Genomic DNA, 63,107 nt, shown 5'->3' with positions numbered 1-63,107 from the left:
TTTATTTATTTATTTATTCAAAAATTAGATTCAGGGCTAAATAAAAAAGATCCGGGCCTTTAGCCCAGAATAAAACAGCCTATAGAGACGCCACTGGCTTAAGCTGCGTGCCTGGGGGCATCTCAGTACGGATGACTCTGATCCCTCCCATGGAGCCGAACAACAGCCGATTGTTTTCACTATATCTAATATCTATATTTTCACTATTGGCCGATAAATGGCGAATTTTAACTCCCTAATATCGGTATCGGCATCTGTCCTTAAAATACAGCCCATGCTCTGATACCCAGTAACATTTGGCAGAGCGTCAAACATCCCAACCACTAGACTAGGCTATCATGCCACGTCATATCATATATATCAACATCATTAATAGTCAACAGTTCAAATCTGAACTGCAGCATTGGGCGTCTTGTACCACCTCCCACCTGTGTGAATCTTGAGATGTTTGTGCAGGGAGTTCCTCCAGGCGAAGCCGCGATCACACTGCTGACACTTGTAGAGCCTGGTGCCGGTGTGGATGTTTGAGTGGCGCCTCGAGTACTCCTTGGACCCGAAGCCCCTCCAGACTGGATCACACATGAAGGGCCCTCTTCCCTGCGAAGCGAAAGATGACGTTGTTGGAAATGTTTTATGCACACACGGCATGCACACACGCAGAAAATGATGTTTATGTTGGCATGAGTTGACAACACCGTCTCGACGAGAATAGAAGATTACCATTGGTGTAGTACCAAGCCCCTATTGTGACCGACACGCAGCTCCAATTGGGTGGATTGGCAATGAAAAGTGTGTTGCTTAGGCATTTAAATATTATACTGAAATTCAATGCCAATATAATACTAATTCTTGGAATTATTCCTAACTCCAAAAGACTTGTTTCCTAACAAAAGGTTTTACTCAAACATTTTTATATTGATTACCTAAGGTTGGTATACATGCAGTACAGCCCGAAATGGGACGGCATTTGTATGGAGGGGTGTCTAAATCCTCACCTGTGTGGGACATCTTGGTAGGCAGCACATGCTCCTGCTGGTGAATCTTGCTTCGCAAAGGTCACAAGTGAAAGGCATCCTGTAGTTGTCCTCATGGTTGGGGGGATGACTGTTCCGAGGTCATTGCATCCCACAGCCTTACAAGAGTAGCTGTAAATGCCATGGGTTAAACGTTAAAGAACGCCATCATGAAGTGATGTCCCTGCTACGGACCTTATTTGATAAAAGGGTGAATTTACGCAAGATGATTAAACAGCAGTGGATAGGGAAAATATATATTTTTATATTAAATGATTTCATTTTCCTTTTAAATGTGAGTAAATCCCTCAATCAAAACATTGTTCTGCAGATGCATGAAATAGACAGTGTTAAATGTGTGGCATCATTAAAAATCATGTACCCCATCATCCACCCACACAATTCACACCTTACCTGAATTCATTGATCAGTAGTCGGCTCACGTTTGCAGTGATTCCTCCTAACCAGGACACATTCCCCCTTCGGATGGAGGCTGGTTATGAATGCATCGATTCAGTCTTATGGTTTTATGGTTTTCATAATTTGGATTGGAACGGGCCCAGAGAGAGGGCCGGTTGTTTTAAATGCATCTCATGATAATACTTGAATAAATACTACTGCCAATAACACTTGAAATTAGTCCCGGTAGCAGGTCAAGATGTACTGTTTTAAAAAAGATCTAACCTTTTCGGTTTCCAAATTTGAAAATCAAATCCTGGAGCTGAATTAAGGATTTAAGGTTATTTGGCAAAACATGAACAAGAATGTAACTTGAAAAACTTTGTTAACACAACATCTCTCCGTGCATGCTTTTGATTATTAACCTTGATATTGTTCCTCTAAAGTGTGAAACTGTATAAAGACGCATCACCCAGCCCTCGAAACACATTAATAACAAATTAATAACATATTAATCACATGTCAGGCTTTGCGTGATGAATGGGAGAAGTGTAGGGCGCATGAGGTGATATTTATCTATTTAACGCCACATTTGCTTTGAGTTATCACCTCGCTTGCTCCTATCGCTCAGCGGGTGGCCCGCTGCCAAAGCAGGCGTTGAAACATGAATATGAATATTTATGATACCCTTTGTAAAGAGTTGAAAAAAAAAAGGCGTCATTCCTATGCAGCATACGGCTATGCTCTTGATAGGAAAGCACGTACAAATGACAGCGTAAACGACTGTAGTATTCTAAAGATTGATGTATATTTATAGAAATGTATGTTATATTATTTCAATATTTGTACAGGCTTTTTTGTCACTTTAGACAGGGCAATGGGTTGGAGGAGGGTAAAACACCTGCAGGATAAGATCGAACCTGTGACCCCACAAGGTTAGCACACTCAAGGGGGGAGCCACGGAGTCTGGACAGAGTCTGACTGGGAGATTAACCTTTAACAAAGATTTAAAAAGCATGTTAATGTTGAGCCATGTAGGCTATGGTTATCAGTCATGTTTCATTCTATTCTATTTCGTAAGAACAAGGCATGCTTTTCCTCTACAATAGGCCGTAGAACATTGAGGTCCTTCTGGCTGTGTCCCATTTCTTTCAAATTAGGGATGGTTCATATACCAAAAACTAACTATGTCTAATCATTTGAACACATTCAATAGAAGTCTAGAAGAAGACCACAATCAAACAGGTTATGTATGAACTGAATTTTTATTTTGTTATTCTATAAAAAAAAGAATTGAATATTTTACAAAAAAAAATACAACATCGAACACTTTTGAACTGCCTAGAAACCCACCGCAATGATACTAAAGCGCCCTCTGGTGGAGAGAAATCGTTCCTGCTAGCCTTACAAATGTACTCCAGATCGACATCTTTCAATCAATGTTGATATCGGGGAAAGATGTGGACAACGCCCCCCCCCCCATTCCATAAAATCAGCAATATTTCATTACAAAATATGGAACAGCTCTCCAGTGATTATGTACACGACAACGCGTCAGAATTCCTTCTAATGGTAAAATAAATCAAGACTTGAGGTTTAAACGAAGCGGTCGACGGCGCTCCTGTTGCTCAGGAGTCGTTGGGGAGGCCGAACAGTTTGACGGTTCCCGCCTCGCGGTTGCTGTCGTACTTGCCCTCTTTGTCATCGCAGGCGTATGCCAGCAGGGGGCGCTTGGGATGCCAGGCGACCGTGAAGGTTGGGGAGTCACACTGCACCTCCCACAGCTTCTCTCCTGAGATGGAAAACAAGTGTCAGCCGATCAGGAAGGGTTCGAATACCAACTAGATGCTGGTTTCACAAACACTAATTGTATGTCCCAAGGTTTTAGGGAAAATGCAATATTTAAGGATGTTAAATACTCAGCTTGACATTTATCTGTGAGATTTAGAAAAAGGTATGTTGATACACAGGTCATTGAGAGGCAGGGTGGTGGAGATCGACGACTCACCGGTCTCCACCTCGGCGATGTCTATGAAGTGATCTTCTGAGGCTGACGCCAACATTTTCCCATCGTGGCTGAAACTCAGCGTCCTCACTGGCCAGTCCAGCCTGGAGGGAAGGGTCAAGCAGGGGAGAATTGGCTGAAAATCTACTCAGAGAGGAAGCCTTTCGAATCGTCATTACTCAGTTCTACTTCAGTGAATCACTTCAGTCACATCAAAACACCGTGGTAACCATGGGGATAACTTTCTTTTCACTATATATTCACCAGTAAATAGTAGGTGATTCAAAGCAATTTGATGACAATTAAATCAGAATATTTCTAACTTCTGAAAACACAACTTGAATGGTTTGTTTCTTTTACGAGTAGCTCGACACACTGAATTAGATCTTTGATAAATCTGTAGGTTTGTAAAAGATCCAAAAGTAGGGAACAAAGCACTTTTTCTTTTTCCAACAGTCATATCTAAAACCCAGTAATACACATATGGATCTGGTTCTGCTGACCTGGAGAAGCAGCGAACACACGTCAGCTCCTCCACGTTCCAGAGGCTAACCAGGGCGTCAGCGCTGCCCGTGGCAAAGTACTTCCCCGTGGGGTCGAACTTGATGCAGATGCAGTTGGAGGGATGGGCGTTGATGGACTGAATGGGCTTCAGCTCAGGGTAACTAGCGGGGGTAGGGTGGAGGCACAACCAGGGAAGTGTTAAGAAATGGAGTGGTTGGGGTTATATATATATATATATTAGGCTTTGATATGCTCTAGGCTTAAGTTGCTGATACAGGCTAAGCGACTAAGTTTAGGGTAATACACTAACATTAAGGGAACCTGACCCTTACTACTCACGAGCTGGCTGTCGCCTTGCATGGCTGACGATGCCGTCGGTGTGTGAAAGTATGAATGGGTGAATGTTAGGCAATATTGTTAAGTCCTTTTACCATACACTAGGCTCAGGATTAAAAACCTGGGTTAGGTTATAAACTGGGGTTTGGGTTATGAACTAGGGTTAGGGTTACCAACTACGGTTAAGGTTATAAACTAGGCGTCACACTAGTGCTGCTCGATTAGGGAAAAAATCATAGTCACGACTACTTTGGTCGTTATGGAAATCACGATTATTCAAACGATAATTTTTTGAGTTGATGTATTTATTCAGCACGTCTCTCTCAAAAACACTTTGTAACTGAGAACTTTGAAATTTCGCCTTAAAGAAATACACAAAATGGTCCAAAATAAAATGTTCAAATCTAAAATAATGTACAGATATGTATCCAGCAAAACATCGAAAACTTGATTACGTTAATTCTGTGACGCTAAAATCGAAATCGAGATCGAAATTAGATTAATCGCCCAGCCCTAATTCCCACCCCCTTACATCAGGATCGATTAAGGTTATAAACTACAGTTAGGGTTATAAACTAGGGAGAGAGTTATAACCAGGATTACCTCAGGATGTTGATGCAGCCGTTGCCGTTGGTGAGGAAGAACATGTCGTTGTCATTGTTCCAAGAGATCTCGTTCACCTCGAACTTGAACTGCTCCTCTGCACGTGAGCGGTGGGTCTTGGCGTCGATGAAGGTCACCACATCATCCTTGTTGCCCACGGCGATGGTCTGACCGTCCGGACTCCAGCAGATGTTTATGTTCTCACCTGAAAAAATATAGAAATAGTTTTATTTGTTATCTGTTTTATTAGTTATCTTTGGCGTCATAGGTTGAGAGGGGCCATTAGTGACCAAATCATTTAAACCATCAAGAGACAAGTTCAAGAACCATGATTTGATCAGCAGAAGACATCTTTAATATAAAGTTTGTTTATCACAAATATTAACCTATGCATTTGAGGGCATGGCTTTGATTCCTTATTATTCTTCCCTGTTATCAGATGAATGTTTGAGCACTGAAGTATTCGGCACTGAAGCTTAGCATTTCTTAGGGCACATTTACTAAACATAAATTACTTGGCAAGAGAGAGAATACCACTAATGCTTTTGTTAATTGTATGGCAGTGTTCTGTAACAAAGAAACAGGAAAAAGGTTTCTTGGCAGAGCGATCAAACCTTCAACAGTAAAAGTTGAAAAGGGGACCAATTGATGCAAATGTATTGTGCCATATTATCGACATGCACAACACGATGATCTCTATTATCTGGAGGTCGATAACTTTACTGACCCTTCGTATTGACGGTAGCGATGCATTTGGTTGTGCGGACATCCCACACCCGGACCGTCTTGTCTCCTGATGCGGTCACAAACAGGTCGGGGTTGGTTGGATGCCAACACAGTTGGTCCACACTGTCTCCGTGGCCTCTGTAGTTATTCTCTTTGACCTGGGAAACAAATTTTAACTTCCATTTGCACGTTCGGGAATGTTATAAACAATGGCATCCATTCAGACCCATTTGAGACTAACGTTACTGCCCACCAACCGACCAAACAGGTTAACAATACTGGGGATTGTAGAGATAACTTCCCACTAGCAGCATTTCCATGATGGGTTACACAACTAACAAAGCATTTATTTGACAATGCACAGATACATAATATAATTCAAGCAATAGTAACAATATGTAGAGAAGCAGCGTTTCATTCATTCAGACTCAACATCAAGGCCACCATGCTGAGCTCAAGGCACATCCAGCCACTCACCAAACGGTCTTTGTCCAGGACGAACACGCTCGCTGTTTTATCAAAAGATCCCGACGCCAGTCTTCTTCCATCACAACTCCACGCGACAGAGTGCACTTTAGCTGAGTGTGCAGGGATTTCTCTACTTTTGTTGTTGTTCCTGAAGCTGTCCTGCATCTCCTGGTAGTACTTCGACGCCATCTTGAAATGGTGTCTGGTTGCCAGGTTGAAAAAAGTACGGGAAATGTTTTTTATTTATTTTTATTTTTTATTATTTATTAAATTGTTTTAATCTCTCTGGGAGGATTTTATGCAACCCATTATATTTTATCATACATTCATATTTATATAAACGAAAATAAATAATAGATAAGCGTTTGCATTTTTTATTCAATAGTTTGGACTAGAAGCCCTGAATTTGGCAACCCAAACCGTCCCTCGAAACGCTCTTCAAGTCGGGCCTGGGGAGCGACCGCCCCCATTTTTAACAGCTCTGGTCCAAAATAAAGTGATTCTCTTGTATTTCTTATAACGGTATCCTATCCCCGAACATGGGTCTTGAATTTCTTATTTGAATTGTATTTGGTTTTGAATTATTTGCGCACTAGAGTTTTAAACCTGCTTTTGGTCTTCAATTTAGCTTTTGAGTAAGTCCGCACAAGAGTTTGAAACTTGCTGTCTTATCTCGGCTAGCTTTGCTCTTCTCAACTTTCCATTTTCTGTAATTACTGTCGCTGTGGAAGCGCTGTCGTTCTTCTTTAGCCTTCACATTTTCTGGTTCAGCTTCTGACTTTCTTTTTCGTAATAACCTCAAGTTGTTGTCAGTGTTCGTAGGTTGGCATGTTCCTGCGCAAACACTTGCTGCATTTCTGTGTTGATCACATGTTACGACTTCATAGTGGTTACCAGTGTGACTCAAATAAATGCAAACTGACTGTGGTCTTGCAATAGGTGCATGCATGTTCCATCTTCCATCATTAAAAGCAATGATAGCTGTTTGCGAAAATATCAATCTCATTTGCCCAAGAACCAAAGTAGTACACTCTTGATTTTGTTACGTAGTCTGGAACTGACGTATATCCATCTCCAAGTATGACTCAAATACATTTGTTTTCCTGGAGGTGTTTCATACACTATACGAGTGTGTGTTTTATTGAAAGCGAGGCTGGGTGTGCCTAAGAATATAGACTTCAGTGAGTTTTTTAAGGTGCTGTACAAGCAAATCATATTGTCTACTCTGTACATTGACAGAGTGTACAGTAACCCACTTCATTCAATATTGAATAGGCTACTGTAGCCTACACTATAAACAAATGGTTTGCTCTTTGCTCATGGCAGTTGTGACAGTCAGTTTAACATGCCAGCAGGCTTCACTCATTCCAGGATGTATTATGCTTTGTCCCATAGCCTACCTGGAACATGTTTTGAAATGGATCTATAGTAGCCTATTGCCTTGCCTAACCCGCTTGGACTGTAATTCATATTCATGCTACTAGTTTGATCATTGACTGACTACATGAATAGTTGCACAGAGGAGATTCTTATAGAAGCCTTATAGTCGAATGGTATAGGGGTATATACAAATTTGATGTGTTTAGGCCATTTATAAGATCTAGTTGACATCATTAAAAGTTATTAGTTATTATATAACACATTAAAGAAAATAAAAAAACAAAAGCAATGAGATTTTGCAGCAGTAGCACACTTTTACTTAAACAGAGTGGGAGAGGAATCAGGTTAACAAAACATCTAAGAACATCTAAGCTGTCTAACACATTAACAACGCAACATTAAAACATAAAAACATCCAAAGGCATTGCCACATCACGTAAAACTTCATCATACTCATCAACGCTAATAAATCCAGTGTAACACTCGGCATAGTTTATTGCAAAATTAGTATCCCACACTTTGTAGTGTCTAAGCAATTCAGACATAGCAATGTAACCCCTTCCTTGGTCTCTTATTTTACCGAGGAGATGGAGATGGAGGAGATGGCTTGGAAGCTTACCACATATTTCAGGAAGCACTTTCAGCCAGACAAGGTGGAACGCAAGTGGTTGGCCTGCTTCCCATTCTACACTGACATTGTCGAGCTGCTTCGGGGATACCAAGACGTGGAACCAGTTGTTGTGGTGAGCAAATTATTGAGGTGGTCCAACAACAGAGCTCCCTCACCAGCACAGCCCACCAGCTCCCCTTCCACGGGCAGTCCACCCCCAGGTCCAGCCCCACCAGACCTTCTGACACCCCAAGGTTGCAGAAGCGGCAGAGTGAGGATGACCTCTCGGAGAGTGAAGATGCTTCCCAGAGGCTGTTTGAAGAGTGGCTGACCATGATGAGGGCCAGTCGGAGTGAGTTCCTCCAGGTGTTCACCAGGATGGTGGACACTATGAAACAGCTATCTCCTCGTCAAATGATGCAAAAAAATGAAAGTCGATGGTTTATATTTTTTATTTAATACACTTGGTGCTCCAATGAACTTCCATGTTTTAGAATACAAACTATCAGCACTCCTTTATTAAATCTCAAACACGCGTGTCACACAACCCGGTGAGCTGATAGGGATGCAGGTGATATAATATGTCCCAAACAAACGCTAGATGCGTCAAGGCTTCAAGTAGGCCGCAATCGGACCTGGATATGCTGCTCACTACACAGAAAGACGCTGGGGAAGGCCGTTGATGGCGGAGTGAAGCAGTGGTTCATACTGAGGTTCAGGTGGGCTCTATAGGCAGCCAGTTATTAACATCCGTTCAGCATCATTGTAATTCATTAATTCCACACAAAAACATTTTTTCAATGAACAAATAATCAAAATGTGAAAGTACTGTATCCATAAAAATGTGCCAATGTGAATAATTCAATTGCATACTAGTTAAGACAGTTTGTTAAAAAGTTACACCCCCCCCCTAACAAAAGAAATTGTACACAGCCAGGCCTGAAATAATGGAGTGGTGGAATGCACAAGGTGTCAGAGACATGCAGAGGAGCGTGGCTCGATACCGGTGAAGGAGCCTGCAGAAGGAGATGTTCGAGGGTGACGACGACACAAGGGATTTTTTTTAGCTCAGAAGTCCAACGAGGAGGTTGCTACGTCATGTGAACCTGACCCGAGTCACCGCACACAGCTTCTCATTGGTCCTTCCACGTCACGGGATCTCAGCGGTGCAACAGCGTGTCCGGGCATTTAATCCCTGGAACCCTGCATACCGGATTTGCAATTTGTTAAGATTCCATGATGTCTTTCGAAACCTGAATTTCCCCAAATGTTCCTTCAAAAGACGAGAGGATGTTCTGGCGTGGACGTATATGAAGGAGTGACATATTGGGGATGTTTTGCATTGCATAAATAACTCGGGCTGCTATGGAAACCTAGCTCCCTGGAGATCCCCTGGATCTCTCGCCACTGCTGCCACATCATCACCAAGTTCACCAGTAATTTGTTGACGTTATAACAACTTTGCGCCATTAGAGAGTCTCTAACTAAACGCATTAGGAACAGCCTGTTCTTGCGTTTGCGCACTGAGGAAAAAAAACAGATCCCTGCTGTGCTGTTGTATCGATAAGTTGCATACCTCAGTAGAAATGTGAGCGCACATACCCTTCCCACATTAGAATCAGTACGAGTGCAGGAATTAAAGAGCACGATAACTATAAAAGCATGTCTACTACAACTAGGGCTGCGTCTCTTCGCTTGATAACAAATTATGGAAATTTAACCCAGAACTCCCGGCATAGTGTTAGGCTTGTAGCGTCTTAATACGCAAGTGTTTATTCAGCTACAATAAGTGTTTTTAATTCAGTCTAGTCAAGATTTCAGTATTGCGAAATTACACGATTGCAAACTGCAAAGTGTATATAGTAGCGGATATACATGATTAATTGTGCAGCCCTAAATGTAATGCAGAGGAAGAGGAGCAAGAGGAAGAAGAAGTAAGGAGGCTGGAACTCAAAGCAGTAGAGTAGATTATTTCTGAAGTTACAAAGCGACACAGAGCACAGTGTGCATAGGACAACGGAGGCCTTGTGCCATGTCAAACGGTTTACTTTAAGGGTAGGTATGGTGAAGCTTCAGGTGTCTCCTATAGGGGGAAGTGGTCAGGTGGGTTGACCACTCAGCACTCTGCTTCTGGGCTGCCATTGGCTGGAGCACAAGGAGGCGTGGCAAGGTGTGTACTGTCGCTAGAGCCGTTGTGATCGCCTCCATTGCTCTTCTCGTCATCTTCACCTCCGCTGTGGCACAGAGGAGACAAAGATCCTTCTTTATGGATAGACAACAGCAGATTTGTTTTAAAGGTCCCATGGCATACCACCAGGTGTGAGCGTGATTAGCCTTACAAGCTAATTTTGAAAATCTGCCCCTTATGACATCACAAGTGGGCCTGTCCACCTAGATCTGTGCTGGACAGATGAGCAACGTTTGCTACGGTCCACTGGGTAGGCTGGTAGACTGATCTATCCAATCACACTCACACCTGCTGGCATGTCATGGGATCTTTAAATAATGCACAATTTTATTGTAAAACAAGTGGTGCATAATACACACACACACGCTCAAAATCTCACACACACACACACACACACACACACACACACACACACACACACACACACACACACACACACACACACACACACACACACACACACACACACACACACACACACACACACACACACACACACACACACACACACACACACACACACACACACACCCCCTACCTGACGGTGCAGCCGTTGCTGACGGGCGACTCCGGGGCCTCATTCTCGGGTAAGGAGGTGCACGACCTCCTCTCCTGCCAGGAGGCTCCTCGGGGCTCCTTCCCGGTGTCGGAGCTCTTTCTCCGGGGCACCACGGGGCCTGGCCCGGACCCCCGTCCGTCAGGGCTGACCCGCGAGCCGGCGGGGTCCGCGGGGGCCCCGAGACCCCCGGCGCTGTCGGGCTCCTTCCCAGAGGAATCTGAGCTGGTCCTCCGCCCGTTCAGGCTGTCAGAGGAGGAGACGTGCACCATCTGGCCCTCCTTCTCCCCTGGGAGAGGAGGCGGAGGCTGTTAGGAACACTCTGGTTCTGCGCCAGACACCAACCCGTCATCAATACCAGTAGCGCCGTGAGCCATTTTTTCTGATGTCATTAAACTCTTAGAAGGAGTTTTATGAACATTTATGTCTCAGAATATGGATCAGTGAGGGAACATGTAATGCTGTGTGGCCCCTGTAACATATTGACATTCTGTTGCGTTGGGTTGTTTTTCCTCATGGGTCATTGGGTTCATGGTCCACCCCAGTAGTTACAGGATTAATCTGTTACTGTCAACAGCATTTATCCTCGTATAAATACAAATTTAATTGTTACTCTCTTGTCCAATGAGAAAGGTCAGAGGTCAGAGAGGTCAAAGCAGGTCCTTGACTCCCTTTCCTTTTGTTTCTGAAACTTGTTGCAAAGCCAGCAAGTATGTTTCATTAGCAGATCAATAACGTATTATAGCTAGCTTAATAGGCCATAATATAACCCTCTTTCATGAGTCTAGCGTAGAGGGTTGCTTATGTAAGCAGACTGTGTACTGTAAGCAGGTTTATTGCGCTCAGCTAGGTCAATCAATGGTTGGAATAATAGATCTGTCTGATTACACGGTAAACAGACCTGGAACTGACTCACAGGAGCCCTTTACATGGCAAACAGTGCCCTCTTCTGGAGACATGTGGTACTACTGTGCACACTGATTTGTCTAGGAAGAGATAGGGGGGAGGGGAGGAGGAGAAGACGACGGAGAAGAAGAAGAGGAAGAAGAAAGAGAGAAAGAAAGAAAGAAAGAAAGAAAGAAAGAAAGAAAGAAAGAAAGAAAGAAAGAAAGAAAGAAAGAAAGAAAGAAAGAAAGAAAGAAAGAAAGAAACAGAGCGAGAGGAGGAGGTGCTGTACCTCCAGAGCAAGGCATTCAGTTGAGAGAGAGAGAGAGAGAGGGGGGGGGGGGGGGGTGGAGGCGGAGGAAGAGGAGCTGTACCTCCTGGTTCTCCTGCTCGGTTGCGTCTGCGTCTCAGGATGACCTCCAGCTCGCTGTCCTTCTTCCCCAGAGGGGGAGGAGCCGGGGCAGGGGGTGCCGCGGCGGCCGCCTGCTCCTGGGACCCACGGCTGGGGCTCCTCTTCACCGTCTCCTGGGGGGGGGGGGGGGGGGGGTCCACCAACAGGACGTTAGCTACACCGCTTACGTTCCCACATGTAGTGCCGTCGAATGGCGCTTGATACAGACCTTCCATCGGTAAAAAGTCATTTGACAGACCGACACAGACCAACAGACATACAGGTATGCACAGACAGATAAGAAGAGAGCCAGCCAGACAAGTGAGATAGTGTTGACTGAGTTACCAGAATGCCCATCAGTTCTTCCATGGCGCTCTCCTGGGGTTTGGCTCCGAGGGCACTCTCCTCAGACACCGGAGGCTGCTGGGAAAATACAGACATGAAGAGGGTCAGACGAAAGCTTTCATCTCCCATCGGCCTCGTAACCTTGACCACATCAGTAATATTGGTCTTTGTCACTAGTGTGTGTGTTTGCGTGCGTGCGTGCGTGTGTGTTTTTGTGGTTATGTGTGTGTGTGTGTGTGTGTGTGTTTGTGTGTGGTTACAAACAGTGTGTTAGTGTGTGTGTGTGTGTGTGTGTGTGTGTGTGTGTGTGTGTGTGTGTGTGTGTGTGTGTGTGTGAGAGAGAGAGATAGAATGAGAGTGTGCACGTTTGTGCCTGAGTTGGGTTTCCTAGAGTCACAGGAAGTGACACGCGATACCCAGTGAGGTCACTCATGCAATCACGATTGTAGTGGTGATGAATGTCGACGTTCATTTACTCACTTTTACTGCCGCCCTCTGATGAAGAGAAGAATAGAGTAGAAAAATAAGGCCTTCTGTCCTACACACACACCTCTAGAATAATATAATCTGCAATCTAATATAATTTTTTTACACAGCTTGCATTTTGTGCTTTGGAAAAAGAACAGCCAGTGCTTGAAAATAATAACTTAATAATCGAATAAAAGAAAAAATTTCATGCATAGAAAATAAACAACTAATCTCTTTAAAGGGTATACAAATCTACCCAGTATTAGCAGAAGAAATACGGTAATTTTTTTTCGAATAATGCCATCTGCCTAGATAATTGCAAACGTTTTAGAAAAACAGACACATCACTTGCCGAGTCCCAGACGGGACAGATTTGAACTGAAAAAAAAAGGGATCTTGGGGTTCATTTACGCTCTTAGAGTGATATAGCTACAAAGATAATCAAAAAATGTGGAAGAAATCAACAGGAAGAGAGGCCTGCTGTGTTACGGTGAATGAAACCCTCTGACGTCCCATGACCTCTCACCTTGCTGTCCTTGGATTTGACGGGCCGCAGCACCACTCCGTGTTTGATCCTCTCCATCATCTCGTTCACGGCCTTCGACTTCACGTCCTCACCGCCCGCAGCAGCTATATACATCGGCACACAGCATTGCATAACTCATTACATTACAAATGACGATTACATCAGAATCACGTTCCTACACCCTCCACGGTTACACAGACTGGGACGTAACATTAGAAATTACATTAGCCATTGCATTACATCACACTGCATCTTTGCTTTGTCTTTATTCTATTTTTTTAATATGTATACACAAACGATATTTCATACCGTTTGTGTATTTCATATCATTTGTGTAGATAGCATGGCGTGAAAAAGATTGTTTACGTTAGCATTTAGCTTCTACTGGAAGTACAGATATGCAAGAAGCAATTAGCCTCTAGCCATATAAACGTGGGTCTCTCCACACACAAATCATCATATTTCCAATTGATTAATAATTTTAGCGCCAGTGAAACAAGAAATGAAAACCATAACCGTTTAAGCTTAGCATTGTGTTTCTAGGTTAAATATTAATATTGTTAGGCTCCACAAGTTCCGAAATGGTCAGTCCCTACATAATTGTTACTCACTACATGTACTACATAATGGTTACTCACTACATATCACATTTTCGCACTTGTCGAGATGGCCAAGAACATGTTATACACCATGTGTTCTGATGATCTTAACCTACCCGGAGTCTCTTCAGCCTTCTGAGATCCCTTGGTATTTTTTGAACCTTTCCTCATGATTGCTATCAGAGAGCTGTGAGTGAGGCAGATAGACAGAGAGAGAGATAAACCCACACAGAGAGAACAAGAGAGAAAGAGAGAGTGAGAGTGAGAGTGAGAGTGAGAGTGAGATTGAGATTGAGATAGAAGATGGAGATGGAGAGAGAGAGAGAGAGAGAGAGAGAGAGAGAGAGAGAGAGAGGGGGGGAAGACAGACATACAAACAGAGAGACGGAGAGAGAAAGAGGGACATAAATAGAGAGTGAAAGAGAGTGAGAGGGAGAGAAAGAGAGAGCGATACAGACAGAAACAGAGTTAATTCTGGCACCACATTTGTTGTATACATCATATCCACAACACATACGATTTCAGATTTAAATTCAGAAAGACATATATGGCCACACGTTAAATAATTTAATTACTGGTAATATTTTATACCCCAACTTTGGGTTGTTCACAATGATTGTGCTAAATACTGTAGATGACATGTATTTCTGTCTCCTCACCTGAGGGGGTTGCAGCGGGAGGGGGGAGGGGGCGGGGGCGGTGGAGGGGGAGGAGGGGGAGGAGGGGGTGGGGGTGGGGGAGCCGGGGGAGGGGCGACCCCAGGTGGCGGGGGCGGGGCCCCGGCGCCGGTTGCCACGGTAGCAGAGGAGGAGCCGTCTGTCTTCTGGGCCTCCTGCAGCTCCAGTACTGGATAGAGGAGGAGGAGGAGCGGATTTGATTGGCCAATGAGGAGGGGGGGGGGGGTTACTGCCACCGATTCTTCATCCAATAAGATGGGGGTTTCCCCAAGGGGCCAAGCAAGGCACCAACAATCACGCTATTGCCAGTTTAATTACCATCGAGGAGTCCCAGCTGAAACCCCGTTAGCTTACTTAGTAATAAAAATAGGCAATGCAATTCAGCTACCCCTCTTGGCCCAATCGTAACTGCTGTATTACATATTCCTTGATTTCGACCAATAGGATCAGAGTGCTCACCAGTGCACCAATGAGAGCGGGTGTAATGGAATGGAGGACAGCAGATAAAACAGGGAGCGGCATTTGTTAAAGAAATGAATAATAACACATAACACATTCTAAAATTAACGTATGGTAAGATAGAAAATCTTCTATCCCTTGTTGCTATAATGTTCATTTAAAGCAGTTGGTTTATTTCATAACTTGTTTTGCATTTTTATTTTTTAGGTTGCATCTTAATGGTTGAATGCATTTATTGTCAGTCGCTTTGGAAATGGCTTTGGGAGTTTCTGCTAAATAAAGACCCAGCAGATATAACAGGGACTGGCATTTCTGGGCTGCAATTGTTTTTGCAATTAATAATAAAATATGCCACATTCTAAAATTAGCTTATGCTGAAAATAGAAAATCTTTAACCCTAGTTGCTATAATGTTTACTTCAAGCAGTTGGCTTATTTGACAACTTGGAATGGAATGGAAGACACTACAATGTTCGTTAACATCAAGTTGTTTCATGATTACTGATGTGTCATTTCATCGCTCGCAATCTATAACTCTCTTGCTTATCCAAACTGGGAAAAATATACTCCTTATCTCCTTATCATACCATAATGGTATTCAACACAAAAGGCTTTATCAGCGTGGGGAAGGTAAATGTACTTAATAAATCCAAATCCAATGTATACGAATTTAAAAATATATCACTTTCTCCATTATATATAGATGAGGCTCTATATCTCTACATCTATACCGATATGTATGCTCTCAGGAGTATGTATGTGTGTACATTAGATATAGGCCATATATGTAGGTCAACTGTTCACATGTCAGGATCTCAGCACAATAAGAGAGAGCGAGAGAGAGAGAGAGAGAGAGAGAGAGAGAGAGAGAGAGAGAGAGAGAGAGAGAGAGAGAGAGAGAGAGGGGAGAGTGAGAGAGAGAGAGAGAGAGAGAGAGAGAGAGAGAGAGAGAGAGAGAGAGAGAGAGAGAGAGAGAGAGAGAGAGAGAGAGAGCGAGAGAGAGAGAGAGAGAGAGAGAGAGAGAGAGAGAGTGAGAGAGAGCGAGAGAGAGAGAAAGAGAGAGAGAGAGAGAGGGATGATGTGTGCTATCTTGAGATGGTAACAGCTAATGTTGGGATGTAATGTGTTCCATGATGATCTGGGAGGCCAGGGAGGCGGTGAGCAGCCTACCTCACCCTCGTTTCAGCTCCAGGGTGGGCCTGAGTTTTTCGCGTAGCACAGAAGGGGGGGGGTCATGGCCGAGCAGTTGGTGGTGCCTCGCCCCCACGTCAGCAAAGTCCTCTTCATGGCCAACTCCCATGTGTTAGGGGTACATCTGAGCATTGGCTCCGCTCCGCCCCCGCTGAGGCAGTAGCTAGGGAGCTCCTTCTACTGTTTAGTCGGGTATGGATAGCCCAGGAGATATTAACAGACCAGGGATCATGTTTCATGTCGCGGGTGCTAAAACACCTTCTCAGTCTACAGTTAAAGCAGCTGAGAACCTCTGTGTTCCACTCCCATACGGACGGGCTTGTCGAAAGGTTTAACAAAGACGCCTAAGCAGATGCTCAAGAAGGCCACGGGGACTGGTGGGAAGAACTGGGACCTGGCCCTTCCCCATGTCCTCTTCGCAGTGTGCAAGGTACCCCCAGGCCTCAACAGGGATCTCCCCCTTTGAGTTGCTTTGTGGTCGGAGACCAAGGGGACTCCTCGACCTCGCCTAGGAAGCCTGGGAGAGCCGACCCTTGCCACATCGTAACCCGGAGGACCACCAGGAGCAGGAATGGAATGCATGGCGCAGGTCTGGCCCATAGGCCGAGATCACCTCCAACAGGCCCAGCCGGCCCAGGCTCCGGTATATACTGCCACGGTGCGCAGCTGTGCCTCTTGCGTCCCGTCGAGCTGGCCCTGGTCCTCATACCGACCGCGGAGTGCGAGTTCCTGGCTAAGTGGCAGGGGCCTTATGAGGTGGCTCACGTGGGGGGGGGGGGGTAAACTACCGGGTGCGGCTGCCAGGGAGGAATAAACCCACCCAGGAATATCCCGTCAACCTCCTGCAACAGTGGAGGGCCGAGGCAAACCCCAACTGTCCCAATCCCCTTGGTCCTCGTCACCGGGCGTGGCGTACCTGATGACCTTAGGCCTGATCAGGAACTCAGCAGAGTCATGCTGCAGCACCAGGACGTCTTTGCGGGGGGGTCCCCGAGAGAACAACGGTCGCACAACACAACACCAAAACGGCAGCAGGCGTCACGGTTCACTACCGGGGATTCCTGGGGCCCCGTTCGGGTGGAGGTCACGAAGATGCTCCAGCTCAGCTTCATCTGGTAGCTGCCATCAGAGATCTATTCCCGGGTTCGACGCCCTGGCAAGCCCCCCTCCACGATCTGAGGCGGAAGGCTCTGTCAGACCGGTAACCTGGTCGGGGGCAGCCGAGGGGGCGTTCAGTCTCCTTCGGCAGGCCCCCTGCTCAGAGCCCCCCCCCTAATAACCCCAGACTTTACTCTGCCCCTTCTAATCCCCACAGGTGCTTCAGCGGTGGGCCTGGGGGCGGTACTGGGCTGGGGAGGAACATCCGGTGACCTTCATCCGCAGGAAACTCCTCCCCAATGAACGGAACTACCCCACCGCTGAGAAGCAAGCCCTGGCCATCAAGTGGGCAATCAACGACCACCGCCAAGGACACCAAAGCCGGGGTTGACGAGGTGGTTCCTGGCCTTGCAGGACTACGGGTTCCAGGTGGACCACCGGCCGGGGCGGGGACATGCCAACGCCAACGCCCTGTCCCGCCACGACGCTGGTCTCTGGTAGGTCAGAGGTTGACCGAGGCTTCCTCTGAGGGGGGAAACCCATCTCCGGCGCGAGAGCCGGGTTCTCACGAGTTTCCATCCCGAGGGGAACGGGACAGGAGGAAGGTAGCTTTCCCTGGATTGTCACCGGGAGCCGCCCGGTGATAGTGAGTGTGTGTTTGTCAGAGAGTGTATGTCCGACTGTGTTTGTGTGTGTGTGTGTGTGTGTTTGTGTATGTCCAAGCATGTGTCTGTGTGTGTTCCTTGTATATCCGTGTCCCATGTATTAATTGTCCTACAACATCTGTATTTATGCGTGTGTGTTTGTCTGTGCTTCTCCTCCCCCTCTCACCTCTCTCCTCCAGCTCCTGGCTCCTCTTCTCTGCATGCTCCAGGCGTCCCTGCACCTCCTTCTTCTCCTGCTCCAGGCGAACCTCCACATCCTTCCTCTCCTCGTCCAGGAGGTCCACCTGCCTCCTCAGGCTCTCTAGTTCCCCCTGCAGGGCACTCTGCTGGAGCTCAGCCTCTAGCGCTTGCACCTGCAGCACATACAAAGAGACCCATCCGCACACACACACACACACACACACACACACACACACACACACACACACACACACACACACACACACACACACACACACACACACACACACACACACACACAGAAAGCCATTTAGTTATGGGCTTCGGTTGTTTCGGTTCCATAATTAAGAGGCACATCTGTTTGAGACATATCTCAAACACAACCTGCATTTAAATTGGAGATCACGTTGGCGATGATAGTGTATTAATGAGGACGATGGACATGATGACGGCACCTTCTGCTGATGCTGCAGCCTCTCGTCCTCCAGCGTCTTCGTAACCGTGGCGATGTCCTCCAGGGCCTTGAGCAGCTGCATGCTGGGCTCTGCATTCTGCATCAGGATCACACTCTGCCTGTTGGCCTCCTTCTGCTTCACCAGCATCTGGGGGGTGTGTGTGTGTGTGTGTGTGTGTGTGTGTGTGTGTGTGTGTGTGTGTGTGTGTGTGTGTGTGTGTGTGTGTGTGTGTGCGTGTGCGTGTGCGTTTGTGCAAATGTGTTAATGAAATGGGTAAGGAAGGTAAGAATGGAGGGAAACTTGTTATATACCATTCTCCAAAAATCTACAACCAATTCAAGTGGCATTGCAACTTCTAACGGTAAACTTTGATAGCAATACGTGCATTTCAAGAACAAGGTAAAAAAGTATGCAAATTAGGTGGTAAGAGGGAAGAGGGAAAGACAGGTTCTTGTACACATATTGTAGTCTTTTATGGAAAGTTTTTTGATATCTTCTGTAGTCCATCAATGCTTACTGTTTCTATTCTGATTGCTGAAAAAACCATAACAGCAATGGGACTCTAACCATACATGTATCAATCCGCTTTACAGGTGTTTTCTAATAAATAGCCTAAATCAACAATTGTATGCCGCTAACTCACACATGTCACCAAAGCGACATTGAACGGACAATTGTACTGGTTGAACATAGAAACATACAGACAAACGTACAAGATAAAAAGTAGCTTGCCTGCAGTAATGTGTAGACCTACACAACGTAGCAAGCTAATGTACAGGGAAATGTTTGTATTGCTTGGCCACAGTCCAGTCCCAGTCCAGTTGCCAAACTATTTGTGTTGGTGGAGCCAAATGAATGATGAAATAAACCAACAAATCATAATCTGTTGTCGCTTATTACTGTTAACTGATAAATGGCGCTTGTAGAAACGCAATATCACATCCAAGGTTTTTGCGTAATTGCACAGTGAAGCACCTTCCAATGATCATTAGGGTCACACTCCATGCTATCATCACGCGGGTACGTTGTCTCACCTCGTGGGCGAAGGTCTCCGCCTCCACCCTGAGGCTCTGCTCCAGCTCCAGCTGGTCTCTGAGGCCCCCGTACTCCTGGGTCGCCATCATGGACACTGCACACAAGAAGTGTTGGGTTCAAATACGTCCAACTATTTACTATTAAGTCATTCAGCATCAGCTTTTATGCACAGCAACTTCATTGAATTTGAATACATACATTCAGTCATTAAGGAGCAGGTAGGGGTTAGATATTTACATTTACATTTAGGGCAATTAGCAGACGCTTTTATCCAAAGCGACTTACAATAAGTACATTTGTCAAAAGAAGTGCATCAATATATCGCTGTCGGTACAGTAAGGATGTTCATAGAACCAAGTGCAAGTACAACAATCGCTAGGCTCACCAATTCCCCGTGTTACAGCAATGATAGCAGCTACTGCAGTTGCTACACAGTTAAGAACTATAATACAATACAACACAATACAATACAATGTTGCTACACAACATTGCTACACAGTTAAGTACTAGATATCTTGATGCCTACAGGCAGACTGGATATTAAGGTTATGTATGAGTGTTATGAAGCTGGGTTGAGGGACTCACCTCTGTTGAACCTCTTGATGGTTTTACTCTGCTGCTCGATAGTTTCCCGAAGCTCTTTCATCTCGGCCCGCTCTCTCTCTGACTGGACACACAATCATATTGCACAATATCAAAGTCAAACATCATGCGTTGATTCAGATCATGAACCATTTGAATTGTGGTGTCAGTAGCTTAATATTTGTATTACGTAAGAACATGACAAGACCTTTTTGTGGTGATTATGACTTTAAGGCTCTGCTGATGCTTAGCCTTTTTCTACTTGGTTAAGGCTGCTCCTAGTGTTGTGAAGTGCTTACCTGTGCAGTGAGCTCCTCTATCTGTCTCTGCTGGTCGTGGATCTGACAGACTGACTCCTTCTTGTCCTCCAGAAGTGTGTTCACTGTCTCCCGAAGCTCTGCAATGTACAACGTATAGAAATTGGTGAAATAACATTTTATGAGGTACCTAAATGCTCTTATTTGAGGATGATCCTGTTTATATATTCTACTTTTACCTCAAGGCCTTCATATTTCACTTTCTATCCTTTGACTTGGGGTTTAAATCCCTGTATTTGACTTGCTGTGGGTCATTCTTCGGAATCCCAATATTTAACTTACTATTGGTTATGTGTTTAAACCTCTACCTTGACATTGGTACCTTACCTTTGCTAATATATTTGACTTACTCTTGGTAATGTTGGTCATATGTTTGAACCCCTAACTTTGACCAGTTAGTGAGTTGGGATCATATTTCTGACCTGCTGTTGGTAGTGATTAGCATGAATTTACCTCTACCTTTGAGTTTTGATGGTCACGAATTTGATAACCAATACCTTTAATCGTTTTTTAACTAAATCTGGTGCGTTTATATGTCGAATACAATGGCCATGTTGATTAATGGACACTGTCCCTTTTAAATGTTTGTCATATTTTTCATTCCCTAGATTTGACCTGCAGCAGGTTGTGTGGGTCATATGTTCAAACCTCTAACTTTGATCTGCTGTTCATCGTGTGTTCAAGTCCCTGCCTTTGACCTACTGCTGTTCATGTGTTCCAGCCCTCACCTTTGACCTACTGCTGTTCATGTGTTCCAGTCCTCACCTTTGACCTACTGCTGTTCATGTGTTCCAGCCCTCACCTTTGACCTGTTGCTGGTAGTGGGTGAATGAGTCTGGGCTGGTGTCGGAGGCGTCTGAAACCTCCTCCAGGGTGACGCTGGGCAGCATCTCGTCCAGACTGGTCCGAGACGATAGGCTTAGATACTTCAACTTCCGGTTCTCACTGTTCAGCTGGAGGTCACAGAGGACATGATGTGAAGAGGCTATCATCATTGGGATTGCAAACAATTAGAAAAATAACCTGCCCCAATCATTTTTAGATTTGTGTGTGTGTGTGTGTGTGTGTGTGTGTGTGTGTGTGTGTGTGTGTGTGTGTGTGTGTGTGTGTGTGTGTGTGTGTGTGTGTGTGTGTGTGTGTGTGTGTGTGTGTGTGTGTGTGTGTGTGTGTGTGTGTGTGTGTGTGTGTGTGTGTCACCTTTGTGGCCAGGGCCTCTGCGTTCTCCCTACATGACTTCTCGATCTCCAGCTGAGTCTGCAGGACGTTCACCTCCTCGATCACCATCTGAGACACTACACACACACACACACACACACACACACACACACACACAGGCACGCGCACACACACACATACACACACACAGACGCACACACACGCGCACATACACAAACACATTTCAGAGTTACTCTACTGCTCTGTAGGGTGACGCATCACCATCTACGGGGCCATCCCTTGATCCACTGGTTTCATTACTGTTTATGATGGTCCTTGGGGGTTAGGTAGAATACATACTGCAGGCCTGTAAGGAAATGTGACGTTCTGTATTGATTGTGTGTAGAGCAAGGACTAAGAATAAGAGCGGCAAGAAACATAATAGGTTACTCTCCAATTGAGAGTTTCAAATAGAAAACAATTGACGTCATCAGCAAACACACAAGTCATTCTTCACACCTCCTGATCATCCTTCACCTCCCAAATATAACATTTCCCATAATAACACCCTATCCATCAGACCAAAGATCTAGGTAAGCCCTGTTGTGGTCAATGTAGCCATGGCAACCACCTTGCTGCCCTTAGTGATTCAGAGACACAGCAGGGTAGCCAGTGCCCAATAATTGAGCCATGGTTACTGCCTGCCTTAATGCAAAAGCCACACAATTGTCTTGCCATTAATGTGTTTATGCCAGTGTAACAGTGTTATGCTAGTCTCAATGCTGACACATATTGCAAAAAATGTGGTTAACCCAACAGTGAACTAGCTTCTGTTTACCTTCTCAAGGTTTGGGGAGCTCTGAAGAGGGCTTAGGGCTAGGACCGGACTATGAAGCCTTTCAGATTGTAACTGTGATGATTACCATACAAATAAAGTTGTTTTGAAGTCTGGTGACACATGACGCGCAGGTATCCATGCTGGTGGATAGTAACACCTGACACTTAGACTGGTTACTGCAGGAGAGTCATTGTCTCATTTTTTGGTCATATTGCCTTACACACAACCCGACGTGCACGCACGAAAACACAGCATGCCAGTGCTGCGTTGCGCTGCATTCATAATGCATGGATGGAGCGGCTTGTAATCTGAAGCTAGTGCCATCGAAACCTCCAGCCCACTGTCATCATTTTAATATCCATACAAAAATAACATCTTCCTTTCATGAATAGATATCACACAAAGTTTAATTGAATCACTTAAACCTACTCTTTCTTGTTCAGAACCATTCTACATCCAGGCTTCCGTAATGGTTAATGAGAGTAAAAAAGAAAGCGTGGGAACAACAGCCTGGTTGTGTTTAATCTGGGGTGCAAAGCGGCTGTTTGACAGACTGATACTGCGGCTTAAGGACCTGCGCTAAGGGAGCCTTCTAAGTAGCGGACAATTCCAGGCTGGCTTAATAAGACACAAGACAGCTCCCTGAAGAGAGGCTATAGCCACGCTCGATTCTAGAATGCCGACCAGCGGAGGACCAGAATCTGCAGCCACATGTGGGAAAAAGCTTTAAGTGTAGAGTGTGTTTAAGTGTTAAGAGTGTTTAAGATGCTGTTAGCCTAGTGCCCTTTCGAACAAGGCATGCATCTTCAGCCCCACCATCAAATATTCACACAGGAAACATACACTCTGGGAGTGGACCAACAGGCAGCTGAATGGGTGAGAGGATGGGAGGGGAGGGAATGAGAAGAGATGAGGGGGGGAGAGGAGAGGAGGGGTGGAGAGACGAGGAGATTTGGGTTGAAGAGAAGTGTGTAGAGGAAAGGAGAGAGGACAGCAGAGGAGGAGGTGGGGGGGTGAGGAGAGTACAGAGAAGAGGGGGAAATAAGGAGAGGGGAAGAGAGAGGGGAGTACAGGAGAAGGGAGCAGAGAGAGGAAATATATGAGAGGATCATGCGTGCGGAGGAGAAGGGAAAAGAGATCAAACTAAGATGATGGTAAGATGAAGGGCGGCAAGAGAGACTAGAGAAGGAGAGCTGTAATCCATTTTTCATCCATGAGTGAATGTTTAATGGTTAGATGGAGGACTTTGTGGAGTGATTCAATGTTAAAATGTTGACCGGCGGTGCTCTCATATGGCTCTCTGAGCCGCTGTTAACAGGCCTTTGCACTCCACATCACTCCGCCTGCTCACACACACTACCGCCAGCACGCAGGTCAGAGGGTCAGCCTGCATGCACCAGGTGGACTCTGGGCCCGAGAGACTTCTTAAAGAGCTCAATGATACTTCTGGGTCTAAAAGCCGCTGTAGGTACAACGTGGGTCTCTACCCTGTTGTAGCTTGCATTATATGGTTCTGCGTCAGTGATTCTTAGCAAAGTCCAGAAAATCACCCAAAGTCACGAAGTGGACTTATGTGAAGATACTTTGTGGTACCAATATAAAAATATATGCAAAGCTCATTAAGCTCATTCAATCTCGAATCTCGTAGTATCTATATTGTGTTTATACCCAATGGAGTCCAGGGGGATTGCAACTGTGGATGTGATTATGCAGGGAACGTTACAAGGTAAATAATTGGCTTTGTTCTTGATATTTGAATTTTCTGGATTTACATTACTGTCTACACCAGCAGTTTCACCTGCCCAATAACCATATGCAAACGCACAGTCTCTCCATGATCAGAATTAATCCAGACCTTTTGGGAGAATGACGTATGTAACCCATTGACAATGCATGTAGATTAGCCCGTGGCTATGATCCCCCTTACGCAAAACACACTCACGGTCCAATCAGAAGCGTTCAATCACTTACGCCCGCATCAGGTTCTGTTCTCATTAAACTGTCGAGAGTCAAAACGGTTGGAGCGGTCACTAGCTGGTAGCATGTTGTGTTGCTGGCGGATTTGACGTTAATTTAAGGCTCTTTCTATGAGGTGTTTAGCTAAGAGGAATCCCTGGGCTGACGCTTCAAGCATGGATGTATAACAACAGGGGAGGGCATGGCACTCAAACTAATAACCATCCGCCTAGCTGTAGGCACTAGTTTAGTTTAATATCTAGACGCAGACCAGACGAAATATGTGATGCTGGATACGTGAAGGGCGGCCATTAAAATAAAGTGGTTTGCTTGCAGATGCACACCGTTAAAGTGGGGCTTTAGATTGTTTTATATATTGGCAGCAGCTTTACAATACGGTAAACATAAGTGAGTGTGTGCGCACGTTTGTGTGTGTGTGTGTGTGTGTGTGTAGTAGCTGCAATAAAGAGGCCACTTTCTTGAGGCTATTATAACTAAGGCTTTTCCTTCAGGAGCGCATCCCCAAGGGGAACAGGAGCTTGGGGAGGACTAAGAGTAACTAGTATGTAGGTTATCGAAATTGTCACGATTCATGGAGCCTCATTCGAGAACCTAAACTCTCCTGTTCAAGCTGTATTAATATTATCCATGACTGGAATGGTGTGTTAGTGGTGTGATGATGGCACTTTATTGGATATAGCACATGGATATATACAGTAAGTATAATTAATTTATGTACTAGCACCTTTAAAATGTATGTTTGCAAAGTGCCTTACATTGACAAGCATAACTGACAGGGATAACAAAAGAAAATGGCAGATGCATTCTGGGATTCTGAGTCTTTCATACTGCGAGTGTGTGAGCATGACTCTGTAGCTATCTCTGTAGATTACAGAACAGGCCTATATAGACGGATGTGATGCAATGACAGGGCAGAGCAGGAGCTAAACCCAGCTAGCCCAGCATCATCTCAGCACAGCCTCCAAGCAGGTACATAAGTAGGTCAGCCTGACTCAGCGTTTTCATGCCATGACCTCATTTGTTCATTGACTCTAAGAAGTCGACCATGTCTCAATAGAAACATTCTAATATTTTGGGATCTGGTTCAGGGATTAAGGTAATTTGATTTCCTTGTGAATGATTGGCTAAATGGTTGTTTTTGTATCCATATGAAACAATTATTATTGACTACAAGGTATATTGAGTAGGTGACAAGTTAGATTGAGAGCGAAGCTAGCGTCGACATCGCTTTCCTTTTCTGTCACCCAGAAAAACATTGTTTCACATCGAGTCATATCATATTATGTATCAAGTGCCTAATTGCCATATTAACATTAAAGGCACCCAGTGCAACTTTCGAGGCTTAAAAATAAACATTCAATTTCTAGTCTTTTTTACACGTAGTAAGTTTCAATAACTCCATACCAATACATACCGACATTTAAGCAGCAAAGATGAGACGTCGTTGTGTGGTGAGAACTGATACAAAATCGATAACAACAACAATGCCGCCATTTTCTTTATTTTTTGTAACCTACAATAAATAAAGCAGGCTTCCAGTCAATGGAAAAATGGCTTCTCCCCACCAGCGATTGTTGTTGTTTACGATTTTCTATCAGTTCTCACCACACAACAACGTCTCATCTTTGCTCCTTGAATGTCGATATGTAATGGTATGGAGTTATTGAAACTTACTACGTGTAAAAAAGACTAGAAATTGAATGTTTATTTTTCATTGAATGTTTACATAAAGTTGCACTGGGTGCCTTTAAGGCAATAATGTGTTATTTGGTTGTTCCACCTAGTCTTTACAATGAAAGACATCAGATGATTGCGTCTTTTCAAACGCAAATCAGGTCGAAGTCAAATTTCTCTGCCATTCAGAGGAGCACAAAATAAGTCCCTCAAATAACATGGAGGAAGTCCGGAAATGAATGCACATGCTTGAAGTCCATGATTACCAGTGCGTAATGAACCCGGAGCCGGCTCCACCTCTCTGACTCCGCTGCTGAATAATTGACGTCTGGCGGAGACGTTAATAATTCAACAGAATAATATGACGTCCCCCAAGGCCCCGGGGGAAATGGAGTGACTGAATGAATAGAAGAATGGGACGTAAGAGTGCGACGGCACAGAGGGGTGGTTGCTGCCGAGGAGGAAGGGAACCAAAGGGATTGCTGTTTCTTTCTTTTTTCTCCTCGCTGACTCAAGCCCTCAAGGGGAGTGACTGGCGTTTCATCCTACTGGTCCGCAGCGAGTCACTTGAATGGCCGTGTTCCTCCTCTAACCACCTCAAGAACTGAGCGGGCCTGTCGTCGCTCTTATAAAAAGCACCAAATCCAAAGCGCAGTTGTATTCACCCTCATCATAATAATCCAATGACTTTGGTTACATTTAAAACCAAATGGTAAGGATATCACATAAACTGAGGCAGATTGATTACGCGTGAAGTCAGCAACACAGTATCATGCCCACTGTTCATCCTTCAGCTTAACCTACAAAATGTCATGATTCCCTTTCATCCAAAGCAGTTTACGGTAAACTTAGAACCATGCATAAGGAGCAGGTCTGGGATGCCTACAGCTACACTGAGGTCTGCAGACACTGATGTGGATTGAACCCATGGGGCTGGCAGCTGAACACCCCCAGCCATGACACTATCCAGTCTACCACATCTTCCACTTCTCCTTAGAAAGTCGATCATGAAACCGATTCAACTTTAATTCAGTCATTTTAAAACAGTTTTCTCTGAAGAAACAGCAGCTAATTGTCTGGAGTAACTGCAGGAAGCTGGAATCTGACACACAGGTTGGCTACCCCGGTAAAACAACTGGCACTAGAGTTAAGATCATGACAGCACTTATGATGGATCCTCTCTGATCACACAGACGCACGCATTCACGTGCTTGATGCCCTTAATGCCTCCTGGCTCCTTAATCTCATATCTAAAATTCAGCTGTAAGTCCCTTCTGATAACAGCGTCTGCTAAATGATAGAATAGTTCAAATCCGAGAAAGACCCAGTATAGGTACAGCGTTGTCTTACCTTGAAGGATAGTCATGGCAGCACTGGAAGCTTTACTACTGGCCCGTGTGTCACCCAGATCAATAGTTAATAGTGCAGGTCAAATCATCTAACACTTCCTCAACCACCCCTGGTTGCTAGGTGGAAAGAGACTCACACGTGCCAAAACACAAATGGGAGGCTATGGTTGGCTCTGTGCCTTGGAGGGGGGTTTGGGAGTTTGGGAGGGGGGGGGGGGGGTCGTCATGGAAACTGAGAAGCTCCTTCTAAATGTAACCATTCACAGGGCCACGAGCTGACGATGTCACAAACAGAGAGGTGTGGAAACAGGTGCAAGGCTGGAGAGAGGTGTGTGTGCTTGTGTGTTCGTGTGTGTGTGTGTGTGTGTATGCAAATCCCCCACCACCTGCAATCCTTGTTCTCCTTAAGGTTAGCACCTTTACTCTGAAGTTTTATGATCATCACGTGAACTTTGCAGATTTCATTGGTCCAATAGTGACATTGTCTCACCAATCAATGAATGATGTCGGGGACTAAGTTAGAGCGATCAGGGTTGTATCAAACGGCTTGCATGGAGGATGTTTTCCCATCATCCAAAGAAAAGGAGAAACTCACCTCTCTTTATGTGTTTGAGCTGTCTCTCCGCCTCGTCCCTCTCCTCCACCAGTCTGCTGCACTGCTGGCACACAACATCAGACAGGTGAGTCTCGTGCTAGGGCGCACCTATGAGGCCAGGTTGCTGCAGCACGCAGAGTTCAGAGACCGGTGCATGATTTGTAGTTTAATGCATTTCCCTAGACAACCGTGGTAAGCAGTTTGCTAAATTATGTTGTTATTACATCTTAATTAGAACTTAATTACAATGGTAAAATAAAGATAAAACACTTTTAGGCCTATGAGAAAACTAAGAGAGTGCATTGCCAAAAGGTGTTCCATCACTTATTCAATTCAAATGTACATTTATAGGGCATAGTGTGAGCAAACTGTAAATGACTTATACATAGCATTCACTTTGTTCATTGAACCTGGAATGGTTGATTGACAAACTCTTCTATTAAACATGTGTACTAGCTGTGTCGATAGGTGATTTAAGATTACATTGAATTAGTTGTATTTGCATGTTCTACATATTCACCATTCACTGTTTGCATACGTTATCATCTCATATTCTTGGATAATACAACACTAATTGTAAACTAATTCTAATTCAACATATTCTGTCTAATAGTGCGTTTTTGTCAAGGGGTCTTTCACACAAGCTTTAGTCACACACCTGCTTCACCCCCTACCCCAAAACGGTCACATTAGATCAATATCTGACAGGAGGGGGGTTGTGTGTGTGTGTGTGTGTGTGTGTGTGTGTGTGTGTGTGTGTGTGTGTGTGTGTGTGTGTGTGTGTGTGTGTGTGTGTGTGTGTGTGTGTGTGTGTGTGTGTGTGTGTGTGTGTGTGTGTGTGTGTTCAGATTGACTCATCACCTCCCCAGCTGATGTCTACGGTCAGAGCCAAACCCTACTGGATGGGTTTAAATCCCGCTGGTGCCTTGTCTTCACTTTGTGCAGCTGGCTTGGTTCTACGCAAAATAACTGAATATGTAATTAGCTATTGTAATCTAGAGGGAATCTGTACCACGTTTAAAACCATCAAAAAGGTCCATATTGGGGGGGTGAGGTTCTATTTTCTTTCCACCCCTGTCTCGAATGCATTATTCCTTTGATATATTTTGACTGAATGAAGACAGGAGAATCTCGCGTCAAGCAACATTCAATCAAACCCTTGCGTTCACCATCCTCCATTGTCCAACACAAACCCCATTTTGGAAATGAGAAATTAAAGAACTTGTAAATCGGAACCCAATTATTATGTCCGATGCAATCTCAGTTTCGTTGGAAACGGCGAGGGTAGCAATACATTTTGGGAGGGGTCCATCCATCTCTCCATCTTCACACCGGCTGGCAAAAGAGCCTGATTTTGAATCTAGGCCTAAATTATCCTCCCGTAAGCCTAGCTAACACCGATGTAGACTATATCGGCACATGTTTAATAACATTTTGTGACAATCACAGCAGAGGGAGCTAAATGCTATCTCTAGGCATCTCGGCGCTCACCTCGTTCTCCATCTGGGGGTCTCCGTTCTGCTCGCAGTGCTCCATCTGTCTACCGGCGGAATATATTAGCTTACTCTACTAAAAAGATTAACCCAAAATTCAGGTCTGAGCGCAAAAACCAGCAGTATTATCCAAGGGGCATGATTTGGTGTTAAGCTTAAAATGTGGTTACATATTTAACACATGGGCTGGTGATGTAGCAGATGCCCGCCGGCGGAGAGAATACAGGGTCCTCCTCCTTCAGTGCACAGCATCATCATCGTCTGGCTCCCCAAGTACCCGCCCCCCTCCTCTCGGCCCAATTCAGCTTTTATTGCGCATCTCTGAGACCAGCCCGAGAGCTGGGACTGGCGAGCAGCCAGCAGGTATGGTGTAAAACGAATAAAAAAATAAAACACATTTGGAGCCAGGCCCAAAAATGAAGGCTAATTAGGCCTACATTGAAGTTTCCAAATCTAAATGGTCAAAACGTTCATATAGTTACAATTGTGAGATGATACAATAATAATAATTAACTAGCCTGCAACTCCAAAAACATTTTTTCTCAGAATAAATAAAATAATGATTTTCTATAACATCTTACGTTTGCACATTGCCATCATTTACACCAGATAAAAAGGTGGAAAGCGTGAACAAACCTTACCCGTTCATTTGCCTTGATCGCCATCTAGGGGTCCGTAAACATTTCAGGCTGTACTTGGAGCATTCCAGTGTTAATGACACCCACACAAAAACATAGGCGCAGTGCTTTTCCTTCATCTCACTAGCCAACGTCTCTTTCTTAAAAGACGCATAGTGGCTACCTTTGGTATCAGAACAAAATCATTGTTCTGTAAAAGCAGATTAAAAAAAGACACATTTTTTCACTGACTCACTGTAGGCTACATAGAAAAAGTATTATTTTGAGAAGGATAAAAGCACGGACACTCTTGACAAGTATATCTGCAGCTGTGTTTAACGCAGAACAGTCTTTTCATGGTCTGAAACACTCTCCACAATGTCAAAATATGGACAAGATCAAGACTATTTCATAAACAAATTTATTGAGTGTTTTTCTTACACTTGGACAGGAGTGCCCTTCATTTTGACGTTCCAATTATTCAGGGTGAAATTAATAGTGAAAAACAAAAAAATGCAAGTAAAACCATGATTTGGTTATTATTGGTAGTGCAGGTTCCTTTTACGGTTCAGGATTTCAGCTGGTGGAGAGTACACGTGCCAAAACCACATCAAAAGCATCCAAACCGGGTTGTTAAAAAAACAAAATCTAAAAGACTCAGTAAGTGGCAGCGACTTATGCTTTCAGACAACATCCCAATAAGAGAAACCAAACCCAAAAAACAATCAAGATGCAAACCGAAAAAAAGATGGTGTTTCACTGGTCATGTGGAGGCTGACAGCACTGTTCATCTAATCAAGCTTCTCACAGACTCCCATTCTCTCAGACCAGAAGTGAGCATGACCTGCTCTCAGCGCAGTGCTGCAACAATATAAACATTTGTACAATTTTCACAAAAGACCATCACATTAAAAGCGTTGAATCTGATGTCGGCAAAGAGTTCAAATTCACAAATTAAACCTCTCTGAAAAGGCCCCGAACTTCCCCTTGCTCTCCTTTAGTAGAATCGCTTGTTTCTTTCTTGTCTCTTTTGGAAAACTACAGCTCCCACCACAGCACAGACTACAATTCCCAGCAGGGAGCACAGAAGAAGCAGGAAGACTTTCCAGCCTGTGAGAGCCGTGCCTCGGAAGTTTCCGGTGGGATCGTCGATGTTGTCTATGAACGAGAGAGAGACAACCCCCATGGATGGTTAAATGGTCCTTTATGGTAAATGAGAAATTTTCTTGAGGCATTCATCAAATGCTGTGATAAGACAATATAACGATAACAATCCAACATTTAAATGGCACTTTGAAAATAGAGTCTCATTAATGAAGCATTTTAGATTAAATCAAATGGGCATTGGATGTGAATAAGGCTTCCGATCATTTTCCAAAAAGGAAAGTCGTTAACGTCCAAATGTTCACACTTAAAATAGTAGAGTATCTCTACACTGCAGCATAACACAGAAACAGCACCATCTCAAGTGAGTCAAGGGTAATTGCATTGGATTAGGGTTAGAAACAGGGACAGGAAAATAACATAAGATATCGCAATTTGCAAATTACAAGTGACCTCACCTCGCAATAAGGTCCTTCAATCAATCAGCTGGACATTTATTATTTGTTGTAATATATTGTAATATTCTTTTTAGGGCTGGGCAAAGATTAAAAGTTTTAATCGCATACCGAGTTAACTTGCGATTAATCACTTAAAAAAAATAAAAAATTGAAGTTAAATGAGATTATCAAATGGAATGACACATTATCATTCATACCAGATGTACTTAATAAGCATAAACTAGACAAAGTCATCTTGAGCGAGCTTTATTGACTCACTCAGTGTGGGTTGAATATGATCTTAGGGAACACTACAGATTTGGGTGTAATTCAAAGTAAAGTAAGTGGAACTAAAAACAGAAATGATTTCTGATATGATTGTTGACATTCTGTGGGCAAAACCTTTCAAAATCAAAGTAAAAAATAAAGAGAATGTGTGTTAAAGCGTCAATTTGAATTAATCGCGTTAAAATAAGATTGCGTTAACGCGTTAACTTACCCAGCCCTAATTGTTGATATTTTGTTTGTTGAAAGAGAAGGACCTAAGGTCTCGAACCTGCGGGTAGCTGCGAGGCGTACTGCCAACGTGGCTCGAGCGCTGGTAAGTCAGATCACCAGGCACACGAGGGAGAGGTGATGGACGGAAAGGAGGATGGATAGTGGAGACGGTCTCCTACCTTTGGGGGACTTGAGCAGGCTGACGCTGGGCTCGATCTTGGTCCAGTCCTGGCTCTCTTCCTCGGCCGTGTGCTCCACCATCAGCTGGTACATCTTCATGGAGATGATGTCGTGGTTGTCTGAAAACACCAAGGTAAACGATTCCCTTTAAGAGAGAAGCTCTGATGGGGGTACTTCTGGATTTTAGGTGCATTGTGGGAAATGTAGGAAAACAACTATGAAGGAATACAAAGGAAATTAAATAAATAATAAGCAGTTAAATGATGGACATGATAAAATATTAAAGTTTGTTTGAAGTATGGCAACTTCCTCCTCATTCACAGCCAGCTCGTTGTTTCCCCTCAGAGATGAATAAAGTACCTATTCATCCATCCATCCATCCCTCACTCTGGTACTCTGAACCTACCGGACAGGTCTCCCGTGGCAGCCGACGCGCCGAAGTAATAGCCGGTGGGCAGACTGACCCCTCCGATGTCGATGCACTCCTTCCACTCGTTCTTATCCTCCACATCCACCATGACCTGCTCAGCAGAACAGGGTTTAGGGTTCAAATTAGACTTAATAAAAGTAACAAATAAATGACATGCGATGGGACGATGTTACCCAAACATTTCTTTCAATAACTTTATTCGCCATCAGGGAGTCTAACAACTAACAGTGTTCATGCCGTTCTCTACCAGTTGAGTTAAGAAGGACCTGCACTGCTCTGTGCAGGTCCTTCTTAAGGATCTGTAAGTGAGCCCCGCACTCAAACTGTACTTTGTTGATATGTGCTCTAGTGATGAACAGCAGAACAACACCCGTCAGACTATTATGCACTGCCACCAATTATTGAAAATAATTATATGAATATATATCTTTCTGATACCTATTGCGAAAAGTCACTCTGGTCTAGCCTCCAAACCAGACGAATATGTGAGCTAATTCTAGATTTGCTCTGATCATCATCAATCATCAAATATGGGGCCAACAACCAAGATGGCTGCAGCTGTTCTGGAAAGGTCTGTTGAAGACGCTATCGCAACAGCATTCAATAACTGGACGGTACATTTTCTATCAGAGAAAAAACAAACAACTTCAATTAAATCTTTGGTTGATAAGAAAGAAGTGATGGCTGTTCATCCGTCAAGATCTTTCGTTTCCCAAGAGCGAGGGCACACGCTTCTTTACGCACTAATGTTTTGAGGCTCTTGTAATTGGGAGCATGTACGGACTGCAGTTTTTGATCTGACTGTTCTCAGATTCAGTTGTAAGTGATTTTGATGATTAAACAACTGATCCATGTAAAGCCGTGTGTGTTCAGGAGGTGCTCGATCAGAGTGATGAGGACGACTCACCGTGAGCCGGCCCTTGGAGTAGCGGATTGCCAGATAGGTTTCATGGTCTTTGTTCCTGATCTCGGCAGGGCAGCCTCCCAGCTCCGCAGAGCGCCCATCTTTGCCGTGGTCGTAGCCCACGCTACCGTTGCTCACCATGGCCGAGATGTAGGGGAAGGTCCGCTGGCGCCCCCCAGAGGACAGACAGAAGACAACAAAGCAAGTGTTAGTGCATAGGTTTTACTGCATGGAAGAGACTAAACGGTACAGGAAGAGGAATGCATCACAATTGCGTTTTAATGGACGTATCTTCTCATGTTTAAAAAACATTCAACCAAGGACAGGACAACAAATACTCTTATAGGATAAAGAGTTGTATCTAAGTTTTGAAAATATGGTGCAAAATATGGTCCACCACACACATGGCCACGCCCTGAATAATTGTGGCAAATCATAAGCAATTCTCTAAAGAAAGTAGCCAATCAGAGTCCACATCAAAACACCCCAACTGAAGAGGTCCCAATGCAGATTGAGAGACAACTCACATCTGTCGAGTCATCATTAGAATAAGTGTCTATAAACACGGCCAGCCCGTGGAACACTGCATTGTGGGAAAAGATGGGGCCTGCAAAGAGAAGGTCAGGGGTCAGAGGTCAGGCCAACCCCCCTGCACACTTACATCCATCCCATGGAGGTCATTGCGGAAGGTATCCAAAAAAATAGCCAGGCCAACAAAATGGTCCTGGTTCCCAAACACAGGGCCTAGGATGAAGGCAGAGATGGAGTGAGAGTGAGCAGAGACTTTTGGAGCAGAGCTGCTGAGATGTTGAGCCAGAATCATACCTCTGTGATTCAAAACAACATTGAACTCGGGAAAATAACAATCAAGAGACCCAGTGTAGCGAGGGCAGCTATTAGACACAGAAGTATTAGTTGAGAGGCCGGGGATGAGGTTTCAGGCCGAACCACCCTCCACAATGAGCACACAAAATAACATGATGAATTAAAACAAAAATACATGGTAGTTGTCAAGCTGCGTCAATGAGCGTTGTGAAAATGTACATTTCTTCCTCTGGGTGAAAACATATGGTCGCATTTGCATCACTACTAAAGTAATTTCCCGATTTAGGGGAAGTTCTTTGATCCTGTAAGTCACTTCCATGCAAAGAGGCTTGCATTGATTTCAGATAAATGTCATTGAGAAGTGGGTAGGATAGGTGTCCTAATAATTATACCTGGGTGCAGTCTCTCCTTAGTATACCAGATGGCGATACCATCACCATGGAGATTCTTCTTTCCCGACCCGTGGATCTTGTACTGTACATGCATCTCCCAGTCCTTCAGATGAACCGGCTAGAAACAGGAGGAGAAACCTGTTTTTATCAACACTGCTGCTCAACAAAAAAAACACATAAAAACAGCCAATACACTCCTGATACCGGCATACACCGAATGATGAATTAATATATACATAAATATATATAGACCTAGCTTGTATAAATCTGATTATAATGACACACAATGTTAAGCATACTTCTACAATTGACATCGCTTTAAACTATTTTGGTGCGTTGTATGTTGTTTACTGTATGTTTTGTATGCTAACGCTTTATTGGCAAGGTCTGAAAGTAAAAAGAGATGTTTCATCTCAATGAGACCAACAAATGAAATAGCTGAATTTGTAAAGTGAATACGCTGCTGGTTGATCTATAATTCTCTCACCACAGTGTTCCAGATGGAGCCCTGCTTGCTTCGGTCATCAGGAGTCAACCGCACGTACGAACTCGTCACTAAAGTGCTGCCCCAGAAATCCCATTGGCTGGACGACGAGCTGCCGACGCCTAGAAGATAAACAGAGACGCTTCAGACATCCTGCTTCCATCCAGGCCTCACCATGGCAGTCCCCTCTCAGGTTATATGACACCTGATTTGCATAGGAAGTGCACAAGGAAATACGATCTCCACTATACTCTATACTTTATTCATTCACCCTAGAGTGGGAATGAGGGTGTCAGCAGAAAGTAAAGGACAGTAACGAAGATCTAAAAAAAAATAAGACTGTCTGCATTGTGGACGTTCATTAAGTAAGAAATTGTATTTGTTAACGTTATTGAAACTAGACCTCACTGATCTTTACATACGTATACGTGTATTACGGGTTCGAAGAGACTTAAAGTGATTATTAGGTGACTTGATAACCTTACTTTTCACTGTAACTAGACGAAATATACCACGATTAAGATATGATCACAAGCTTCAAAGCGCAATTCATCCTCCATCTTACCGTGGTAAGGTTTCATGAGGGAATGTTCTCTCTTCAGGTGTTCTTGATTCCCGTCTGTTATATCGCAGTGCACAAACGACGTGCGAAGTATCAAATATAGCATTGCAGTCCTTAGAAATGTCGAGAAGTTCGTCATTTTGTTGGAATAATGTCGCGAACAGACTGACTTGACTGTTTTCCTGGTTTCTACCGCCATGATGTCAGTGCGCCCTCTATTATCTTCCGTAGAGGTCCGCAGCTCAGCGTGTACGTCAACTGAATACATTTGTTTAAGCAAAATGTAAACTATTATTTTTTAATGTATTGGATTATACTATTGTGATTTATATTACAAAATAAATGTGTATCGTTTTTCAAATCAGGGAATGAAAAGTATACAACAAACAACAAGTAAAACAAGCAGAAAAAGTGAAATCTATAAAAAGATGACCATACAACAAGAACACATAAGTTAATATAGGCTATGTATGTATGCGTAGTGATCAATTATTCATATTTTTTCTAATTATTTAACATGGGTTTAAAAGTAATTTTCTTTCAGATGATATACCATAATCGACCGCAGAATCATACTTACTTCTTGGTGCTATCGGTACCGATAATCTCTTGATGTTTCCACACGAAATTATTTCTTACACGTACATAGCATAACCACGATAACCACCCGTCCACCAATGAAACACAAGCACATCACAATTTTGGCGTACCGTTTTTTCTACACATCCACTAGGTGGCAATAGAATGCTAAGAATAACACAAAAATAAGGGAACTAAGGGATTTAGGGATTAATATATATATAAATATTATTAACATCTGGAATTCCATCAATAATATTATATAAATGTTGGTGATAATTATTATTCAGATGTAACATAACAGGTCAGACTGATCAGACAGTCAGATAGTGGTCACATGACACACACACACACACACACACACACACACACACACACACACACACACACACACACACACACACACACACACACACACACACACACACACACACACACACACACACACATTTTATGTACTTTATTTGATTCCACATTACAAGTTAATATCATTTTAGGAACCAAATGTGATGAATTATCCAACAACTATTCGACCAACAAACATCTTGTTATGGGAACATTAAGGGTACAGGAAACATCTCCTTTTCCAGATGAACATGCTCCCTATAACAGCTGATATTGAGCAGTACTTAGCTAGCTGTCTGGCCCTTCTTTTACTTAGTCCACTGATGTTAAGTCCACTGACCACCAGCCTATGCACATGGCCTAGACTGCCAAAGACAAGAACAATGAGGACACATTTATAGCCACAGCTTTCAATGGCAGATGTTAGAGGATGGTATTTCAGTTTTTTTGTACAATAGGATTCCTCCATGAACAGGTCAAAGGCACAGGCTACTTCAAAGAGTCTGACTATTTTTTCCTCTTGTGATATGCAAATGATGTCTGGTGTGTTGGGAATTCCTGAAAAGCAGTTTGTGGATGTGTTAAACCAGTGGGACTTGACAGAGGTATGTTTGTATAGTTGTTCCTGAGGAGCACAGGGGATCTGGGCAGCGATGAGGTCCACCAGTCTGTCATGTCTGGCAATATACAGTCCTTTGTAGGAAGGGCAACTGTTCATGATGTGGGCTACTGACTCCAGCTGTTGTGGTGGGTCATGTAGCATGCAAAAGGGGGAATGAATAGATGGAAACCAGAGGGAGAGATTGTATTTTGTGGGGAGAACCTGTAGGCGTGCCTTCACACAGAAGATGAGTATCTCATCACTGATGGTGGCATTATTGTAAATGGCATGTGATGTGGAGTGATCTGCACAGGTGAGTTTGGCTAATTTTCCTTGAAGTTTAAGGCTGGACCAGTACTCCATATTGTGGCCCCTTTGGATGGTAAGAAGGGTTTGCCTGGATGTTGATGGTAACAGGAGGTGGGTGATGTTATTGTGTTGCAGCCTGGCTTGCACTGTGATTGATGGGTCATCCACCACTGCATCGGTGACCTCTACTGGTTGGTGGTTGGAGGTCCATTTTAGCTCGGTGCCTGTCCTCCAGCACAAATCATTCAGGTCACGCCAGTCTGATGACACACCAAATCCCTGTGCCTGGGTATCCAACTTGCCACTGCTCTTTCTTCTGAAACCCAGGAAGTTATCCTCACCACTGCCTGCACAAGCCACTTTGCGTTTCTTAAAGTCCAGCAGTAATGATGCTCTTGCCAGGTGTCTTACACTGTTGTCATCACAGTTTAGCATATTGACTAGATGTGACTGCCTTGCTGCTGTGTACTCCCACATACAGTTTGGAATGCCAAGCCCACCGTCCTGTTTCTTCTGGAAAATAAAACATCGTGTAGAATGTGTGTTGAGGCCCAGCCATTTCCTTACAACTTGCACAGTTTTATTGTCCATTGTGCGCAGATCTTTTTGTGGGATATGAACATTCGCGAAGAGATGTTGTATTTTGGCGAAGGCTATATCTCTGATTGCTTGGACTTTCAGAGTTGCTGGGAGAGGTGAAGTGTCAATCAGGTCCAGTCTGCTAATAAACTGCTGAACCAGATTGGTCACTTGTTGGCTCCAATCTCCCGCGATGTTGAATTTATGCCCTAAGTAGGTGTAGCTTTCTTGTCTGGCATACACTCTGAGTGGCTGGCCTAAGATGGTGAGGGAAGGAGGTTGGTCAGTCTTGGCTCTATACCAGCGGTTGCCTCCGCTCCTCCTCTCCCAAAACACTGCACATTTACTCTGTTTTACTTGTAGGCCAGACCAGGAGAGGAAGCTGTCGGTGCAAGCCATCATGTTCTTTATGACTCTCTCATCACGGGAGGCAATGACCACATCGTCAGCATAGCCCTGGACTGGGTTTGGTGACCCACACACACACACACACACACACACACACACACACACACACACACACACACACACACACACACACACACACACACACACACACACACACACACACACTTAAAACAAGACTGATTTGGTTTCATTACCTGGGGAGCAGTTGATTTGGTTGCTGTTTTCACAGCAGAGGTCTGAGAATGACATCAACAGTGCCCCAGAATATCAATCAGAACACGACTGTGTCCAATTCCCCCCACCACAACCGTCACCCTGCCCCTCTTCTTTCCAGCTACAGGTGATTTCTGTGTGCAGCCACAGCTCTCAGTGAATTCATTTTACTCAAACCACACATTTGCCAACACCCAGTAATTGCCCCGGTTAAAGAGGGAAAGCATGACTAATAGATGGAGGGAAGGGCAGAGGTAAAAGAACTCTGGACTCTCCTTTTCTTCCCGACATTTAAGCTCTTTTTTACTGCAGAGAGCAAGCAGGAGAATTAGACACAATAGACCCTGAGTAATGTATGACATATATATGTATGAGTCTCTCTTTGTCCCTCTTTGTATTCTCGATCTCTCCAACTCTCTGCATTCTCGATCTCACTTTAACTCTCGGTCTCTCTCTCTTTATTCTCACTAACTGACCATTTCTTTCTCTCTCTCTCTCTGTATCGCTGACTCTCTATTATCCCTGTCTATTATCTCTCTCTCTAAATTCAATTTGAAGGGATTATTGATATGGGAAACATACATGTAGTGAAGAATTAGATACTACCCAATAAAAATTATACTGTGTAAAAAAGTCGACTGCATCAACTGTATAATATTACAGAAAAGTGTGGGAATTTTCAGGTTTCCTCCTCCCAGAAGGTCGAGACCACAGACTTTACCGTGAAGATTCTGTACAGAGGTCCTTGTAATGACCTGGAGATCTACAGCAGAAGGTTAGGTCACATCCACCACATGCGTCACCGAGATAGAGAGAGAGTGGGAGATAAAGGAGGAGAGGAGAGAGGATTTATAAGTGTTCTTTTTCTTTCTAGTCTGAGAGCTGCATGGAAGATTCAGCTCATCATTCGGGGATGATGCACTTTCATTTAGCTTTAGTTGCCACATAGCAACAGAGGAATAATTTACATCCCAGTGCTCCGCTGCAACAGAATACACGGTTACTGGGGTTACATTGGGTGAGCAAAATGTATAAAGAGCGCCCCGTGTCTCAGGTAGCAAGTAGACAGTATTGGATTGGATTAGACTAGAACCCATTTTGTTCTGTTTCATTTACATTCTGCGTTTCCATTTGATTGAAGTCATTTTTTGTACATACTTTGTGGATCTTTTTATCTCCCTATGTTTTTATCTCTTTTCAATTATAATTATAATAATAATTATACCTTCCTGTATTTCTTCTGAGACACACAAATATTAGTATTTTCAGGGATACATTAAATACGTCTCATCCCATCACATCACAAACCCGTGCACCTATCCTGCATAAGTACTGCATGCTAGCATCAGTGCTGTTTATACATGTAATGTCTATATTGTATCCATACAGAATACAGTGGCAGCCTTGGAACTGGCAGCACGGTAGCAATCCCTGTAGATGTTCTCACCCACCGATCTGGGTAACTGCTCTACCTCAGCCAGATGCATGCCGGATACGCATGCTATCAGCAGACCCAGTCTAAACTACATCGCACTTGGAGAACCTTCGCAACAGCCTCGTGGCTACAACACATTTCGAAACAAGCAGCTACAACCATTTGGCAGTTCTCCCAGTCGTAGATCAGATCATTTCTAAGTGAGGCGGTGCTCAGCACTCTGAGATTCTGGTCTGTTGGCTGCGTGACAGGTGTCCAATTCCCCTCCATAACACGGTACAGACTGGACCAGCAGACTGGAAGGCTTCAGAAGAATCGCATATCTCTGGCAGCAGCACTGTCATACTTTATCCATCAAGCTACAAAGGCAATTCAACCGTGCACTTAATCTGGCATAACTGCATGTGTGTATCAGTTTGTGTTTGAGTGTGTGCGCGTGCCTTAGCTCGGCTGACCAAACCAAACACACCACCTGTGGTGCAGGCACCATATTAGGGTATTCATTGAACATGCAGTAATCTTGAAAAATGTGAGTGTGTGTGTCTGTGTCTGTGTGTGTGTGTGTGTGTGTGTGTGTGTGTGTGTGTGTGTGTGTGTGTGTGTGTGTGTGTGTGTGTGTGTGTGTGTGTGTGTCTGTACTAGAAAAACAGGTAAAATAATCAGCAGAATGTTCCAAATCTAAAACAAAGAGAAAAGGAGAAAAATTACTGGGCTCTTTTCCTCTCCGTTCTCTTCATTCTGAGTGAATGAATCAACTGCAAATTATGGATTTGAAGGCTTATGTATATTCATGTTGTATGGGCTCTGTGAAAGTGCTTTTTAGATTAATTATTTATGACTTCCGTTCCGTTCCTTTTATCATGTAAAGTTGATAGGGAATGTGGCTTCATCACATAAACCCCATCAGGGAATGCTGAGAGAATGGTATGTTAAAAAGGGTAATTCAATTGTTCTTACTAATGGGGTCATTCATCACTGTCAGCTAATTTAAATCTAATTATTTATGCAATTTATGCAATGTATTTTCAATACATGATACATTGATATTAACAATTTAGTAATTTAGGTAGTAATACATTTTGTTTTCCGGAATGCCTACATAGAGTCTGTGGACATTGGATCAGCTAGACTGTCTGAATGACTGTCTGAAGTTAGGGTAAGCAATCAGGAGAAAGTAAGCATGAAACCGGCAAGACTAAGCAGGGAAGTATCCAACCCTATCCTCTTACAAAATCCTACCCCTCCCTTCAGGCCACCCTCAAAAGCCATTTCCCCAAAACACATGATTATCAAGAAGTTTCACAGGCTCTTAATCGTAATGACTCAGTGGATTGGAGAGCCCCACATCTGACGCCAGTGCAGCAATGTCTCTTACAACGCCACCTGTTACAACGCGAAAGGTGACATTTATTTTTGCCTCCTCCAGACAAAGGACACAGGGTGGTGGTGTTGCTGCTAGAAATAGTGTTTATTGTAAAGGTTTGATAATGACACATGGCCTGGCGTTGTTGCCATCTGGGAGGACTCCCTGAGGTTACGTGGAGATTGCTGATTTAACCTAGGCACGTTGATTACGTAATGTGCAGCAGGTGTGCAGCCTCACCCAGCCGCAGAGTCCAATCAGACTGTCAGACGAGGCGGCTCAAACCAGCCTTCATCCACCCACCCAAGTGACAAGTTCCTCAAATGGAGACGGTTTTAGGCAAAGGTTGTGTTGACACTTATTGGATACACAGTTACACAGGAGAGCTTCATCTCCTTGGATCATGTTATCTTATCTGTCAGGTTCTGTCAGCAGAAAAGCCCATTTTTGGAGATTGGGGAATTTTTGGGGATTGATTCATCAACCAGCGGCCTGGTTGATGAATCGCCTGATATGGAGCCCGCAACACAGGGGGTGTATTTGGTTTGGGCATTCCAACATCAGGCAGGCCGACGCACAAGTAACACACACACACACACACACACACACACACACACACACACACACACACACACACACACACACACACACACACACACACACACACTTTGTACTACATGCTAAGGCCCCGGCAGATGTCATGGCAATAGTAACGATGTATGTCGGTGGCTTTCAGAGCCGCAAGACGACGGGAGAGAGAGAGAGAGAGAGAAAGAGTTATGATAGTAGAACATGATCTGAGATTAAAGCTAGGTTAGGCGATTTGGAGAATAATCGAGCCAAATCTACATTTTTGACCTCCTTCAGGCCTCGCTCCAATGCCACCTCCACAAAACACATGACTAGCTTGCTAGCTTTGGCAACAGGTCCGCATGGTTGAAGAATCTGGTCAGGTGCAATGGGAGTCACTGCACTTCGGTAGTCGCCTAGGTAGGTAGACATTTTAAGGTAGACATTTTTAAGTTATGTCATATCTGTAAATATGTCCAATAAAGAATTTAATTATCATTTTGATGATGATCAATACAGAGACTAACTGAAATAATGCAATCATAATGCATCATTCTCATGTTAAATCTGGCCTAAGCTACAATCTAAATATGATGCACAGTTACTTATAAAATGTGTTTGAACAATAACCTCAAAAAAACTCTGCCTAAAAAGGTGTTGAATCATGTTAGAAATAGAATAAAGAACAGATTAAACTAATTATTGCCCAATGGTCATATACATCTCTTAATTAAAGATTACATTAAAACAAGAGAGATATCTAAACAAAGTAATAACACGAAATGCCATGATCTGCCTCAAACCTGAATATGGAGCGGTCACCCTTCTACTTTGACCTCCCACAAATACTGAAACACTAGGAATGACGTTATTGGAAAAAAAAAATAGATGATAAAAACATGTTTCTCTATTCAAAGAATTTCTTTAGTATGCCTGCAGCTTACGTTTCCTAAAACACGAGCTGAGGCATCAAGAAACTGGGCATTTATGGTCCCTTTTTGCCTATAGAAATATAACTTTAAATTAAATCTTAATTATAGGATTTAAAACGTTAAATTAATTTAAGATTCCCCAGGCGAACCATGCAATGGGACAGCCAACCCCAGGATCATCCACCTAGACTCCCACAACAAAGTAAATCTAAACTGGAAAGGATAACTCACTATGTTCAACCAGGATACACTCTGAAAACTATGAGCACATTGAAATGAGCCACTTCCATTGTGGTAAATTTCAGTGTTTAGAGTCCTATTTTGGGGTCACTCCTATCCCATAGTTTGGAAACCCCTGTGCTACTCGGTTGAGACCAAACAAACATGGAGAAGTGCAGAGAAAACTTTAAGGTTTCAAATGTGTGGAAACACACACTCAGTGTGTGTTAATTGTGAAAACATGTTGATAACCCTTAAAAAAATAACTACAACCACGATACTTTTACAACATGTTCTTATGTGGTTGGCTGTGTGCTAATGGCTGAAACGTCCCAGTCTGATTCAGATTGGACATTCTCATAGACTGTGTTTGTGTAAAAGGGTAAATAAGTATTTCTTCACAGCCAACTAATATACTTTTTACAAAATGTGTCCCTTTGGACACCATGCAATACAATGCGTGCATACATTTCCTTAAATTGGTTGCCCCAGTGGGAATAGACAACCTAATCCTGTCATTGTTAATGCAATGCTCTACCAATTGAGGAAGACAGGACCTAGAAAACACTAGCTATCAATAGTCCCATTAATATCACATTGGTTGAATAAATACATATAAGAGTCTGAAAAAGTCATCCCATTTAAAGATTTGTGAATGTAATAATGTGGACGCACTACATAAAAGAGATAGAGAGAAGAGCCTTTGAAAATATTTTTTTATCTTAAATAATTTATCATTCAAATTCCCATTGCTTTTAACACTTTGAGATGAAATAGGCTTACATAATCAAGTGTCAACAATCATGTTTTATGTCTAAACAATGACAAAAATATAAATATAGATAATTTTAATATTTCTTAACGTGTGTGTGTGTGTGTGTGTGTGTGTGTGTGTGTGTGTGTGTGTGTGTGTGTGTGTGTGTGTGTGTGTGTGTGTGTGTGTGTGTGTGTGTGTCTTTTATATACAACAAGCTCTTTCTGAGAGCTACACCTCATATTTACACCCAGAGTTTGAAAAAAGTTAAATTGAATGAAAATCAAAGGCTAGCTTGACTGGCGATGTTAATCTCTGACGTTCTCTTAAGTACTCTGTGATCTTGTACTTGCATTAAAACATCCAAGAGGAAATACTATTGAGACAAAGAGTAAAAAAAAAAACAAGTAAAGATCTAAAGATTCATATCAAATGGAGATAATTAAATCTAATATTTTGTCTGAGCTTTGTGTTTTAAGTTGATTTGCTACCTTAATTTATTCACAGAAAAGTGCTTGTGCAAGTGAGTTCACAACAGAATCAACTGCATTTAAAAAAATGTAAAAATAAAATAAAACTCAAATTAATAGAATCGAGACGTATCAAGTGGCACTGACCACCAAAAAAAAGGATTTTTGTTGCATAAAATAACAACATTGTACAATAATTACAGCTAATGCTGAAGGAAATCATTTTTGCATGAATGTAAAGCACATCACAGGTTACAAGCCTTTTTTAATACTTTCAGAAAAATGTATTTTTGAAAAATAAATGCATCTTCTTTTGACATATTTATTAACAAATTCCGACTAGCAAAATATCTTAGAATTTCTGTACACATATTTCTGAAAATAACCATGTTTTCCTTTACAGAAAATAATGTAATGCGTATGATGTCAAAGATGTTCACCATATTTGAACTCAAAACTTTAACGCTCTGTAAAATATAGAGGCCCAAAGCTTAACCCAGCAGCCCCAAGTGCAAAAGGTTTGTTCAATACATACAATACCTGCTTACTTCTGTGTCAAGATCGTTGTGCTTGATTGAGTGTATTGATTGATTTATTAATAGACATGACTTGATAGATTGCCCTCTGTCTCTGCAAGATGATGTTTTAATGTATTTGCTGTTTCTAAAGAGCCTATTTTGTTGAGTGTTAATGTCGGACTGATTCCAAATCAGTCCAAGAGGCTTAGTATCGCGTGCTACTGATTTTACAAGAATTCAAGTGACTTTTGAGGAGAGAGGGTGTTGCTTGTGCAGGAGACGTGGGAGGGGGCTTCTATTGAGACAATTAATGAATTTGAAGCTATCGAAACAAACTGTGCCCAAGTCATTTCAAATGTGGCTTCCACAGAGAGCAGCTGTTATCTAGAGGCTACCCTGCCCGGCAACACAGAATCTAAACAGAATTCAACATTTGAATTCAAACCTGTGTGATTGGTCAGGTTTGTGTTGATGTGAATGAGTTCACATGGGCTTCAGAGTTCAGGAGAGCAGTTTGGTTGTTTGCCCCTGACAAGAGTCATTTTAAATATAAGGTCCTATAAACCTGCCTCGGGACTATAAAACCGCCTAGACTGCAGAACAAACAAAACAGGAGCTTACGAACCAGACATAATTAGTATGTTTCAGGGAAATAAGGCCTTTGGCCAGGTTTTTGGAAGATATAGGGTTTCAGTTATCGATAAGTAGCTAAAGTAATGAGACATGTTTTTATAATGTCACAAACTTGTTCGTCAGCATCAGCCCAAAGTGAGGCAGCCATTTAACAGCTCTGACAAAACAAAACTTCTTAAAAGACTGTCTTTTAAACATAATGGCAGATTATCCTGTTTGCTTTTCTTGGTTCTAGAAATAAACCTCTAGTGCTCACACAAGCACGTAAACTCTACTGAAGTGCTTGTGTGATGCAATAGTATTTTGTTTGTCCGATATTGTGCACTATTCAGCAACGCAAAGGCCATTCGCCTCGTGCAGAAACTAAATAAAACCTCGGTGACACGCACACGGGCTATAGACTTACAAGGGCGATACATGTCGCTTCAGCGCCACAAAAAGGCATTTCTACGTGCGCAAAAGGAAAGGCTGGGCTAATGGAATGATACTCATCTGGCTTTTCCCACACACAGAGAAGTTTAGCTTCTGTTTCTAATGTGAACAACCCGGACACATTAAGCACAGTGGCGTCATTGCATTCTGTTAAGGGGAATAAAACAGAATCTCAAAAGAGGAGAGGGAAATAGTATGGGTGTTAATGAGGTGTTAATGATGGAATGGGGACATTTCATAAATACCCAACAGCAAGTACAGAAGATGAACAAAGAGTCGGGCCGCACACATACACACACACACGCGCAAACACGTACGGACAGATGTACCCACACGGTTAGATGCGCACACACATACAATCATTAACATTCCACGAAGAATCTCGCACTCATACACACACACAAACGTACACACAGACAATCACCACGCGCTACATTACCCTCTTACCAACGGGAGGATTACTTGTGAGACGTTTTGATTGACGAGTTGAGAGGCACTCAGATCAACCAGGTCAAGGACCCCCCAGACCCACGCTCCCCCTCTTCCCTGCAGCCAAATACCCTGTGTGTGTGTGTGTGTGTGTGTGTGTGTGTGTGTGTGTGTGTGTGTGTGTGTGTCGCTGCAGCCGTGCATGTGCAATAAACAGTCATTTTTGATCGATAAAGCTCATCTAAAAAAGGTTCATTTTGGTGAAATAATAATTGTAGTTTCGTAATGGCATGATTTCCCCCCCCCCCCCCCCAAAATAAAATCTACTTTCTATTTCTCATCAAATAAAATAGAATACAATAAAACTGCTTTGGCAAAACAAAATGAATGTACAAGAGTGTCTGGAATACCGTCCAATCAGCCGTCCAAAGCTGGGACTCCTATTGTCTTAAAGGCAAAGCTTCCAGCATTCCAGAAGGACTGGACCCAGCTGGTGTCCTTAGTTGTGTTGTTGTTTCATTGTCCTTGTCCCAGGCGCTAACACATCTGTCCCACATCTGTGTCACTCAGGACCGGCGTGGCGGAGAGAATTTCTTCAGAACTGCCCAAGACCCAAGAGGTCCAGCTCCCAGTCTGAGGAGGTTGTGGGTTGTGGACCACATGGGTGGGACGCCAAGACCCCTGGCTGGACCAAAGCCAAATGTTTTGGCAACGGCGGTCCATGCACGTTTGTGGAATTGATCCTCTGTGTGTGTGTGTGTGTGTGTGTGTGTGTGTGTGTGAGAGAGAGAGACAGTCCTCACAAGCAGGACTCGCGTGACTCGATGTGTAAAATCTTCTTCTCCTGCTCCTTCGTGTGACCATTGTGGAGAACAGAATACCTGAGAGAGAGAGAGAGAGAGCGAGAGAGAGAGAGCGAGCGAGAGCGAGAGCGAGAGCGAGAGCGAGAGCGAGAGCGAGAGAGCGAGAGAGAGAGAGAGAGAGAGAGAAATTATTATAAACACACACTTTCTTGAATAAAGCATAGAGCGACTTTAAAATAGACACAAGGATACAGACTTCCTGGACAGATGAAGAGGAGTTCACCAAGACCAACGACACTGTAAAGTAACTAGCCCATAGAACCACAGATCAGACTATACAATCCTTAGAGTGATCACATGTCAACGTCGTACTAACTAACCCACATTTGACAATTATCACTGTCACAAATACCACACCTGATTCTTTAGCTAGTAGAGTAGAGTAGTGGAACAGCTTGATGACCCAGAGGGCATGATTTCAGAATTATTTTTATTTCAGCAGTCAGACAAAAGTCATCCAACACAAATACATACATAAATGCAAGAAAAAGATAGACAACGAACATACATACATACATACATACATACATGCATGCATGCATACATACATACATACAAATGTACAATTACACAATGTCACTGTCCAGCAGCTGCAAAAGAATAAAGCTCCAGAAGCCAACAGCTGCTGGTATCTGACTAATAAATGGCACTTAACCATTCATCTACAGTGACGTTTAAGGAGCCTTCCATTCGATTCTTTCTTTGCTTGGGAAACACACCAACAATAACTGTTAAGCAGCATTGGTATCCTTCTCTTTTACAGTACCACTATTGAGCACTAACTCCAGTTCTCAGAGTCATTTCTGCACATTTCCCAAGGGAGGTCTGACGGGAAGCGGTATCAGACTGTCTGGGGTCGGGGGTGATGGAGAGGAGATCCCGATGCTCGACTTCCTTAGCAAGGCATTAGCTGTGTGGCGAGGTGAGGCAGTAAAACCTCAGGAGATATTCTAGGAGTCTCTAAAAGGCTATTAATGTGCTCCTTCTCTGTACGTCTTTGGGGAAATTCAGGTTCTTTCCAAGATGCACTTAAAAGGAAATAGCTTGATACAAGTAAGAAGGACAACTCTTTTGTGTGGGACCCTGAAATATGATTAGGCTGTTTTTCAGCTCACTACAGACCCGGTCAGAACCAATCAGAGGATGTGTGAACTGGGATTGGTTAGCAATCTAAACTTCTACAGGATATTACGAATACTTCTTCTGCACTCCAGCGGAATCAAAGTTGATGCTGAAGGCTATGATATTCACTAATATGCAAATGAGGCACTACTCTCTTATATCAAAAAAGTTAATTTTGAGTGTGATAGATCTCCTTTAAATAAGGTTAATAGTTGGGAAACATTTTCAAAAAGATTAGAGGATGTGTGAACTGGGATTGGTTAGCAATCTAAACTTCATCTTGTGGACGAACCTCAGGCAAACCGCCTCAGTGTAGATCTATTCTGTGTGTCATTGTGCATGGCAAGCCAGTAATTTTAATAGAAAACACAGGACATACAAACTATTATGCATGCATTGTTCAGGCCGGACGGTATTGAAATAAACACGTTGGTGAAGCTTTTAAGAGGGGCCACATTTTTTTTGTTCATTGCGGTGAAAGAAATAGAACAATGATTTTACTCTGTGGATTTAGTCTTGCAGGCAAATGATGATCTACTGGGAGTTCATTGTGTGCGTCTGTGTGTGTGTGTGAACATTTGTGCTCTGAATGCGTTAATATAAGTGTATATGACCAAAAGAAGCGCAGAGTGTTTTTTGATCCTCGGCAGCAACTTTATAGGCCACATATGTGTGTGTGTGTGTGTGTGTGTGTGTGTGTGTGTGTGTGTGTGTGTGGGTGTGTGTTTGCAGGTGATTGCCTGTGTATTATGTAAGTGGTGACATGTGTGTGTGTGCGTGTGCCTGTGCGTGTGTGTGTGTGTGTGTGTGTGTCTGTCTGTTTGTGGTAATGTGTGTGCTCACCCAGACATAAGCAGACACCACATGCCACCAAAGCAGATTTTATAACCATTATAAGCTGTTTACACAGAACGCACGGACTGGGGACATTTCCTTCTGCCAAACTGCCTGTGAAATTGACCTGGACCAGCCCGCTAATTCTGTCCGCTGCCCGAATTAAGCGCTACTCCTCTCCAGGAGACAAGCTAGCAAGTCCTACCCAGGCGGAAAGACTTAATGACTGCGGCATGGCCACGTATAAACATCTCACCCTTTTGATCTCCTCCGCTGTGCCTGCTGAGGAATATCTCGGTGGTGGTTTCTGTTGAAGGCGACTGTTTGTTTACCCCGGTCGTCACGGCGTACTTGAGAGGTACGAAGTCAGGAACACAGTGTTTTTTTTTTCACGCACCCCACCGTACGTGTGTGGTGATTCACCACAGAGACGAATGAGGGATCATGCACGCATTAACTTAGTGCACGTCTGATGGTGCATTCTTTCGATTGAACACATCCATGTATTCATGTGCACTGTCTCCCCAGTGTGTGTAGAACAGTCAGTACGCTTCTCAGGTGCCCCGTTAGTTTTAGTCTGAGGCGTTTTTGGGGGTTGAAAAAAAAGAGATGACCCTATTTGGCTATTCACTGCCAACTTGCAGAAAGCCTGCTCATTCAATCAGAATGCATTATGGGTAGCAGTGGGATTTCACCAGCCTTGGTAGACCAATTTGCTCCTCCCAGGCAGACAGGGATGGAGGAAAGAGAGTGGGGGTAGAAAAAGGAGAGAGAGAGAGAGAGAGAGAGAGAGAGAGAGAGAGAGAGAGAGAGAGAGAGAGAGAGAGAGAGAGAGAGAGAGAGAGAGAGAGAGAGAGAGAGAGAGAGAGAGAGAGAGAGAGAGAGAGAGAGAGAGAGAGAGAGAGAGAGAGAGAGAGAGAGAGAGAGAGAGAGAGAGAGAGAGAATAGGCAATAGGAACAGGATTTGGGAGAAGATAGATGGAGATAACATGTGACAGGGAAGTGAGTGAGAGGGAAGTAAGAGAGAGTGCAGATGGGAGCAGTATTGCAATTGTTTCAAAGAGTGTTAGCTATTGACACCAGTGGTCTTTCCTTGGCCATGTTGTAGATTTTGGGTGATATAATACACATCTCTTTAGACTGCGACTGTTTTGCCCGGACTCTGAGCTATGAGGTTTGAAACCCTCTGTGAGGTTTCATAACACTGTTGGAAAACTGCCGTAATCCAACCCAAAACAAATTTCGAAAAGAAATGTAGAACTGAATATTTATTTCCTTCCCGATATCAAATAGAGAGTAGTAGTTAAGTAACTTCATAAAGGGAACTTCAAATGGCACATGATTATACTGATCAGTTTCAATAATCATTAAATGATTAGTCTTACTGAACAGATCCATTGATGACCTGCAGTAGACTCCAGGCTGCTATTGTGTATACAATTATCCCTTTCTACTGGATGGTACTTCAACTATCACTTATACTGCACTTACCAATATGTAAATGGGTATAATACATATTTAAGGAGCAATTGAAACTTTTGAAGTATAAAAAGTGGTGATTAAACGTGAGGTTGTACATAGTGAATGAAAGAGATGAAATGGAGGAAGGAAGTGATGACTGTGACAGGAAGCTGTCACAGAGTCATCACAATTATTCTCCGGGCAATCGGGGGCAGAGAAGAATTATGGCCCATCAACATCAACATCTAAGTCCCAGAAGTTCTCATCTCCAACTCTCAACTGTTTTAACAACAACGGTCACACACATACATGAACAGACACACACAATCACACACGGGCACGCACACACACTCAAACACTGAGCTTTGAAGAGGGAAAATATGGACATGGCTTTGGACGGTGTTTCTCTCTCCTTCATAACATCTGCAACATGCTAGGAATGAGAGAGAGAGAGAGAGAGAGAGCGAGAGCGAGAGCGAGAGCGAGAGCGAGAGAGAGAGAGACTGTGTCCTAAACCTGCAGGACTTCACGGTAAGGAGCTCTCAGCATGTCAAGTACTTCCTCTACAATGACTTTATTCCATTTCTTAATTCTTTCTGCTGTTTTTTTATTCTTGCATTTGAATCTGGTTTACTAGTCGGTTATGGAGGTCTTCTTACCCATGTCCACAGTACTTGTATTGCTTATTTTGTGAACATTTTGCAACATCTGCTTCTCTCCTCTACACTTCTTTTAATTTAAACAATTCCGTCATCTCCGTTGCGATTCCCAGGGCTGTCCGGGCCGAGGAGAACATGGAGGAACTCACACAGCTAACCCTCCGGTTGTTTAGTCACAGTCAGTTAGGTAGGATGCTGAGAGGATTTGGTTTTAGCTTTTCAAAAGAGCATGAAGTTATTCATTGTGTTCACCCTCTACCTCTCTCTCTTTTTCTTTTGTATTAAACCTTTATTTTCCCTTTGAGTCCCATTGAGATGACAAGATCCCTTTTCGGGGGAGCCCTGAACAAGACAGAAGCAATGCAGTTTTCAAACAACTTACAACAAACATCAAAAATACATAAAACAGAACATAGTCTTAGTAGATCACAGGATCATATGACCAACAGACAGCTGGGGACAGGTCTAGCTAGTGAAGCAATCACAAATTCCAACTGAATTTGCCGCAAAACTCTTCACAACTTCTCTCAGATACACACTGGGGATTTTTTTGGGGATATACACAACTCACGTGCACACACCAATATCTACATCTCTGAAGAGTCATGTGATCAAAGGAGAGCAGTACCACGATGCACGGCAGTGGATCGAGGTACATTAGTGTTGTGTCGTGTAGAAAAAGTGGTGAGCAGGATGTGTAGATGTTTGTGTGAAGCTGAGACTGTGCTCTGTAAACAATAAACCCACAAACAAACTAACACATCTTCAGACCAGCGTGCCGGAAACCTGAGAGGGAGCACAATTCATTTGTCCCAATCCTTGCATGTGTGTGTGTGCGTGTGTGTGTGTGCGTGTGTGTGTTTCAGTGTGTGTTTCTGTTTACCTCTCTTTCATCTCAACAGGTGGTGAACTACGCGTCGTCGGGGTGCTTGTATGTTTGTCCGGGTGGATGACAGTCTGTGCGTAGTTCTATTTGCATGTGTGTACACATGATCAAAAGCAATAGTGTCTGTGTGTGCGTGTACAGTATATGTGTATATGTTTAATTGTGCTTGACCTTGGTCAAAGATGTGTGTGTGTGTGTGTGTGTGTGTGTGTGTGTGTGTGTGTGTGTGTGTGTGTGTGTGTGTGTGTGTGTGTGTGTGTGTGTGTGTGTGTGCCTGCATGCTGTTGCATGTGTGCGGGTCCCTGCACGTTTGTGTTTGTGCATGTGGGTGTGCGTGTGCATGTCTCCATGTGTGCATGTGCTGTACTTGTTTCTGTGTGTATGCCTGTATGTGGGCAGGTGTGTGTGTGTGTGTGTGTGTGTGTGTGTGTGTGTGTGTGTGTGTGTGTGTGTGTGTGTGTGTGTGTGTGTGTGTGTGTGTGTGTGCAGGTAGATCCCACACCTCACAGCAGCGAACAGAAGAAAGCCGGAACTATAAGTGGATCAGCAAAGCTCTGAAATCTATCTGAGCTCTGTAATGAAGTAACTAAACAAGTGAACAACTCCATATACGTCCGGATCGACCAGGTCCATCATAGGGACATTTAACCTTTACAAACCCTGTCGTATGACATGACATTACCTCGTGACAACACCTCATGAAATCACATCTTAAAATAACATCCCGGTGGCAATAAGTATTTTGGGGATGTTTTAGAATGTAGTTGAATAATTTGGAGCAATCCTTCCAGCTGATTTGCATTCTGTAGAATACACTCTATATAAATTCTGCAGCGTTTGCATTCCTGTTTTATTTTAAAGGGCTGTGTGATTGTTTTCAGACTCGCTAAATTAAGGTTAATGTGATCCTTTAAATGCAGGAATATATAAATAAGGATAATAATGCTAAATAATATTAGCAGCACAATACCTCCATACTTATAAATGGCATTATATAGAGCAAGCATCCCTGACCTGTAAACCAATTATTGGGATTCTCTAGGTCACAATCTAATAAACTCAAAACAGTGCCGGAGACAAACAAGTCTGTGTGTTTAGGAGGACCTCTAGAAGTAAAGCAGCATACGCACACACACACAAAAAGACCCAGGCACACAGGTATATGAACAGACCCCAGTTCATGTCCACGCACACAAAGACACACACACACAGAAACAAATACCAGCACGCACGCACACGCACACACACACACACACACACACACACACACACACACACACACACACACACACGTATGGAAAAACGAACAAATAGATAGATTGAGTAATGGAAACACTAACGCTAACAAATGAGAAGAGTGAGTTACGTAGTTTGCACTGTGGACAGCAAACTACTGTTGTTTTCATAACAGGATCAATAAGCATCCAGGCAACGGAATATATTGATGATCAGATACTGGTTATTGGTTCTCCCTTGACCTCTACTTCCCTGCAGTCATCCCAGTCAATGAGTACTCTCAAACACACACATAGTTACACACACACACACACACACGGTAACTCTCACACTCACACACACACACACACAATGACTCTCACTCTCTCACACACACACACACACAATGACTCTCACTCTCACACACACACACACAATGACTCTCACTCTCACACACACACACACACACACACACACACACACGCACAAGATAGCTCTCACACACACACACACACACACACACACACACACACACACACACACACACACACACACACACACACACACACACACACACATTCACTAACTCTCACACACACACACACACAAACACTGACTCGCAAATGTGGGTTTGGTCGTAGGACGTGTTGTTTGTACAGTGCAGCGTGGGGCAGGGTGATGGAGTGTCTAGTCTTTTGAAGGAGCTCTAATCCATTCATCAGTCTGTCTCTGCATGGGTCTCTCTCCACAGACCCTGGAGCAGACTGTGGACTCAGCACAGCGGTGGTTAGACGCACTATCAATCCAAACAGATCGGTAAAGCTAGAGAATATTTATATATATATATAATATAGGAGGTGGAGAAGGTCCTGGGTTCGAAATTCCCAATGTCTACCATGAGGAATCCTTAGTGTCTACCTGCTCCTTATTGACGTGTAGATCACTGTCACTTTGGATATAAGAGTTAATAATGACTTTGGATATAAGAGTTAACAATTAATGTTAATAATGACTTAATAACGAAGCTTGAAGGTTGAGTGCGTTCCCTCTAAGGCTGGTTGGTTGATTGCCTTCCCTCTAACGGTGATTGGTTGAGTGTGGTCCGTCCATAGCTGGTGGGTTGAGTGTGGTCCATCTAAAGCTGGTAGGTTGAGTGTGGTCCGTCTAAAGCTGGTAGGTTGAGTGTGGTCCCTCCATAGCTGGTAGGTTGAGTGTGGTCCCTCCATAGCTGGTAGGTTGAGTGTGGTCCCTCCATAGCTGGTGGGTTGAGTGTGGTCCTTCCATAGCTGGTCGTTGAGTGCCTGTGGCAGTACCATTTAAAGAGCTATGAAATCATCATTCACTGATAACTCTGGAAATGGCGCCACCACGGGGAACAGAGTGGCCCACTCGGCTGCACGCCCGGTGTGTGTGTGTGTGTGTGTGTGTGTGTGTGTGTGTGTGTGTGTGTGTGTGTGTGTGTGTGTGTGTGTGTGTGTGTGTGTGTGTGTGTGTGTGTGTGTGTGTGTGTGTGTGTGTGTGTACCTCTAGACAGGCACAGGCCTGGTGTTGCAGAACCACAGGAGCAGCTTGGAAGCAGAGGAGCAGCCACTGAGAGGAAGAGGAGGAGAAGGAGGAAGAGGAGGAGGAGGAGGAGGAAGAGGAGGGGGAGGGGGAGGAAGAGGAGGAGGAGGAGGAGGAAGAGGAGGAGGAGGAGGGGGAGGAGGGGGAGGAGGAGGAAGAGGAAGAGGAGGAAGAGGAGAAGGAGGATAAGGAGGAAGAGGGGAGGAGGAGGAGGAGGGGGAGGAGGAGAAGGAGGAAGAGGAGGAGTTGGAGAAGTAGAGGAAAGGAGAGGAGCAGGAGAGGTAAGGAAGATTGTGGAGGGAATAACAAGAGAGAAGAGAAGGAAGGGAGAGGACAGCGATAAGAGAGTTAGTGAATGGTGGGTGGACAACAAAGAGAAGAGAGGATTAACCAAGGAGGGATTGGATGCAGTGGAGGAGAATGACAAAATGGGAGAAGGAAAGAGCGAGAGAGGAAATTAAGAAAAGGAGCCAGTCAAGTTCAATGGGAAAAATCAGAATAAGAAAGGAAGACAATTATATAAGGTAGGATGTGGGGAGAGGGAGGGAGAGAGAGAGAGAGAGAGAGAGAGAGAGAGAGAGAGAGAGAGAGAGAGAGAGAGAGAGAGAGAGAGAGAGAGAGAGAGAGAGAGAGAGAGAGAGAGAGAGAGAGAGAGAGAGAGAGAGAGAGAGAGAGAGAGAGAGAGAGAGAGAGAGAGAGAGAGAGAGAGAGAGAGAGAATAGGGGGGAGAGGGGACAACAAGGTTAGTTCATATCCAGGAAAATCTGAGAACAAGACAGGGAAGGTGTGTGTGTGTGTGTGTGTGTGTGTGTGTGTGTGTGTGTGTGTGTGTGTGTGTGTGTGTGTGTGTGTGTGTGTGTGTGTGTGTGTGTGTGTGTGTGTGTGTGTGTGTGTGTGTGTGTGTGTGTGTGTGTGTGTGTGTGTACATGCTTGCGTGTCTGCGTTTGTGTGTGCTTGCATAGGTGCGTGTGTGTGTGTGTGTGTATCAGAACCACACTGGCCAAGCTATGTCGCTTAAAACGTTTTGTTGCAGCCGACAAATGCCTTGCTGAAGGTCGGGTCAGCAGTGGGAGGGGGTACGAGAGTAAGGGTTTGATCTGCGTCTCCCAGAGGGACGGCCCTAACGCAGACGGCGCTCCCACCCAGAGGAGCTCTCTGCTCTGTCTGTGCTCCAGTGTTTCAGAATCAACGTTGGCCATCAAGAATCAGTTTGTTGGCCCCGACCAACAAACCAATCCTACCCTTCTGCCCGAAGAGCAGTGTTGATGAACAGAAGGAAAACACACTGGCAAGCACAGAAACATATCGTGGTCTCTCTCACACACACACACACGCACGCAATCAGACACAGAAGCAAGCAAGCACAGAGGCAAGCATGCACATTCACATACATACAGTCAGTGCATGTGGGGGTTTGTATCTGAATGTGTGTGTGTGTGTGTGTGTGTGTGTGTGTGTGTGTGTGTGTGTGTGTGTGTGTGTGTGTGTGTGTGTGTGTGTGTGTGTGTGTGTGTGTGTGTGTGTGTGTGTGTGTGTGTGTGTGTGTGTTTGCTGTGTGTGTGTTGGGTTTGTGTTTGTCTGTGTGTAAGGAAGAAAGACAGCCATCCAGATGGCATTGAGCCTGTGTCAGAGGGAGATGACAGGAAACACACCAGACACTGAGAACAGGGTTTTTTTTTACCCAGAGTGCCATGGAGCAGAGCTTCCTGTTTTGACCAGTGTTTATTTTTGAAAAACAAAATCCAGACAAAATGAGGGAAACACAATGCAAGTGTTCAGATAGACCACTGCACACACAAGCACACACACACACATATAATCACATACATACCCAATCAATCGCAAATATGTCATCAGAGGAATAAATGTTACACAGACTAAAGTACAAACAAACACAAAAGCACACACACACACACGCATAACTGGGAACAAACACACAGACTCTGTCATACCGCTTCCGAGGAATTCTGTTACTACAAAACAAATGATCAGTCTTGCAGAACACGCCGGCAGGACACACACACACCAACACACTTCAGGAAACACAGTGAGAGGAGAACGAGAGAGAGAGAGAGAGAGAGAGAGAGAGAGAGAGAGAGAGAGAGAGAGAGAGAGAGAGAGAGAGAGAGAGAGAGAGAGAGAGAGAGAGAGAGAGAGAGAGAGAGAGAGAGAGAGAGAGAGAGAGAGAGAGAGAGAGAGAGAGAGAGGATAGGGAGAGAGAGAGGATAGGGAGAGAGAGAGGATAGGGAGAGACAGGATAGAGAGAGAGGGGGAAGGAGAGAGAGACAGTGAAATGGAGAGAGGGAGAGAGTCAGAGAAAGAGGGCGAGAGGGAAAGAGAGAGAGAGACAGCGCTAGGGAGAGAGGGGGAGAGATAGAGACAGTGAAAGGGAGAGAGGGAGAGAGACAGGGAAAGAGGGAGAGAGACAGAGCCTGAGGGAGAGAGACAGAGACTGAGGGAGAGAGCAAGAACGAGTGACAGAGAGACAAAGAGAGCAAGAAAGGGAGGGAGGGAGAGAGAGGAGTGTGCCACTGCCTCCTCTCTACTTTACGTTTTGATAATTGTAACATTTGCTCAGGTTAAAATTCAACAAACACTGCGTTAATTCGAACAGTAACAGCAACCTCCGAAAGCAGGCCATGCTTCCATATCCCATTCATTACAACCTCACAACAACAACCTCACAAATCCCCACAGAGGCATCCCGGGGTGGTTTGGAGAGTCACGCCTTGTGTCGCTTGTCCCCCCCTGTGCTTTGATTTGAGAGGGTTTGCTATGTGCAGTGTACCGTCAAGTTAGCGGTGGAGTACACACAAAGTTCTGTTTCACTTGGTCCTCAGCGCGGCCCTGAGTGAGCTCTGCTCTGTCAGGATAGGATGGATGGGATTTCACTGCTTCGAGTTTCACGGGAGACATTTGAAAAGATTTGGTTTCTTTGCTTCACGGCATCTTTGCAGCAGGAACTTTATTACTTTGGATTTATAAAGCTTTGACATTAAATGCATGGGTATAACTAGATTTGCTAATTTGAAACAGACAATTAATGTTGAGCTATTTAAATGATGTCATGTAAATGTTAAATGAACCGCGACGAAGAAGTCAGCCTGTGAAATTTCAGTTTTTCATGCCGGGAAAAAATAATAAGAAACTACAGCTAATTAGTTTTGTTAATTATGTGTGTGTCATTACAAACGTTCCCAACTGTGAAAGATTGAACCAACACCTGATTGGTTGAAAGTAGCAGTGAGGATATTTGATTGGTTGACGGTTGTCAGGGGATGTTGGAACAAGCCTATCAGTTAAAAGGATTCAGGCACCCAACCATTCCTCGTTTTGGGAAGAAGGTTTAGTAGAATAGACTGTGGAATAGTCTTACCAACGCAAACAGCAGTTGGAGACAAGGTGAGCGTTTACGTTCAAAGCCTGATCTCCATCCAGCCGACTCCTCCAGTCTCGAAACTTCAGGTTTGTAACAAGAATCAACTGTGTTTTTCAGTCTGTCCTCTTTTGAATTCCTTTCCACATTTTTTCTCTCCTCTTCTCTTCTATTTTCCCCTCTTTTCTTAACCCTTCCCTTTGCCCCTCTCTGCTCCCCTCACCACCTCTCCCATGCCCTCCTCTCCTCTCCTTTTAGTCCTCCTCCATTCCTATGCATTCTTCTTCTCCTTTCCTCCCTCCTCCGCTCTCATTGTCCTCCTCACCTTCGATCGACTCCTCTCCCTTCTTGTCCTCTCCTTCCTGTTAAACCTCATCTCCTTTTTCCTCTCCTCAAACTATTCTCTTATCTCCTCTCCTCTCCTCTACACCATCATGTCTCCTGCCCACTCGCTCCCCTCTTCTCCCCCCTCTCTTCTCCCCCCCTCTCCCCCCTCTCTTCTCCCTCACCTCTCCTCTACCCTCATCCTCCTTCTCTTCCCTACCTTCCACCTTTGAATCTCCTGTCCTCCTTTCCTTCTGTTCCTCTTGTCTAATAGTAAGAGGTGTGTGTGTGTGTGTGTGTGTGTGTGTGTGTGTGTGTGTGTGTGTGTGTGTGTGTGTGTGAGGTGTGTGTGTGTGTGTGTGTGTGTGTGTGTGTGTGCGGTGTGTGTGCATGTGAGGTGTGTGTGTGTGTGTGTGTGCATGTGTGTGAGGTGTGCGTGTGTGCGTGTGTGTGTGTGTGTGTGTGTGTGTGTGTGCGGTGTGTGTGCATGTGAGGTGTGTGTGTGTGTGTGTGTGCATGAGGTGTGCGTGTGCGTGTGTGTGTGTGTGTGTGTGTGTGTGTGTGCGGTGTGTGTGCATGTGAGGTGTGTGTGTGTGTGTGTGTGCATGTGTGTGAGGTGTGCGTGTGTGTGTGTGTGTGTGTGTGTGTGTGTGCATGTGTGTGAGGTGTGCGTGTGTGTGTGTGTGCGTGTGTGTGTGCGTGTGTGTGTGTGTGTGTGTTCCAAAGACGGCCAACCACTCTAAACTCAGAGCCAACTCAGGAGAGAGAGTGAGAATGACAGAGTGGACGGGAAAGAGAGAGAAAGTGAGGGAGAGAAAGAAAGAAAGAGAGAGCTGAACCATAAGCCAGTGATAAGCCAGTAAATATTGGGAAATATGATGAATAAGCCTGACGTGAAGCAGAACAGACCCGAAGCGAGAGGAGTATGAGATTAGGGGGATTATTGATCCGTCTTGGATCTAAAGGAAAGCCCCGTTAGAGACGCAGACTTCGGCCCCACAGGATCTCATTTTATAGCTTGTTCATTTTGTGATAATATCAATTTATATCTACTTTACTTTTGGTTTGTGATTGAACATCAAACCCATGACGACCAGAGATGACCAAGACAAACTCCCCACTGCCCTATTCCCACTGCTGTTGCCAATAATAAGAGTGTGTCCATACGATAAAAACAGAAAAGTCCTTTTGTATTTAGACGTTATATATTGCGTGGTGCAAGTTGTTACATCAATGCTTGCATGCGTGAGGGGGTTTGTGGTGTTTTGAAGGGGCAGCAAAATTGTAGAACTTCAGTTAACTTCATGCAAATAAATGCGTAGTGCTGTGCGAGTTTGTCCATGTGATTGGACAATCGACCTTCTGTGAGTACTGTCAACCACGAGGACAAGGATGTAAAATCCCCACAAGCAGCAACTCGAGAGGCTGTGGGGCGATGCGTACTGATGCCAATCAGGTGACATCGTGTCTGTTCTGTGCAGGACATTACTATCAGGTATTAAAGGGCTGTGTGTCCTTGTGTCGGCACGGTATGCCTACCTCAGTGGAAATTAATGGCATGCTGATAAATGCTTCGAAATCCGAAACAGGATAAGATCGGCAAATAGTGTGTTTTATGGCTTTGGAACGGGATGAAAAGAATAATGCATGTATTACATGTTGAAAACTTCCACTTCACTCTGTCATTTAAGCCTTAGTGGAGTGCCTGTATTATGAAATTGATTGTTTTCCATTTCATTGTTTCCTATTTCACTCAACAGACTTATGTTAAACCAAGCAAAAAACAAAACTTCATGATTAAAAGCACACGTGGAGCTTTGGATTGGATAAAACGCAATAGGAAGAAAACTAAATAACATCCCCAGCAAAGCAGAAGGCGTGTGACGCACACGGGCACACCTCTTCCTTGAATGTTTTCAGAAGATTCATCAAGCTTGAAACAAACTTTTTATCACATAATTATGATTCATGGAGGCCCTTCAGGGCTGAGTCAATGCGTCAGAAAACACTTTCAGCAAAATTATATTAGACAGAATGCATTTCTCTCCCTTGTTAGAGATTGGATGTTGTTGAAGTAATCGCGAAGACAGTTCCAGCTTTCTCAGAGCACACACCGCTTTTTTGTCTTCCATCTATTCGTTAAAATAAAATTGTGTTTGCCACATAGCAGAAATTATGAATACAGTGAATGTGTGCGAGGATAAGGAGATATTTGGCGCGGTACTAACTGAAACGGTACTAGCTGAAATGTTATTTGTTTTATAGTTTTGTTTTGGAGCTTAGAGAACAGCACTGAAAAAGGCCGGGTGGCCTCAATACAGCATAGAGCTTGGAATCTCACAATACTGTATGAATCTGTTAAAGCTAGCTGCAGTCATTAGGTAAAGCGTTTCTGAACAAGATCTGAGTAAAGGCTGAGATATAGTCCTCGAGGGGACCACCACAACTTATTCATAACACAATCTTCCTTTTTTGATATGCAACGCTTTTTCGAAGGCAAAGAGAGATTGATTTCTGTCTGCCGGTAGAAACTGATATCGCTACTGCATACTTCAGCAGATTGGATAGGAAATGCCCTTTAAAAAATGCCCCAGATAATACTGCTGAAATACTTCTAAGGCAAACTCTCCTTTTCCATGTCTGAAAACACAATATTTTGTTGTCTGTTGTCTTCGGTGTATGCTTGGATGTGAAATGGTCTGCTAGTTTGCAAGTTCATCTGCTCAGTTTAGTATGTTAGTATGTGCAGGTTAACACTAAATGTAGGTGTAGTATTTAGTATCTTAACCAGTTTTTGAACCATTTTTTACGTTGTTTGTTCATGATCCATGTCAATTTGAATTCTAAATTCAATGTGGCATGAGCAGGTTTGCATAGTAACATGTATGTTACCAAGGTTGCATACAGGCAGACCACTGCCGGCTTCATTCTCTCTGTCCAGGAGCGAGACGAAAATGCCAGCACACATAGTGAATGTGAATGTGAAGGTGTTTAATATGAATAGTGTGATCTCCATTCAGATGTCCATGGGCCAGCATGAAATCAGCCGGAGAGGTGATGGGATTGATTGTGTGAACCTTAATCAGAGTGTTTTGTGTGCTCCGAGCTCTGCTCTTTCAAACCAGGATTAGAATATCCTTTATTTTCATCATCTTTAATGCCCGTCCATTCAGACACGACCTTTCCACCAACTGTGCCGACCCAGTAGCCTGGGTGGGGGTTGGCGTTTTAGGAAATCTGGATGAAATATGCTTTAGGGTATTAAAACGAAGCAACGAGGGGCTGTTATCATGAGAATGCACCCGGTCCATTATACCCCGGACTTCGAAATCAGGCTCAGATTTAACATTAGGATATGAATACAAAGGGCTGGCTTTTCCTAATACGTCCCTGCTATCAGGAGACAAAAACAGGAAAATAAAAAACAGAAGTTGGGCTGGAAAAGGGGAGCCTGTAAAATGGAGGAGGACCATCCTGAAGTCTCTCACTTAATCATAGGCTGGTCAGGATGTTACTTTACCGGATGGTTTTCCATTACATTCCAACCAATCATATCACCATTGAATACCTGAGCTACTCTAATATATATAAATATATATATATACACACACACAATAAATATACTCTAACAATAGACCTACTCTGACACTAGATCTATAGATCTATCAAAGAATAGATACTGTTAGAGACTACTCTAACGGTACACATACCGTAACAATAGATCTACTCTATCAGTATGGACAGAAGTAGACGGCCGCACAAATTCTGAAGGAAAAAAAAACGCATCCAACCAAACGTTTAAATGTGAGCACCTTGAAAGGTTAATGTGAAATGCTGACTC

General features: G+C 43.9%; 4 protein-coding genes across 12 annotated transcripts in view; all 4 read right to left on the bottom strand.

Annotated features, from left to right (window-relative positions):
* Positions 1-2,658: 2,658 nt before the first annotated feature.
* thoc3 (THO complex 3) lies at positions 2,659-6,273 on the bottom strand. Its single transcript, XM_060063210.1, has 6 exons — positions 6,064-6,273; positions 5,588-5,744; positions 4,861-5,065; positions 3,921-4,082; positions 3,421-3,521; positions 2,659-3,204 (listed from the first exon to the last, which is right to left on the bottom strand). Exons 1-6 carry the CDS (start codon positions 6,241-6,243, stop codon positions 3,041-3,043), a joined length of 969 nt encoding a protein of 322 aa, XP_059919193.1. The 5' UTR covers positions 6,244-6,273; the 3' UTR covers positions 2,659-3,040.
* A 2,199-nt stretch (positions 6,274-8,472) lies between these two features.
* On the bottom strand, positions 8,473-30,196 carry shtn3 (shootin 3). Of its 6 annotated transcripts, none has more exons than XM_060063205.1 (17): positions 29,740-30,196; positions 28,249-28,312; positions 21,858-21,952; positions 21,463-21,613; positions 20,643-20,740; positions 20,347-20,428; positions 19,761-19,855; positions 18,727-18,873; positions 18,258-18,444; positions 14,662-14,848; positions 14,119-14,189; positions 13,404-13,507; positions 12,890-12,904; positions 12,410-12,484; positions 12,048-12,198; positions 10,771-11,077; positions 8,473-10,278 (listed from the first exon to the last, which is right to left on the bottom strand). In XM_060063205.1, exons 1-17 carry the CDS (start codon positions 29,782-29,784, stop codon positions 10,161-10,163), a joined length of 1,992 nt encoding a protein of 663 aa, XP_059919188.1. In that variant the 5' UTR covers positions 29,785-30,196; the 3' UTR covers positions 8,473-10,160. The 6 variants fall into 6 exon arrangements, with proteins under 6 accessions (XP_059919188.1, XP_059919187.1, XP_059919189.1 ...); XM_060063204.1 differs by having other exon boundaries at positions 12,410-12,487; positions 29,740-30,194; XM_060063206.1 differs by having other exon boundaries at positions 12,410-12,487; positions 28,249-28,309; positions 29,740-30,194.
* A 565-nt stretch (positions 30,197-30,761) lies between these two features.
* Positions 30,762-36,418, bottom strand: lman2 (lectin, mannose-binding 2). 2 transcript variants are annotated; one of them, XM_060063202.1, is made up of 8 exons: positions 36,178-36,418; positions 35,616-35,734; positions 35,129-35,246; positions 34,573-34,655; positions 33,915-34,076; positions 32,984-33,098; positions 32,577-32,696; positions 30,762-31,516 (listed from the first exon to the last, which is right to left on the bottom strand). In XM_060063202.1, exons 1-8 carry the CDS (start codon positions 36,371-36,373, stop codon positions 31,356-31,358), a joined length of 1,074 nt encoding a protein of 357 aa, XP_059919185.1. In that variant the 5' UTR covers positions 36,374-36,418; the 3' UTR covers positions 30,762-31,355. The 2 variants fall into 2 exon arrangements, with proteins under 2 accessions (XP_059919185.1, XP_059919186.1); XM_060063203.1 differs by lacking the exon at positions 34,573-34,655 and adding an exon at positions 34,439-34,518 and having other exon boundaries at positions 36,178-36,410.
* Positions 36,419-44,590: 8,172 nt separating this feature from the next.
* htr4 (5-hydroxytryptamine receptor 4) overlaps positions 44,591-63,107 on the bottom strand; it is an 82,906-nt gene continuing 64,389 nt past the window's right edge. For 2 of the 3 annotated variants that reach the window (XM_060063199.1, XM_060063201.1), the window contains one exon: positions 44,591-47,844. In XM_060063199.1, the coding sequence (XP_059919182.1) occupies positions 47,763-47,844 (82 nt within the window). In that variant the 3' untranslated portion in view covers positions 44,591-47,762. Of the gene's footprint in view, positions 47,845-55,527; positions 55,594-63,107 lie in introns of all 3 variants that reach the window. The other variant, XM_060063200.1, reaches the window with a different exon arrangement.

Source organism: Gadus macrocephalus, chromosome 10 (genome assembly GCF_031168955.1).
Source record: "Gadus macrocephalus chromosome 10, ASM3116895v1".
NCBI lineage: Eukaryota > Metazoa > Chordata > Actinopteri > Gadiformes > Gadidae > Gadus > Gadus macrocephalus.
The sequence above is the reverse complement of the archived record's forward strand: the minus strand, read 5'-3'. Positions and strand labels throughout refer to the sequence as shown.

Bases quoted from the DNA above. Each gene is read 5' to 3' on its own strand.
- lman2 (XM_060063202.1), bottom strand. From the start codon at position 36,373: ATGGCGGTAGAAACCAGGAAAACAGTCAAGTCAGTCTGTTCGCGACAT. The intron at 35,735-36,177 runs GTAAGATGGAGG...TTTATCTTCTAG, and splicing joins CCTCATGAAACCTTACCACG to GCGTCGGCAGCTCGTCGTCC. The intron at 32,697-32,983 runs GTAGGTTCAGAG...TGGTGTTTTCAG, and splicing joins TGCCACGGGAGACCTGTCCG to ACAACCACGACATCATCTCC.
- thoc3 (XM_060063210.1), bottom strand. From the start codon at position 6,243: ATGGCGTCGAAGTACTACCAGGAGATGCAGGACAGCTTCAGGAACAAC. The intron at 5,745-6,063 runs GTGAGTGGCTGG...TTTGTTTCCCAG, and splicing joins TCCTGGACAAAGACCGTTTG to GTCAAAGAGAATAACTACAG. The intron at 3,205-3,420 runs GTGAGTCGTCGA...TTTCCATCTCAG, and splicing joins CATCGCCGAGGTGGAGACCG to GAGAGAAGCTGTGGGAGGTG.
- shtn3 (XM_060063204.1), bottom strand. From the start codon at position 29,784: ATGGAGCACTGCGAGCAGAACGGAGACCCCCAGATGGAGAACGAG. The intron at 14,849-18,257 runs GTGAGAGGGGGA...TCCTCTATCCAG, and splicing joins CCAGGAGCTGGAGGAGAGAG to TACTGGAGCTGCAGGAGGCC. The intron at 13,508-14,118 runs GTAGGTTAAGAT...CGATGTATATAG, and splicing joins GAAGGCTGAAGAGACTCCGG to CTGCTGCGGGCGGTGAGGAC.